This window comes from Neltuma alba, unplaced genomic scaffold (genome assembly GCF_004799145.2).
Source record: "Neltuma alba isolate B1F8T4 unplaced genomic scaffold, ASM479914v2 tig00011700_pilon, whole genome shotgun sequence".
NCBI lineage: Eukaryota > Viridiplantae > Streptophyta > Magnoliopsida > Fabales > Fabaceae > Neltuma > Neltuma alba.
In genome coordinates this window covers 85,328-146,275 of record NW_021636337.1, presented here as the reverse complement: position 1 = coordinate 146,275, position 60,948 = coordinate 85,328, and the positions used below count along the sequence as shown (strand labels likewise).

Below are 60,948 nucleotides of genomic sequence, written 5' to 3'. Positions count from 1 at the left end.
AAGTAATTTTTCCATTTTTCTAATATTAATACCGTTAATCTAACACGACGATTTTTTGTACTGTTCATTGTTTTTTTAATTATTCAATACAGTAGTATTTATAGATTTTTTTTTTCAAATTCATGTGAAAATATTAGAATTAGATCCCGTAAAAGAAGCTTTATGAAGTTAAAGAAAAAGAATTTTGTATGAAATTAAATAACTAAAAATGCACTTTTATCAATATATTATTAATAATACTTTCTTTCCAGGTGCAAATTTCAAAAAGATTATTTGCTGCGAAAGTTCATCGAATAATCAAATGTTCACCACGAGTTGCGATGCTTATATATTAAATTAAAATTAAAATTAAAATTACTATACAAATAAATGGGAATACTAAAATTAAAAACCGCGTGAATTATTAATTTCTCTGCTTTATGTTGAGAAAAGGACACGTCTCTCTCACATTCATCTTCTTGGTCTTGGTCTTTCGGCCAAGTCAACTGCCATTTCGTAGAGCTACAACCAGACCTTAGCAAGTTGTTGCTTGAAACAACCATATATAGTCTCCATAGACTAAACTCGTTCTCTACGAGTGGGAGTTTCAGAAGAAGATCATGGTTCTACCTGTTTATTTGTTCATGTTCTACTCTTTGTTTTTCGCTAACCATTCTGCTTCTGGAGATGAATGCCCACCTATCTTTGACTGTGGGGATCTTGGGAAGCTCTCGTTCCCGTTAACCACTCCACAACGCAAAGACTGTGGGATGTTGCCGATTCATGGCTGTGAACACCCCAACGCTGACAAAACTGTGCAATTAGGAAAAAACAATCTTCAGGTGAAGGGAGTAAGCAATTCCAATGCTTTAGTTTCCGTTAGAGACCTAGATTTGCAGGAGCGTTTGGTAAATGATAGTTGTGATGCCTTGTGCTGCAATGTTACTCTTCCTCCAAGCTCGCCCTTGGGTTCCTTTCAAATGTCGCCAAGTATGGTCATGTACAAATGTAATAGTTCGCTCAATTACAGGCTTCCAAAGCAATTCTTGAACTATACAGGATGTGGTCAGAGTAAGAATGAGACCATCTTCTTCAGCACGCAAGATGAAGATGATACTCCATCTTCTTTGGCAGCATGTCCGAGGGTTGAAGTTCCAGTGAATACGATGGCTTTCTCTGCTGATCCATTTACATTCATCGCCTCTGAATTCCCTGTTACAATTCAGCTTTCTAATGACTGTGCTTCATGTGTTTCTGACAAAGGGATATGCAGGCTCAATAGCACCGGAGGATTTTATTGTCTCAAATTCAAAGGTATGCATAATAATTAGGTAATATTTTAAATTTACTCAGTCTTTTTTCAGAATCTCATATTAACTGCTTGTCAACTAATCAAATGGGCTCTGCGTTTTTCTTTTCGGGTTTTATATCTAATCTTATCAACTCCGATACTAATTTGTTCATTTCGTATCTGGTTCTCTTTTTTGTGGCATAGATGAAATTGAGACAGAAGATCAAAATAAAAGACGGGCTTGGAAGCCGGGATTGCTAATAGGTAATAAATTAATTATTTAGTTATTAATTATATTTAAATATATATAGATATAATAATTTCTAAAATAAAACAAATTGTATTTTAGATTTCTTTTAAAAATTTTCATAATTGCAATAATTTTTAGAATAAAATAATTTGTTGTCGATATTTGTGTATAATTGTAATTTTAAAATACAAGTCATTGTCTATTTCTATATTATAACCGGTAAAAATATCTTGTGAATTGCACCAGAAATTAAACAAAATAGAATTATTTATGCTTTTACAACATCTAGACAGCATTACATTTTGTGAAATTACCACTAAAAACATAAATCCACATATTGTTCCAAGTACTATTATTTTTGAAAAATTATCAAATTAGTATTAATTAAATATTTAAATTTTATTAATTTTTATGATTGTTTGGTTTGAGAAAAACAGAGGAGAGATTAAAGATTTTAATGAAGTTCTTTTTCCATGAAACTAGACATTCAATACAGACACGAAAACATCACTGGACAGATAGTGCCCGGTGATTGCCCCATAAATAAGTGAAGTAAAATTTGATTATACTTGAGTTGACCCTGATGATGAATACAGAGAGTAGGAGTATTTTTAAAATCATTATTGGTAAATAATAAAATTAGGTGGTTGCCGTGATCCCGTGGATAAAACTTGAAGTTTCTGGTATACTGTGTCCTTTTGTGGTTGTGGGAACTTCAAGGTGGAGGGCAAAGGCCTGCCCTTATTTTCCTGTCCGCTTTTCCAAATCTTGATCCTGGTCAGTGTCCGAGTCAATGAACATAGTAAGCACACAGATTCATTCCATCATTATTGACACAAAAGGTTAGCCGAAGATAATGTTTGTGTCACGAAAATCCATATATTTTGGCTGCCAAAAAGTATGGAATCTTTATACAAGTACAAGAAATCTTATCTGATGACGAAAGAGCACAACAAATCTTATCTTAATTGACTGTATTCGTGGCTATTATAATCCTAGAATTAATTAAAGTTTCAAAGCTCTTCCTCTAATTATACAAAACTAATTCAATTACTTGTAAATATTGGTTGTTATGTATATTTTTCCTTCTATGAATACAACTCATCAATGAAATGCAAGTTATTCCATTTCACCAAATCCTGTCACATGGCATATATATAGGTGTACCAAGCGGAACTGTTGTGATTATAATTGGTTTGGTTGTTATTCTATTGCGGAACAAACGGAGACACAAGTCTTTGGGCTCACAAAATCAGTCAAGAACCATTGAATCTGATAATACTCACTCAAATGTAATCCTAGAAGATAGACACATCTACTTTAAGTTCCCCGTCTTCTCCTATGAGGAACTCGAAGAAGCAACAAACAAATTTGATCGATCAAGAGAACTTGGAAGCGGAGGCTTTGGAACTGTTTACTATGGTAAGCCACCTTAAAAATATGTATTGAGAGTTTCTTCTGTCAAAAATATTCATTCTTACATAGTTGAATTTTGAAGTTATATTATTGTGCTTGGGCAGATGCATATTAACTTGTGTTAGTGTAGATATTGATGAAAAGGTGTTGGTTTGATTTTAAACGACTAGGAAAACTTAAAGATGGACGAGAAGTTGCTGTTAAGCGGCTGTTTGAGCGCAACTCATGTGTACAGCAATTCATGAATGAAGTTAAGGGGGTGTTTGGATAGAAACCAAACCATGGTTTCAGAAGTGCTTTTACGATTTACGAAGTAAATATGTGGAGGAGTTTGTCTCGTTTTGCGGAAAAGTGCTTCTGAAACCATGGTTTTCATATTACCAAACACTCCCTAAGATTCTAACAGGCTTGCGGCACAAAAACCTTGTGTCACTTTATGGCTGCACTTCCCGTACCAGTCGTGAACTGCTCCTAGTCTACGAATATATTGCAAATGGAACTCTTGGTTGTCATCTTCATGGAAATCTAGCAAAACCTGGTTCACTACCGTGGCCCTTGAGGATGAGGATTGCCATAGAGACGGCAAAGGCATTGTCCTATCTCCATGCTTCTGGCATCATTCACCGGGATGTCAAATCCAGCAACCTTCTTCTAGATCACCATTTTTGTGTCAAGGTTGCTGACTTTGGTATTTCCAAATTGTTTCCCATGTTTGTGTCTCATGTCTCCACAGCTCCAGCAGGAAGCCCAGGTTATTTGGACCCCGAATATTACCAATTCTGCGAGCTTACTGAAAAGAGTGATGTTTATAGTTTCGGAGTCGTGCTGATTGAGCTCATATCTTCTAAGCCAGCTATCATTGTTACAAGGGCCAAGGATAAGATTAGTTTGGCAAATATGGCAGTTAAGAAGATTCAGAAAAGAGCGTTTACTGAGTTTGTAGATCCTTCCCTTTGTTTTGAGTCTGATGACAAGGTTAAGGAAATGATAATCTCAATGGCAAACTTAGCTTTTCAGTGCCTACAGAGGGATGGAGAGCTAAGACCTTCCATGGATAAAGTAGTGGAGTTTCTGCAGAAAATTGAAAATGGGAAGGATGATTATCTAAAGCACCTAGAGTTTCGTGGTGCTGGGTTTTCGAACTGGGAGATACATACATCTCTCCCAACCTCACTACTTTTGGATGGAGCTGGATCAATGAACGACTCAATGCCACAACTCCCTCCCCGTACAGCATGATCACCATTGTAAAATTAAAGTAGTTTTATTGTACCTGAGGGGGTGTTTGATTAGCTTCAAAAACACTTTTAAAAAGTATTTTTATGTAAGTCGAAATCAAACTCTTGTTATATAGTTATTTCAAACTCTGTAATATAGTTCTTTCCATATTCTCAACTACAAACCTAATAAAATCTATTTTATATTTTAACCATTTTGACAATTATATTTGTTCGCTTTTATTTATTGGGTGTTTGTCGTTACTTCCAAGAATCACTTTTACACTTTAATTGTCTTAATCCTCTATAAATTACATGAATGTGGGGCAGGATTATTAAGATATTTATGTTATCATGGGTCATTAACTAAAAAATTATTTGGAAGAGCCAATATTTAAGATTGATAACTGAAAAGATTTAAATGTTTTTGCATTGGTGGAAGAATAATTAACTTTGATTCCAATCCTTTTAAAACGAAAATTGATATTTTGAGCATTTTCATCACTATAGTAATTGGAAAATCATAAAGCCATTTGAATGAGACTCTTAACGATTTCTTGAAAAAAAAAATCCAAAATATATATATTTGACGGTCAAGTATATCACCTAAAAATATTTGACGGCTGTTTACCAAGGTTTTAAGAGCCGGACCGGACCAGACGGTCCGACCGGTTAGACCGTCGCCCGGTCCACACAACAGCTCGAACAGAGGGTTTGGGCCGCCTGAGTGGTTAATTTGTTTTGGACCGCTTTTATCCGCTGTTGGGCCAGAAGCCGTTCCGGATTTGGAAAAACCGGACGGGCTGAAGTGTTGAAGGATATCATCAGAATAAAAAAAAAAGGCCCAAAACTGCCAAAAGTCCATATATTTTATATTTATTACATTACAAAAAATAATTTTTTAAAAAAATGATTTCAAGGGACCCTTGTTTCTGACTTTTTGCTTGGCACTTTCAGCCTTTCTGTCATGAATGCGGGAGTGGCGGGACCGACTTTGTGAGTTTGAGTGCCCTAGGTCCCCACCACCACTTCTCCATCTATCCATCTTCTTCCTCCGTCTGCCGTGCTCCGTCGTCCTCTGTTCATATGCGCCGTCGTCCGCCAGCATTCACGATCAGGTTATTTCTGATTCAGCGTCCGCACGTTCTCGCTTTGAAGGAGTTGGGAAAACCCAAGTCAGAGAAGTGGAGGCTTGAAGGCAGAGGTGATCATAAATTTGAAGTCATCACAATTCAAATCTCTTGGATTCTAAACAGGTAAATCATTCTCTACTCATTGGATTCTAAACAGCTTTGTATCGGTAATCGGCTGTTTCAATGAACCTATGCTCTGTTTATTTTGCCAAAACCAGAACCGACTACCAGTAGTACTGATGGAGAAGATACCGTTTGATGCTTATACATACATATTGAATAAGCTGTAAGCCTGTAACTATTTGATTTTGACCGATGTATAAGCTTATATATATATGTGTTGAGTGAGCTCTGAGCTGTGACCGAGGAATCCATGTTAGGATCCATTTTTCTTTGCAGCGAGCTGACCAACTTGTGTTTACTTCAGCTACATCGTGATCTGTCTCCTAAATATGCGTTTAATCCAGGTTGAATGTACTGAAGAATATGATAAAACAATTCAGAAGCCTGTAACTGTCATATACGTATATATGTTTCCATTTGCATGTAACCAAGAGGATTTCGTTGAGTTTGGAATGAAGTTAGAAAGAAATATAAAAATAAACCGTGGGACCTAGCTATGTGCACAGAGTCAGAGAGACAGGGACTTAATATTTTAGTTATCTTTTTGGCTTGGTATTTGAATATGGGGCATTTGAATATTTAGCTATCTTTTTTATTGTCATATTTTATTTGTTGGACTATACTTATATATTTGTTACCATTTTGATTATGCTTGTTTAGCATATGATTACTATATCTTATAATTCACAAGTTTATACCTTATGAAACAATGATGATTGATTATTTATTCTTTAATTTAAAGAAGCTTGATGCCTTGATGGGTTAAATTTAAAGAAGGCTAGTGGGGCCATGGGGGATCTAATTTGACAAAAAAAAAAACTAAGTATTACTTATAGTCCTACATGATCCATAAATTATAATTATATTTCCATGAACTATAATTAATTGTTTAAATAATTGAGTGCTTAAATTCAAAATCCTTTTCTTAATTAACATGCTCTCTAGATATGTTTACTAGTTATAATTAATTGATACTATTGTGTATTTGTATTGTAGAAATTAGAAGATGTCATCCCAACCACAAGAAGTATCCGGTAATGCTCCCTCTACACAATCGGTGAGATCGAAGGCTAATCCTGCATGGGAACATTGTGTTCAAGTGGCTAGCAAAAACCCAAGTGGCAAACCTCGCTTGAGATATTTGTATTGCGCAAAGGAATTTGGAGGTGGAGGGATACATAGAATGAAACAGCATCTTGCGGGAATAAAAGGAGATATAATAAGTTGTAAAAAAGTTCCGGGTGATGTTCGCTTTCGGTTGGGAGAAAATTTGAAAGAAATTGAAGAGAAGAAAGGTAAGAAACAAGATATATATGAGGAGGACAATCCCTATGGTCCTAGTGTCACATCATTTGAAGGGGATGCTCCAAATTTGCAAGAGGTTCCTCCGACATAGATTCAAACTCCTACTCCAACTTCTTATTAGCAAAATATTCAAACTTCTGCCTTAAGACCATCTCAAGCTATGAAAAGAAAGCCATCTACACCAATAGACAAATTCTTTGCCCCAAGGACAAGTCCAGGTGCAAAACCAGGAATTAGAAGTGCGTTTGCAGGTAAGGAAGCCGTGCATAGAGCAGACTTAGCTATGGCTAGGTGACTCTATGATTGTTGTATTCCAATTAATGCTATTAATTCTCCTTACTTCTAGCCTATGATAGATGCTATTGTAGCTATTGGACCTAGTTATAAAGGGCCATCTTATCATGCTTTTAGAACCAAATTACTACAAGATATGAAAAAGGAGGTTCAATTGTTAGTTGATGAGTGTAGAGGCTTTTGGGCAAAAACTGGTTGCACAATAATGGCTGATGGTTGGCAAGATCAAAGAAATAGACAATTGATTAATTTTCTTGTTTACTGTCCTAGAGGGATTGTGTTCATTAAGTCTGTTGATGCCTCAGATATTGTGAAGGATGTCCAAACTCTTTGTAACTTATTCTTGGAAATGGTTACATTTGTTGGTGTGGATAATGTGGTTCACTTGGTAACTGATAATGCAACTAATTATAAAGCTGCTGGGAGGTTATTAACTGACAAGCATCCTTCTATATATTGGTCTCCATGTGTTGCTCATTGCTTAAATTTAATTTTAGTAGACATTGGCAAAATGGGTATTGTTACTAGTTTGGCATCAAGAGCTTCAAAGGTTTCAAAATTCATTTACAATCATGCATTTGTGCTTGCCTGGCTGAGGAAAAGAGAAGGTTGGAAAGAAATTATCCGTCCAGGGCCAACACGATTTGCTACTACATTTATTGTATTAAAAAGTCTTCTTGATCACAAGCATGATTTACAAGCCCTGGTAACTAGCAAGGCATTTTTAGATTCCAGATACTACAGAGATCAGAGAGCCAAAGATGTAACAATGATTATATTAGATAACAAGTTCTGGAATGATTGTAAGATTATTGTTGAAGTTGTAAAACCACTTGTTCGATTGTTGAGAATAGTTGATTCTGATGATAGGCCTTCACTTGGATATATCTATGAGGGTATGTATAGGGCAAGGAAAGCTATCAAGAGTACTTTCATGGGCAAAAAAACTTTATACAAGCCCTATACAAGAATTATTAAGAGAAGGTGGGATGCATAACTTCGCCAAGATCTTCACACAGCAGCTTATGTCTTAAATCCTGCTTTTCTTTATGACTAGGCTAACTTCTCTCAAAAGCCAGAGGTTATGAATGGATATCTTATAGTTATAAATAGGAAAATAGCTTCCAATAAGACCAAGTTCTTGCAAGAAGGCACACAATACCAAAATAGAAGTGGTAGCTTCAATCATCCTTTAGCCCTTGAATCTGCAAAATCAATGCGACCTAGTAAAGTTTTATATTTTAATGTTTGATGATAGTTTAATGAGTCATAATTCTTGATTCTTAGGCATTAAGCCTGTGACTTAATCATTTGATGATATTCTATTTTTGATATGACAGATGAATGGTGGCGATATTTTGGAGGTAGTTGTCCAAATGTGAAAAAGTTAGCTATTCAATTGTTAAGCCAAATTGCATCTTCATCGGGTTGTGAAAGGAATTGGAGTGTCTTTGAAAGAATACACTCCAAGAAAAGGAATAGGTTGGAGCATAAAAGGCTGAATGATCTTGTCTTTGTTCATTACAATTTTTGTTTGAGGAATATGTATATTTTTCCAAGTTTTATATTTTACTTGAATTTATATTTTTCAAACAATTAATTATATAAATGCTAATACTATGTTATTGTCATTTCTTTTTTAGAGTTGTTAACAAGAACAAAACTTTTGATCCTATTGATTATGAAAGTATTGATAAGATTGAATATTGGATAACTGAAGAAGTTGATTCTCCTCCTCTTTCAACACTTCGTGCTGATGAGATCAAAGAAGACATCATTTATGATGATACAACACTACCAATGCCAAAAGGTTTCATCAGTGAAGAAGGTTAGATGTTTTCTAATCTTTCTATTTTTTTAAATTTATATTATACATTTTACTAATTTCAATAATATGATTGTTGCAAACTATTTTATAAAGATAATTATGAAGAGAGGGGCAATGAGGCTCAAGTTAAGGATGGATGCTTTGGAATTGAAGTTGGAGCAGGTGTTGATTTAGGGTCATTTTCTCAAGAAGATATTGATAGTCATAGTGCAGAGGCTACAGACCCAGATGCCTTTTTGGAGACTCATGATTGGCTTAATCAAGATCCTCCAATATTTGATAAGTCATCAAGTCATTTGTCTTAGTGCATTGTATTGAGTACTTAGAGGTCATGCAGTGTTAGATTGTTGACGTGCTGTTACTTTCAATGATTTTATTTTGTTAAACTTAAAACATATATAGTGACTTTGCTAATTTTACTATAAATTGTACTAATTATGTTTATAACATTATATATGTATATATTATATACTATATAACACTATTTTTAATTTAATTATTATTTTACCTGTCCGACCGAACAGTCCAACCGTTCCAACTGTTTGAACCAGGACCCGCTGCTCTTTCCGGCTCGACTCCCGGTCTGGCTTTTAAAACATTGTTGTTTACCCAAAAAAAAAAGTTATCAAATAGTTTTAAATTTCTGATAATTAAGAAAAGAAATCTATTTAACGGTTGACTAATATAAACATCAAATAATTACCCATACTTATTTGATGGTCGACATATATAATAATCATTAAATAAGTCCTTAATCAACCTCTACGTACCTCATGTTACTTACTTGATGCTTTTCTGTTTAGCCAACAACTATGGAGTGCGAAGTATGGCATTATCTACAGTAATGAAATTATTTGATGTGTAAAAAAATCTTCAACATTGTAAGATCAATTACTTCTGAGATTGAAGATTAATATATCAATTCTCATCGGAAGGCATATTTGTTTAACTTCGATTGTTAGTTCCAATCTTAATATAGGATGTTAGTTTTAATTGTTAATATGAATTTCGTTTACACTCACTTTTTGTTTTTGGCCATTCATTCTCTTTATCCTTTTGAAAACTTTATACTAATATTAGCGTGTTAATTATCATTATGTGAGAAATTCCTTCATCAAAGAGCATAATGACCTTATGACATTTATTTCATACTTATTAGACGCTTAAATTTATATAATATTGTGATTGCCAGTTATTTATTTGATTTATTCTCTATAAACTGATCTTATTTATTTGGCGATATTTGGACAAGTTCGGACATGACCTAATGCATATATTAATCAAGTTCAAGAGCCTGTGATGAAGCACATTTTGTTGAGATTAAACACATAGACGTGATCTCATTCACTTTCTTCATGGTTGATTTTAACATGTATAAATATATTTGGATATTTTTTTTAAAAATAATTTAAAAAATTTAACATATATTTATTATAAATAACAAACTTAATTAATTTTTTTAATTTGAAAAATTTTAAGAAAAATTTTTTTGAATTTTAAAATTTTAAAATTTTAAATCAGTTTTGTTTACTACTTTTCTGGTCTTAAATATAAAACTCTTTTTATAGTGTAATTTAAAATATATTTTTTTAGATTTTTTCTCAAATTTGTTATTTACTTTTTATATTAATTATTAGAGATGATGATGATGATGATACTTTCAATTTTATTTATAAAATCTTGTTTATAATCTATAAATAAAATCTTATAAATAGAAGAGGTAGTAATAATAATTCACATGGTGATGGTACCACACTTCTCTGTGCATACGAGCAAGCCGGAAGTGACAGGTGGCAAAGTTCACGGCGTGTCGTATTGTGGGGACCACTGAAAAGTCATTAATTCTTAATTTGGTGATTACTCATAGGTACCGGATGCAATTGCAAAGTCATATTTAGCCATCATTCTATAAAATTTCTTACTTTTCCTGTCTTAAATATAAGATTTTTATATAGTATATATAAGAATTTTATATTTAAAATGAGAAGAGTATTTTTATGTTTAAAATATAAAAATCAGTTGAGAAATTTATTTTGATTCCAAATACAAGACTCAGTTGATTTTAAACAACAATATTGATGGCATATAATGAGGTGGTTTTCATCAATGAAAAAAAGTTTTTATTACTCTTCCTGTCCTAAATATAAGACTTTTATACAATGTATATAAAAATCTTATATTTAAAATCGGAAGAGTATTTTTATGTTTAAAATATAAAAATCAATTGAGAAATTTAGTTTGATTCCAAATACAAGACTCAGTTGATTTTAAACAACAATATTGGTGGCATATAATGAGGTGGGTTTTCATCAATGAAAAAAAGTTTCTAATGTAAATTAATGAGGCATTTAAAAAAAATCAACACATATTTATTATAAATAAATATTTAATTTCTTAATTTTTATAAATTAGTTGTCTTATCATTGGACAAGACGCCACACATTCATACTTTACACGCCCACTTAGTGGTTCTTGACTTATAAATTAGTTATGCAATACTTCTGTATAAGATTGAAGATAACTAATTTACATACGTTAAAAATTAGTTAAATTAATTTTTTATAATGGATATGTCTTGATTTTTCTTAAATAACCTATTTAATCACTTGTATTATAACCATCTTTTCATAAAAATTCTCTTAACATGTCCCACCAATTGGCATGGATTAAAAAAATTGTGAATTTTAGAAACAAATTGGATGAAACTCTTATATTTATAATCAATGTCGATTTTCTAACTAGTTTTTATATTTTCAAATGAAAGGAAGCATATATTTAAAAGTTATGGCTGGTCTAAAAAAATGTTATCATGTCTAGTAATTGTTTAAAAACAGTAATACATGTACAAAATTAATTAATTAAACCCAGCCTCACAGATGTATAAGGACATTGCGGCGTGAGTTTTTACTAATTTTGGCAATATGCTAAGATAGTTGAGAAATTCTTGCGTACGCCTGGAGCACCACCTCATTTGTACTCTGGTCAATCAGAATATAACAAGTCACAACATTTTAATCTTAGCTGGCTGCCAGGTCATCTCTAATTATTAAGCAATTAAGATTTCAATTAAAATAATAATTATAAGAAAAAACTCTCGGGGATTTTAACTTGCATCAAGAAACTTCAAATTCAAATTTCCATCGAAGAACCCTCGCCTCTACATTTAACAATCATCCTCTTCCCCTGCTTTGCAGCCAACACTCTTCTTCGTCCACGAACCTTCGCCGCTCAACGCACTAGCCGTCGATTACTTAGGGAGTTGATTGTCGGTCTCGCCTTTGCTAGTAACTTCCTCAGCCCAATGGTTCCCTTATCTTCCTCTCCTCTCTTGTTTTTCTAATCCAACCTCACGCCAATCCCTTCCTAAATTATCCCTGTGATATTGTCGTTGAAGGATTGAAGGCCACAAGGTTAGGACCATTAAGTGTCTCTGATGACGTTGAATGAGGAATCAATGATGGTGCATTCTAGCTCATTAGCACTGGAAGGCCACAATATTCTCTTCTATTATTCTCTTCGATTTCAATTTGTTTATATATGTTTTAATTTGCTAGTTTATTAAGGTATGTTGTTTCTACCTAAAACTTCTTGATTATTTTATAATTTTACAAATCTAGTATTCAATCAAATGTTGATGATGGATAACCAAACTCTAGCCTTTGATATTCAGTTAGGTCATTCCTCAATTTACGACCATTTGGTGAAAGTCAGCAAATGGCACATTCTTGAACATATGGGAAAAAAGCTTTATAAAAGGATTTTGAAAATGCATCTTCATGTTCTGTGTCAATGCTGCTGATTGATTTTTTTTCCCCAATTGTTTGTGCACTCCAAATGATTTGTTGCTATAAATGCAGCAGGTATGCTGCAGCAATTATTTGGATTAGATTGAAGTACATGTATCCAAGCAAACTTTGGGCAAGATTAACACTATGTTTGGTACAGGATTTTCAAAAAAGAGGGGAGGAAAATTTCTCCCCTCCCCTTGTTTGGCTTGTGCAATTTTTTAGGAAGGGAGGGGAGTTGCTCCCCTCTCCTTGTTTAGTTAAGATATTTTTTTTAAAAAAGAAGGGCTCTTCTCCTCTCCTCTTCCCTTCTAGCCTCCCTTCTAAAAGTGAGATTTTTTAGAGGGGAGATCAGAAATAAAATTTTAAGTTTCAAGATTAGCTTAACTAAAATACTTTAATCCTCATATACCGTTTCAATTTGTTAACCCATAATCAGTCATAAATATTTCTACATAAAAGAGTTCTTTTGAACATTTAGCAAGAGGTTATCGAGATAGTTGTCTCCAAAATTAGTGAACATTGTTTAACTTTTTTTTTTCCCTCTTCTTCTAATTCCAAGAGGCCATCGGTATTTTCTTTCACCTTCAAGGTCTTTTCTCTAATTAAAATCTATCACTCATGACTTTTTATCTTGATATCCTATAAGTGTGTAACTGTGTTTTGTAAGTCAAAATTGGTGAATTGTATTATATATATAGTTATATTTTGATAAAATAAAAAAAATGAGAACATTCATTTAAATTTTATGAGGTTAAAATAGTCAATTTTTTATTAGAACAAAATAAGATATTATTAAAATTCCAACTTTCCGTCCCCTCCAATCAATCCAAATAGGATATCATTAAAATCTCTTTCCTTACTTCCCCCTCCCTCTCCTCTCCTTTGTAGCTACCCTCCCCTCTTCTCCCTTTCCCTCCCCTTGATTAAAATCCCTCCCCTTTCCTTCCCTCAGTCAAGCCAAACACAGCGTAAGGGACGAGATGGACAGAGAAAAATAACCAAAATGGGTCAAGGCTTCTGCTTAGCTGTGTAGTAGTTAGGAGTGAAGGATTGATTTAGTGTTTTCATTATTTTATTAGGGATGAACATAATTCTGCACATTTGGTTGGTTTGCTTCTCAAATGCTGCATTGCATGGTTCTGGTCCATTAAGATCATTGTATGGTTGATCATTTGTATTTTGTAAAGTAACAAAGTTCAATTAATTGAAATGTTGCTTTGCTCTCCAGATTTGACATGACAAGAATTTTTGTCCTTCACTTTTGGAACTCTTTGTTATGAATTTTGGCATAACTATATCTGGAAGAAGAATCAACTATCAAAACACCAAATCAAAGGCATTCCATTGAAACAATCAACTGTCATGTTACAATACCAAATTAACAACCTTCAATTGCAACATTACATAAAGCATTTCTGGACAGCAAGTTACATATACTAAATAGTAACTGCCTGTTACAGCAAACTGTGCCAACAAACTAGCTAGTCAGCACCAAACTCATCGAGGTCAAACTAAAGTCATCATCCCCTTCAATTCTCAAAAGCTTTCCATATCAAAATCACATTGTTAGCCATTATGCCTCGTGTAATGAATGATTTCAGCAAGGCCACGTCCTCCTCTTACCTACCCAACCTGCCATGGTGTATAGTTCTCCTCCCCTTAAGTTTCATACCTACACGAAACCAAAATCCCACTGCCACATTTTGATGAGGTTAAAAAAAGAAGGTGTAACACTGATTGTTAATTACAATAAAAAAGTAGGGGCTATCAAGCCAGACAGCTAGGCAGACACTAGGTAAGTTTCTTTATGATCTACATAGACAACTCAGGAATTTAGGCCTAAAAATTCTGCAAAGAGTCAGAAACAGAATAAACATCACAAAATTTATGTGCCTGAAGTACATGAAAAACAATCTAGGTGTGTAGGTTGAATAGAAATTATTGCAAACATAGTAACCATTACTGGTAAAATGATTTCACATAAACAAAACAAGGCAGCTGAAATTACAAATATAGTTGAACTCACCATCCATAAAGATGCCTTGTAGAAGATATAAATGTTATAAACAATGATATTCGTTCAAGGCCCTAGTAATCTTCAAATATTCCACAACATTTTGGACCGGCAAAATGCAAGTACTTCGAAAAATAATAAATAAATTGAACCAAGTGCCTTGATGATATGTAGGATTAGTCTTATCGTACCTCAGTTTGTTATCAATTAAGTCAAATAACAAAATCTCATTTTAGTGAAACTTCAAGAATCATAGCGAAACGATTTTTTCGGCAAAGGCTCTGGTGGTTGCAACACTCTAGGTAGGATTTCTGAAATACTTCCATGGTTCATACTTTTGATTTAAAGACAGAGGGAATGTAAAAGGGTTATTAAAAGCTTCCAAAATTGATTTTAAGCTAGGGTTTTGGGCTTCAAACATGATTTCATTACTCACTTGTATCCACAAATCAGAGCTTACCAGCCACAAATCGAAGCAAAACACGATAAGAAGGGGATCGTCAAGAACCTTCAGCCTTCAGGGCTTAACCATTATCTCTAATCGCAAAACGGTTGCCATGGAGAGGAAGATGAGGAAAAATAGCCTCTTATTCAATCAAAAATGAAAGAAAAAGGAAAGCACAACTTGCAACTTACCCACCACAAACTCGTTGAGAGACCTCCAGCCTTAAGAGCTCAAGTTTCGTCTCAGGTTAGCAGGAAGAGGGCAATCGTCATTGAATCTCAAATGCAGAGGTTAGGGCTCTTCGATGGGAATTTTCTGATGCAAATTGAAATCCCTGAGTTTTCCTCTTAATTTAAATCTTAATTGCTTAATAATTAGAGACGACCTGCTAGCTAGCTAAGATTAAAATGTTGTGACTTGTTATATTCTGATTGGTCAGAGCACAAATGAGGCGGTGCACCCATGTACGTAAGAATTTCTCAAGATAGTGGGGTTGAGGAATTTTAATTATTTATTCTCAATCAGGTTGAGATTTATTTAATAGGGAAAAAAACAGAAAAATGACATATTAATTTCATAATATCCAAAACATCTGCTGAATTTAAAAAATCCCATTTTGGTCTCAAGAGACCAAATTGGGATTATCATGTTAAATGAAAAGATCAAATTGTCCTTTATTTTATTTGTTTTTTTAAAATACCAAAGCCTCCACTGGCCGGTTGGTCACCGGAACTCCGACGGCGACAATCACTAGAGCTCTGGCGATCGACTGACAATTGGTCACCGGAGCTCCATCAGTCAGAAACAATTGTTTTGAAAATTTTTACAAATTCAGTATAACGGTTAACAATTTTTGTAACGCTATTAACAACTTCAGTATAGCAGCTAACAACAGGTTTTCTGGGAAATTCAACAAGCTCCGGCAATTGAAAACAATTTTTTTTGAAAATTTTTAACAGTTAAAAACTTTTGTAACGATATTAACAACTTCAGTATATCTGTTAATAACATATTTTTCGAGAAATTCAACAATTGGTCGTCAGAGCTCCTGCAGTGGAAAACAATTTTTTTTGAAAATTTTTACAATTTCAGTATAACGATTAACAACTTTTGTAACGCTATTAACAACTTCAGTATAGCAGTTAACAACAGGTTTTTGAGTTTGTTAACTGCATTACTGAAGTTGTAAAAATACTACTTTTTGAATTTGCCAAAAAACCTGTTGTTAACTGATATATCAAAGTTGTTAATAGAGTTACAAAAGTTGTTAACTGTTATACTGAAGCTATAAATTTTTTTTTAAAAAAAAGTAGTTGTTAAAGTTATAGAAATGCCTTTTTTTTTAATTTTTAAGAAAACTTGTTGTTAAATGCTATATCGAAATTGTTAATAGAGTTACGGAACTTGTTAACGACATTATTGAAGTTGTAAAAATGCTACTTTTTGAATTTTTTTTGGAAAACTTGTTGTTAACTGCTATACTAAAGTTGTTAATAACATTATAAAAGTTGTTAACCGTTATAATGAAGCTGTAAAAATTTTCAAAAAAAGAAAGTAATTGCCAAAGTTGTAAAAATGCCTTTTTTTTTTGAATTTTTAAGAAAACATATTGTTAAATACTATATCAAAGTTGTTACTAGAGTTACGGAACTTGTTAACGGCATTATTGAAGTTGTAAAAATACAAATTTTTGAATTTCTTGAAAAACCTATTGTTAATAGCGTTATAAAAGTTGTTAACCGTTATATTAACATTGTAAAAATTTTTAAAAAAATTGTTTCCGGCCGCCAGAGCTCTGGCGACCAATTATTGAATTTTCTGAAAAACCTGTTGTTAACTGCTATACTGAAATTGTTAATAACGTCACAAAAGTTGTTAACTATTATACTGAAGTTGTAAAAATTTTCAAAAAAATTGTTTTCTGCCGCCGGAGCTTGTTGAATTTCTCAGAAAACCTGTTATTAACTACTATATTGAAGTTATTAATAGCGTCACAAAAGTTGTTAATAATTATACTGAAGTTGTAAAATTTTTAAAAAAATTTGTTTTCAACTGTCAGTACTTGTTGAATTTCCTGAAAAACCTGTTGTTAACTACTATACTACAGTTGTTAATAACGTTACAAAAGTTGTTAACCGTTATACTGAAGTTGTAAAAAAATTTTAAAAAATTGTTTTTGAAAGATGGAACTCCAGTGACCAATTATCAGCCGGTCGCCAGAGTTTCGGTGACCGACCGACCGGTGAGAGTTTTAGTATTTTAAAAACAATAAATAAAATGTGGTGTGGGTTTGTACTAATTTTGGCAATATGATGAAATAGTTGGGTTGAGGAATTTTAATTATTTATTCTCAATCAGGTTGAGATTTATTTAATAAACTGACAATTAGGACCAGATGTGGAGAATAGTGATTAAAAAATGGAGAGCAAAAAGAGGACATAATTATGATGAGGTCTCCCTAGCGGTTCAGAAGCAAAAGCTTACAATCATCGCTGTTCACTTTGGGGCAAGAATCTCCACAGATCAGACACAACTTCAATTAACTTTCATTCCAAAATGGTAAGAAATATGTTGGCCAAAAAAGATGATAAATAGTTAAAACAATTTTCACCATCTTACAATAGATATTTTGATTTTTAAAAAAAATTTGGTTGATATATATGTTCTCAAAATAAAAATAAAAACAAATAAATCCAGATAACACAAACACGACAATTTTTTGTACTGATCATTGTTTTTTTAATTATTCAATACAGTAGTATTTATAGATTTTTTTTCAAATTCATGTAAAAATATTAGAATTAGGTCCCGTAAAAGAAGCTTTATGAACTTAAGGAAAAAGAATTTTGTATGAAATTAAATAACTAAAAATGCTCTTTTATCAATATATTATTAATAGTACTTTCTTTCCAGGTGCAAATTTCAAAAAGATTATTTGCTGCGAAAGTTCATCGAATAATAAAATGTTCACCACGAGTTGTGATGCTTATATATTAAATTAAAATTAAAATTACTATACAAATAAACAGCAATGGGAATATTAAAATTAAAAACCGCGTGAATTGTTAATTTCTCTGCTTTATGTTGAGAGAAGGACACGTGTCTCATATCCATCTTCTTGGTCTTGGTCTTTCTGACAAGTCAACTGCTATGTCGCAGAGCTACAACCAAACCTTAGCAAGTTATTGCTTGAAACAACCACATATAGTCTCCATAGACTAAACTTGTTCTCTACGAGTGAGAGTTTCAGAGGAAGATCATGGTTCTACCAGTTTATTTGTTCATGTTCTTCTTCTTCCTTTTCGCTAACCATTCTGCTTCTGGAGATGAGTGCCCACCTATCTTTGACTGTGGGAATCTGGGGAAGCTCTCGTTCCCTTTAACCACTCCACAACGCAAAGACTGTGGAATGTTGGCAATTCATGGCTGTGAAACGCTGAGAAAACCGTGCAATTAGGAACAAAGATGTTTCAGGTGACGAGAGTAGGCATTTCCAATACTGAAGTTTTCATTAGAGATGCAGATTTACAGAAGCGTTTGGTAAATGATAATTGTGATGCCCTGTCCTCCAATGTTACTGTTCCTCCAAGCTCGCCCTTGGTTTCCTTTCATATATTGCCAAATATAACCATGTACAAATGTAGTAGTTCGCTCACTTACAGGCTTCCAAGGCAATTCTTGAACTATACAGGATGTGGTCGGAGTGAGAATGAGACTATCTTCTTCAGCACGCAAGATGAAGATGATCCTCCATCTTCTTTAGCAGCATGTCCAAGGGTTCGGGTGCCAGTGAACATGCTGGCTTTCTCTGCTGATCCATTTACATTCATCGCCTCTGAATTCCCCGTTACAATTCAGCTTTCTAATGACTGTGCTTCATGTGTTTCTGACAAAAGGATATGCAGGCTCAACAGCACTGGAGGATTGTATTGTCTCAAATTCAAAGGTATGAATAATAATTAGGTAATATTTTAAATTTACTCAGTCTTTTTTCAGAATCTGATATTAACTGCTTGTCAACTAATCAAATCGGCTCTGCGTTTTTCTTTTTGGGTTTTATATCTAATCTTATCAACTCCGATACTAATTTGTTCATTTCGTATCTGCTTCTCTTTTTTGTGGCATGGATGAAATTGAGACAGAAGATCGAAATAAAAGACGGGCTTGGAAGCTGGGATTGCTAATAGGTAATAAATTAATTATTTAGTTATTAATTATATTTTAAATATATATAGATATAATAGTTTCTAAAACAAAATACATTGTATTTTAGATTTCTTTTAAAAATTTTCATAATTGCAATAATTTGTAGAATAAAATAATTTGTTGTCTAAATTTGTGTATAATTGTAATTTTAAAATACAACAAGTCATTGTTTATTTCTATATTATAACCGGTAAAAATATCTTGTGAATTGCACCAGAATTAAACAAAATATAATTATTTATGCTTTTACAACATCTAGACAGCATTACATTTTGTAAAATTACCACTAAAAACATAAATTCACATATTGTTCCAAGTACTATTATTTTTGAAAAATTATCAAATTAGTATTCATTAAATATTTAAATTTAATTAATTTTTATGATTGTTTGGTTGGAGAAAAACAGAGGAGAGATTAAAGATTTTAATGAAGTTCTTTTCCCATTGGACTAAACATTCAATACAGACGCTAAAACATCACTGGACAGATAGTGCCCGGTGATTGCTCCATAAATAAGTGAAGTAAAATTTGATTATACTTAAGTTGAACCTGATGATGAATACAGATAGTAGGAGTATTTTTAAAATCATTATTTCTAAATAATAAAATTAGGTGGTTGCCGTGGTCCCGTGGATAAAACTTGAAGTTTCTGGTATACTGTGTCCTTTTGTGGTTGTGGGAACTTCAAGGTAGATGGCAAAGACCTGGCCCTTATTTTCCTGTCCACTTTTCCCTATCTTGATCCTGGTCAGTGTCCGAGTCAATGAACATAGTAAGCACACAGATTCATTCTATCATTATTAACCGAAGATAATGTCTGTGTCACGAAAATCAATATATTTTGGCTGCCAAAAAGTATGAAATCTTTATACAGGTACAAGAAATCTTATTTGATGACGAAAGAGCACAACAAATCTTATATTAATTGACTGTATTCGTGGCCATTATAATCCTAGAATTAATTAAAGTTTCAAAGCTCTTCCTCTAAGTATAAAAAACTAATTCAGTTACTTGTAAATATTGTTTGTTATGTATATTTTTCCTTCTATGAATATAACTCTCATCAATGAAATGCAAGTTATTCCATTTCACCAAATTCTGTCACGTGGCATATATGTAGGTGTACCAAGTGCAACTGTTGTGATTATAATTGGTTTGGTTGTTATTCTATTGCGGAACAAACAAAGATACAAGTCTTTGGGCTCACAAAATCAGTCAAGAACCATTGAATCTGATAATACTCACTCAAATGTAATCCTAGAAGGTAGACACATCTACTTTAAGTTCCCTGTCTTCTCCTATGAGGAACTCGAAGAAGCAACAAACAAATTTGATCGATCAAGAGAACTTGGAAGTGGAGGCTTTGGAACTGTTTACTATGGTAAGCCACCTTAAAAATATGTATTGAGAGTTTCTTCTGTCAAAAATATTCATTCTTACATAGTTGAATTTTGAAGTTATATTATTGTGTTTGGGGAGATGCATTATTAACTTGTGCTAGTGTAGATGTTGATGAAAAGGTGTTGGTTTGATTTTAAACGACTAGGAAAACTTAAAGATGGACGAGAAGTTGCTGTTAAGCGGCTGTTTGAGCGCAACTCATGTGTACAGCAATTTATGAATGAGATTAAGATTCTAACAGGCTTGCGGCACAAAAACCTTGTGTCAATTTACGGTTGCACTTCCCGTACCTCGTGAACTACTCCTAGTCTACGAATATATTCCAAATGGAACTCTTGGTTGTCATCTTCATGGAAATCTAGCAAAACCTGGTTCACTACCGTGGCCCTTGAGGATGAGGATTGCCATAGAGACGGCAAAGGCATTGTCCTATCTCCATGCTTCTGACATCATTCACCGGGATGTCAAATCCAGCAACCTTCTTCTAGATCACTATTTTTGCGTCAAGGTTGCTGACTTTGGTATTTCTAGATTATTTCCCATGTTTGTGTCTCATGTCTCCACGGCTCCAGCTGGAAGCCCAGGTTATTTGGACCCCGAATATTACCAATTCTGCGAGCTTACTGAAAAGAGTGATTTTTATAGTTTTGGAGCCGTGCTGATTGAGCTCATATCTTCTAAGCCAGCTATCATTGTTACGAGGGCCAAGGATAAGATTAGTTTGGCAAATATGGCAGTTAAGAAGATTCAAAGAAGAGCATTTACTGAGTTTGTAGATCATTCCCTTTGTTTTGAGTCTGATGACAAGGTTAAGGAGATGATAATCTCAGTGGCAAACTTAGCTTTTCAGTGCCTACAGAAGGATGGAGAGCTAAGACCTTCCATGGATAAAGTAGTGGAGTTTCTGCAGAAAATTGAAAATGGGAAGGATGATTATCTAAAGCACCTAGAGTTTCGTGGTGCTGGGTTTTCAAACTGGGAGATACATACATCTCTCCCAACCTCACTACTTTTGGATGGAGCTGGATCAATGAACGACTCAATGCCACAACTCCCAACCCGTACAGCATGATCACCATTGTAAAGTTAAAGTAGTTTTATTGTACCTGAGGGGGTGTTTGGTTAGCTTCAAAAACACTTTTAAAAGGTATTTTTATGTAAGTTGAAATCAAACTCCTTTTATATAGTTATTTCGAACTCTATAATATAGTTCTTTCCATATTTTCAACTACAAACCTAGTAAAATCTATTTTATATTTTAACCATTTAGACAATTATATTTGTTCGCTTTTATTTATTGGGTGTTTGTGATTACTTCCAAGAATCACTTTTACTTACACTTTAATTGTCTTAATCCTCTATAAATTACATGAATGTGGGGCAGGATTATTAAGATATTTATGTTATCATGCGTCATTAACTAAAAAATTATTTGGAAGAACCAACATTTAAGATTGATAACTGAAAAGATTTAAATGTTTTTGCATTGGTGGAAGAATAATTAACTTTGATTCCAATCCTTTTAAGATGAAAATTGAGATTTTGAACATTTCCATCACTATAGTAATTGGAAAATCATAAAGCCATTTGAATGAGACTCTTAACGATTACTTGAAAAAAAATCCTATACACACACACACACTTCTCTGATCCTAAATATAAGACCCTTATACTAGTGTGTATAAGGGCATTATATTTAGGGCTGAAGGAGTATATATATTTGACGGTCAAGTATCTAACCTAAAAGTATTTGACGGCTGTTTGCCCCGAAAAAAAAGTTATGAAGTAGTTTTAAATTTCTGGTAATTAAAAAAAAATCTATTTAACGGTTGACTAATATAAACATCAAATAATTACCCATACTTATTTGATGGTCGACAAATATAATAATCATTAAATAAGTCTATTTCATATATTCGCTGGGTGGATAAAATTTTGCTGTTGTAATACATGAAACCTACATTAATTATTATTTTATTAACCAGTATTTTAGTACAAGTGTATTTGAGAAGTTTCTTCTTCATGAGAATGGGAAGGCCACATTTTTGGTGGTGAATTATGGAAATGGCAAAGAAAATGAACATAAGAACAGAGAAGGAGAAGGAGAAGAAGGCAGGGAAAGGAAGAAAGGTGCCAGAAATAACAAGAATATGAATCGAAAACGCGTTTTGAATATTCTAAAATCTTCAAAAACTCGTCAACATCAAATGCATATTTTTTCTCCTAACTTGTCTTCTTTTTCTTCATTGGACTCCAATTATCCAGTCAAGTTCTTAACGTCTTTGACCACACATTAATTTCAGATTATGGCCCTGGTGATTGCTCCATAAAAGAAGTAAAATCTAATTATACTTGTTGACCCTGATGATGAAATTCATTAGTGGTAGATATATAATAAAATTAGGTGGTTGCTGTGGATAAAACTCGGAGTTTCTGTCACTGGTCTTTTTGCCGTTGGGTGAACTTCAGTGGACGCAAAAGACCTTGGACTACTCAAAGTCATTCTAACATGACATTTGAGGAAGTTGAGTAGGAGCGGGTTAGCCTTATTTTCCAAGCCTCTTTTCCAAGTCTTGTTCTAAGTCAATATCCAAGTCAACCAGCGTAGTAAGCACTCAGATTCATTCGACCATTAATAACACAAAGGATTAGCCAAGGAGATCATTTGTGTCATGAGAATCCGCATACCTTGGCTGCCAAAAAGTATGAAATTTAGTATGGTTACTCCTGATTCTCTACTTCCTTTGCTTTGTCTGTATTGTTTTCTGCTTCCTTTCTCAGTTGCTTGTCCACCAGGGCCTTTTTCCTGTGGAATTCTTGGGCATATTTACTTCCCCTTTGTTATTCCACTTGTAGAGAAGCGGTCATGAGTGGAGTAGGCGACAAAGGAGTGAGTGGCCGAGACGGTGGAGGGGTGTCGGAAATAGCGATCAGGGAGGGGGTGGGGAAGGAGAGAAGGAAGCACTACAAAAAAACAGCTGATTAGTGACAGAATTTGTGACAGAAACAAATTCCGTCACTAATTACCGACGGAATTTGCGATGGAAACAAATTCTGTCGGTAATTTCCGACGGAATTGCGACGGAAATTCCGTCGCTAATTTTTTCGACGGATTTGCGACGGAATTTTTGTCCATCGCTAAATTCCGTCGCTAATCCGTCGAAAAATCCGTTAGTAAATATTTAGCGATGGCATTTTTTCCGTCGGAAATTTCCGTCGCTAAATTGTTTGTCATAGAAGTTTTTGTCACTAATTCCATCGCTCATTCTATTCCGTCGCAATTCCATCGCTAATCCGTCACTAATTTTAAATTTCGTTATTTTAAATTATAATCTTACAAAAATTATATTATAACAATTAAGAATATAATGATTTAAAAAAATTTTAATTATAAAATAAATTGATATACTTATGGAGTTGGTGGTAATGAAGATATCGTCATCATTCATATTATCATTATGTATATACTGAAAATAGAAAGATAATTTCTTAGAAAACTTATTTATATTTAAATTCCTCTTGATTATTAATAATAATTAAAAAATACAATAAGAATATTAATAACTTTTTTATACAAACTGATATATGAAAGAAATAATTTTATCATATGTAAAATATATTGAAATATATAATATATGATAGAAATTCAAAACGATTTAATAAATTTATATGAATGCAAATTAATATTGAAGTGAATTTTGAATTTCAATCATTAAACAATAAAATTTAATCACGATATAATTAATACCCATGATAGATTGATTTTGGTCTTAATACAAAAACAAATGGTATATATAAAAAATTTTAAGAAAATAAATTACATAGGATATATATACAAGCAGGAGAATACTTTTTATCATAATCTATTCAAATCATTTAATTTTTTATATAGAATAATTTATTAGATTTTATTATAGTAGTTATTTTTTGAATAACAAGATTTTTTGACTAATTATAAATGATTTTCTTCAAATATATAAAACACATATAGATAATATAATATAATGTAATATAATACATATATCATTAAATTGTATATCTTATCAATGTTAAATTAAAAAATAAATTTCAAAAATATTTATAAAAAAATTATTTATGATTTAAAATTCAAGATTAGTGCGTTTAGAAATTAAAATTATATTAAAAATATTTTTTTAAAAGAAAAAATTATAAAACAAATATTGAAAAATTATTTTTTCATTAAAATAGTTATGATTAAAATTATCATATAGTATATTTTTAGTTTTTAATAATATATATAATTGTTTGTGTAAAATAATATTATATATATTTAATTTTACATAATAAGTCAACAGGTTCATTGCAGCTCAACTAGTAAAGCTGCACGCGTGTACAGGGGAGGTCCTGGGTTCAAGCCATGGAGAAGTCACTTTGAAGAGGGAATTATGTGGTGGCAGCGACACGTGGCAGGCAGAGTGAGGTGGCAGCACACGTGGCAGGTAGAGGTGAGGTAGCAGAGACACGTGGAGGTGGTCCCCAGTGATAACGCGACAATTGGTAGAGGTGCCACGTGGCATTTTATTTTATTTTTAAAAAAATCGAGTTAGCGACGGAATAGTGACGGAAAATTCCGTCGCTAATTTGCGACGGAAATTTCTGTCAAGAATTAGCGACGGGAAATTTCTGTCGGTAATTAGCGAAGGAATTTTCCGTCACTATTCCGTCGCTAGTCTGTCGCTAAATAAAAAATTCTGTTGCTAAATTCCGTCGCTAAAAGCATGTTTTTTTGTAGTGAAGTGGGGATGGCGAATTCGCCAATGGACTTCATTTTTGGTTCTAGGATTGGAGGTGTGAAGGTGTTAGAAGGTGTGAAGGAGACAACACAACCGGTTATCAATCAGAGATAAATTAATAAGGGATAAATTATTAAATAAAAAAATTCTTACAAGGAAGTTATTATCTAAAATGTTGCAAATGACCTAGATGATCTGGCGAATTTAATTACCATAAAATTCATTAATAAATAAAAAGTAAATAATGATAAATTTCATAATAAGAAGTAATAATAGATTGAGGTTGGTCACTTGTCGTTTAATAATTAATTTATTTTAAAACCTCTCGATAATTCTTCCTAAATAATATTATGTGGATTACAGTATATTTTTGGTCTTTTAATTTTACATAAAATTTTATTTTTCTTTCTTAACTTTAAAAAATAAATTTTGAGTCCTTTAACCCTAGAACAGTTAACAAAAAACGATAATATTGAGATTTTGAATGTTGATAAAACATTACTAAATGCTATAATATTAAGTTTAATTTTCAAAACAACTATGATTGTTACAAAAAACCATCATTTAATACTAATAATTTTAAGGTTAAAGGACAACAATATGCTTTTTAAAATTAAAAAAACTAAATGTATTACGTTTGGTACAAAACATTGAAAATAAATGGTAAAAATTGAGATTGAGATTAAAAAATTATTAAAAATATTTAGTATAAGTAATTTTTTATTATATTAGATTACACAATCTTATATAAGTGGGATTGAGAAATATTATATCTTCCATCCAAATTAACAAAGCAAGAGAACTGTATAAAAGAAAAAAGGTAGACTTAAAATAGGGAGATGAAAAGGCAGAGCACGCGCGAGAGAGAGAGAGGTTGTTCCAAGAGGACACCTAGGCCTGCACTTTCTCAAATTTACATGTAGGCCCATCCAAATATACTATTTCCTACACACGCCCCACGGGCTCTTCTTTTGCGGGTGGGGGTGGGTGCCTCCCAAACGGCTAATCGCACACCTTCGCCCACACACTTCCCGTCCAAATGTATCGCGCGCTTTTATTCTCGTTTCGTGATATTTGCGATTTCCCAACGTTCACATCCCTTCTTAAAATAAGGTATTTTATATTTATTATCTATTTCTTTGCTTATTTATATGCATTAAAAATATTCATATTAATGTCAGTGCATATGATTATAAAAAATAATTTAAAAAATTTAACACATATTTATTATAAATAACAAAATTAATTAATTTTTTATTTGAAAAATTTTAAGAAAACACTTTTTAGATTTTAAAATCTTAAATCAGTTTTATTTACTATTCTTCTAGTCATAAATATAAAACTCTTTTTATAATGTAATTTAAATTTTTTTTGAATTTTTTCCCTTAAATTTGTTATTTAGTTTTTGCATTAATTATTAGAAAAGATCATAATAATAATAATAATAGTAGTAATAATAGTAATAATAATACACTTGGTGATGGTACCACAATTCTCTATATCTATACATACGGGCAAGCCGGAAGCGCGACAAGTAGCAAAGTTCACAGCGTGTCGTGTTGTGGGGACCAGTAAAAAGTCATTAATTCTTAATTTGGTGATTACTCATAGGTACCGTATGCAATTGCAAAGTCATATTTAGCGATCGGTCTACAAAATTTATTATTTTTATGTTCTGCTCCTATGTTTAAAATATAAAAATCAGTTGAGAAATTTATTTTGATTCCAAATGCAGGACTCAGTTGATTTTGCTTCACAAATTTAAATTTAGTTTTCCAAACAACAATATTGATGACATATAATGAGGTGGGTTTTAATCAATGAAAAAAAAGTTTCTAATGTAAATGAATGAGGCATTTGAAAAAAATCAATACACATTTATTATAAACAATTAATTAATTTTTTAATTTTTATAAATTAGTTATCTTTTCGTAGAATAAGACGCCACCCGTTCATACTTCACACACCCGCTTGGTGGTTCTTGGCTTATAAATTAGTTACCCAACACTTCTGTATAAGATTGAAGGTAATAAGTAATTTACATATATTAAAAATTAGTTTAATTAATTTTTTATAATGAATATGTCTTGATTTTTCTTAAATAACCTATTTAATCACTTGTATTAGAACCATCTTTTTATAAAAATTCTCTTAACATGTCCCACCAATTGGCATGGTTTAAAAACATTATAAATTTTAGAAACAAATTGGATGAAACTCTTATTTATAATCAACATAAATTTTCTAACTAGCTCTCACATTTTCAGATGAGAGGAAGCATATATTTAAATGTTATGGTAAAAAAAATGTTATTAGTAATTGTTTGAAAATAGCAATACATGTACAAAATTAATTAATTAAACCCAGCCTCGCAGATATACAAGGACATTGTGGCGTGAGTTTGTACTAATTTTGGCAATATGCTGAAATAGTTGGTTGAGGAATTTTAATTATTTATTCTCAATCAGGTTGAGATTTATTTAATAAACTGATAATTAGGACCAGATGTGGAGAATAGTGATTAAAAAATGGAGAGCAAAAAGAGGACACAATAGGTTTAGAAGCAAAAGCTTACAGTCATCACTGTTCACTTTGGGGCAAGAATCTCCACAGATCAGACACAATTTTAATTAATTGATTGGGAAAATTTCAAATAAAGACCCCCTAAATATGTAAAATTATGATTTGAGAGGTGAAATGTCTAAAATACCCCTCAGCCAAATGACAAGTTGACTATGAGAAATGATAAGTTCACTTTAGCAAATGACAACTTCAGTAGGCCAAATTACAACTTGGTTGAGGGTGTGCCAAATGACGAGTTGACTATAGGAAATAACAAGTTCACTTTAGCGAATAACAATTTCAGTAGATCAAATTACAATTTGACTAAGGGTCATTTTAGACATTTCACTCACATTTACTATTTTTCAAATTTAGGGTCTCAAATTGTGAGACGGGGTCCTTATTTACTATTTTTCAAATTTAGGGTCTCAAATTGTAATTTTACATATTTAGAGTTCTTTATTTACAATTTCTCCTAATTAATTTTCATTCCAAAATGATAATAAATATGTTGGCAAAAAAAGATGATAAATAGTTAAAACAATTTTCACCATCTTACAATAGATATTTTGATTTAAAAAATAAAATATTTGGTTGCCATATATGTTCTCAAAATAAAAATAAAAACAAGTAAATCCAAATAACACATAATAGGAAAAAATTTTAGTTTACTTCTTTAATTGAATAAAGTAATTTTTCCATTTTTCTAATATTAATACTGCTACTCTAACATGACGATTTTTTGTACTGATCATTGTTTTTTTAATTATTCAATACAGGAGTATTTATAGATTTTTTTTGAAATTCATGTAAAAATATTAGAATTAGATCCCGTAAAAGAAGCTTTATGAAGTTGAGGAAAAAGAATTTTGTATGAAATTAAATAACTAAAAATGCACTTTTATTAATATATTATTTTTTTTGGTTTAGACCCCCCGGTATCCGGCACCCTTTTGGGTATCCGGCTAATCTAGAGTTTGCCCAGGTGGGTGTGGTGAGGACTCGAAACCGAGATCGGGTAGGCGGGTGCACACCTTGGTAACCCTTTACTTAACCATCCGGCCAAGTGAGTTAATAATACTTTCTTTCCAGGTGCAAATTTCAAAAAGATTATTTGCTACGAAAGTACATCGAATAAGTGCCTATTTGGCTAAGTGGTAGGATCTCAAATAAACCCGTTTAAATCTAAATAAGTGATTATGAAGTACGTTTGAGTTGTTTGGGTAATTTTTATAAAATCTTGATAAATCGTGATTTTAATCTTCCACTGTACTTTTAGGATAAACAACAAAGAGTAGTTTATGCGCTTGAAAAATTCTGATCAATCTTTAGCAATTAAATTTTCTCCAATATACCCTTTGCTCATTTGGTGCCTCTCTCTATTCCATCCACTCCTAATTCACTTCTTTTCTAGAAACAACCGTACTAATAATCATTCAAATGGTAATTATTTTAATTATTTGTTTTTTTTTAAAAACGTACAATATGAAACTGTTTTTTCTTTTAATTTTATCTAAAAGACATTTTTTAAAAAAATCAGAAAACTTGAATGGATGACATATGATTGAAAAAATGCGATGCAAATATTCAGATAATATTCTGATCTAATTCTGATTCGAGGAGCATCGTTAAATTAGAAAAATAAAATAATATTTAAATATTCATGTCATTTATTAAATTATATTTAATAAAATTTATTATTAAATATAATAATTATGAAAATGTAAACAACTTTATTAAATTCATGTCCTTTTTAGTAATTATACATCTATAAGTGATTTAATAAATGAAAACCAAACATAGTCACAATTCTTAAAATCACTTATAAAAAAAATCCAAACAGAAATCACGATTAATTAGTGTCATTTATAAAATTCATGATTATTTAAAATCACAGTTATTCACTGCTAATTCAAACGGCCCTAATAAAATGTTCACCGCGAGTTGCGATGCTTATATATTAAATTAAAATTAAAATTACTATACAAATAAACAGCAATAGGAATATTAAAATTAAAAACCTCGTGAATTATTAATTTCTCTGCTTTATGTTGAGAAAAGGATACGTGTCTCTCACATTCATCTTCTTGGTCTTGGTCTTTCGGCCAAGTCAACTGCCATGTCGCAGAGCCACAACCAAACCTTAGCAAGTTATTGCTTGAAACAATCATATAGCGTCTCCATAGACTAAACTCGTTCTCTACCAGTGAGAGTTTCAGAAGAAGATCATGGTTCTACCTGTTTATTTGTTCTTCTTTTTCTTGTTCTTGTTCTCTGACCATTCTGCTTCAGGAGATGGGTGCCCACGTTTCTGTGACTGTGGGAACCTGGGGAAGCTCTCGTTCCCTTTAACCACTCCAGAACGCAAAGACTGTGGGATTTTGCCGATTCATGGCTGTGAAAACCCCAACGCCCAAAAAACTGTGCAATTCGGGAAAAAGATGTTTCAAGTGACGAGGATAGAATCTGGGTTGACTCTTGCAGGAGTTGTCGTTAGAGACGCATATTTGGAGAAGCGTTTGGCAAGTAATAGTTGTGACGTCTTGCGTTACAATATTACTCTTCCTCCCAACTCAGCTTTGGGTTCCTTTCATATCTTGTCAACTATAACCATGTACAAATGCGATACTCCACTAAATCAGAGTCTTTCAAAGCAATTCTTGAACTATACAGGATGTGCTAAAGGTAAGAATGAGACCATCTTCTTCCGAACGCAAGATCAGGATGACCCTCCACCTCCTTTAGCAACATGTCCAAGGGTTCAGCTTCCAGTGAATGCGATGGCTTTCTCTCCTGATCCATTTACATTCATAGCTTCTGAATTCCGTGTTAATATTCAGCTTTCTCCTGGTTGTGCTCAATGTTTTTCTGACAAAGGCTCATGCCGTCTCAACAGCACCAGAGAATTTTATTGTCTCAAAGGTATGCATAATAATTAAGTAACATGTTAAATTTACCCTATCTTTTTTCAGAGGCTCATATTAACTGCTTGCCAACTAATCAAATGGGCTCTGCGTTTTTCTTTTGTGGTTTTAAATCTAATATTATCAACTCTGATACTAATTTGTTCATTTTGTATCTGCTTCTCTTAATTGTGGCGTAGATGAAATTGAGACAGAAAGACGGGCTTGGAAGCTGGGATTGCTAATAGGTAATAGATTAATTATTTACTTATTAATTATATTTTCAATATATCTAGATATAATAATTTCTAAAATAAAACAAATTGCATTTTAGATTTCTTTTAAAAATTTTCATAATTGCAATAATTTGTAGAATAAAATAATTTGTTGTCTACATTCGTGATTAATTGTAATTTTAAAATACAACAAGTCATTGTTTATTTCTATATTATAACCGGTAAAAATATCTTGTGAATTGCACCAGAAATTAAACAAAATAGAATTATTTATGCTTTTACAACATCTAGACAGCATTACATTTTGTGAAATTACCACTAAAAACATAAATCCACATATTGTTCCAAGTACGATTATTTTTGAGAAATTATCAAATTAGTATTCATTAAATATTTAAATTTTATTAATTTTTATGATTGTTTGGTTCGAGAAAAGCAGAGGAGAGACTAAAGATTTTAATGAAGTTCTTTTCCCATTGGACTAGACATTCAATAAAAACATCACTGGACAGATAGTGCCTGGTGATTGCTCCATAAATAAGTGAAGTAAAATTTGATTATACTTAAGTTGACCCTGATGATGAATACAGATAGTAGGAGTATTTTTAAAATCATTAGTGGTAAATAATAAAATTAGGTGGTTGCCGTGGTCCCGTGGATAAAACTTGAAGTTTCTGGTACACTGTGTCCTTTTGTGTGGTTGTGGAAACTTCAAGGTGGAGGGCAAAGACCTGACCCTTATTTTCCTGTCCACTTTTCCAAATCTTGATCCTGGTCAGTGTCCGAGTCAATGAACATAGTAAGCACACAGATTCATTCTATCATTATTAACACAAAAGATTAGCCGAAGATAATGTTTGTGTCACGAAATATCCATATATTTTGGCTGCCAAAAAGTATGAAATCTTTATACAAGTACAAGAAATCTTATTTGATGACGAAAGAGCACAACAAATCTTATTTTAATTGACTGTATTCGTGGCTATTATAATCCTAGAATTAATTAAAGTTTCAAAGCTCTTCCTCTAATTATACAAAACTAATTCAGTTACTTGTAAATATTGTTTGTTATGTAAATTTTTCCTTCTATGAATATAACTCTCATCAATGAAATGCAAGTTATTCCATTTCACCAAATTCTGTCACGTGGCATATATGTAGGTGTACCAAGTGCAACTGTTGTGATTATAATTGGTTTGGTTGTTATTATATTGCGGAACAAACGAAGAGACAAGTCTTTGGGCTCACAAAATCAGTCAAGAACCATTGAATCTGATAATACTCACTCAAATGTAATCCTAGAAGGTAGACACATCTACTTTAAGTTCCCTGTCTTCTCCTATGAGGAACTCGAAGAAGCAACAAACAAATTTGATCAATCAAGAGAACTTGGAAGTGGAGGTTTTGGAACTGTTTACTATGGTAAGCCACCTTAAAAATATGTATTGAGAGTTTCTTCTGTCAAAAATATTCATTCTTACATAGTTGAATTTTGAAGTTATATTATTGTGTTTGGGGAGATGCATTATTAACTTGTGTTAGTGTAGATGTTGATGAAAAGGTGTTGGTTTGATTTTAAACGACTAGGAAAACTTAAAGATGGACGAGAAGTTGCTGTTAAGCGGCTGTTTGAGCGCAACTCATGTGTACAGCAATTCATGAATGAAATTAAGATTCTAACACGCTTGCGGCACAAAAACCTTGTGTCACTTTATGGCTGCACTTCCCGTACCAGTCGTGAACTGCTCCTAGTCTACGAATATATTCCAAATGGAACTCTTGGTTGTCATCTCCATGGAAATCTAGCAAAACCTGGTTCACTACCGTGGCCCTTGAGGATGAGGATTGCCATAGAGACGGCAAAGGCATTGTCCTATCTCCATGCTTCTGGCATCATTCACCGGATGTCAAATCCACAACCTTCTTCTAGATCACCATTTTTGTGTCAAGGTTGCTGACTTTGGTATTTCCAGATTATTTCCCATGTTTGTGTCTCATGTCTCCATGGCTCCAGCAGGAAGCCCAGGTTATTTGGACCCCGAATATTACCAATTCTGTGAGCTTACTGAAAAGAGTGATGTTTATAGTTTCGGAGTCGTGCTGATTGAGCTCATATCTTCTAAGCCAGCTATCATTGTTACAAGGGCCAAGGATAAGATTAGTTTGGCAAATATGGCAGTTAAGAAGATTCAAAGAAGAGCGTTTACTGAGTTTGTAGATCCTTCCCTTTGTTTTGAGTCTAATGACAAGGTTAAGGAGATGATAATCTCAGTGGCAAACTTAGCTTTTCAGTGCCTGCAGAGGAATGGAGAGCTAAGACCTTCCATGGATAAAGTAGTGGAGTTTCTGCAGAAAATTGAAAATGGGAAGGATGATTATCTAAAGCACCTAGAGTTTCGTGGTGCTGGGTTTTCGAACTGGGAGATACATACATCTCTTCCCAACCTCACTACTTTTGGATGGAACTAGATCACTAAACGACTCAATGCCACAACTCCCTCCCCGTACAGTATGATCACCATTGTAAAATTAAAGTTGTTTTATTGTACCTAAGGGGGTGTTTGGTTACCTTCCAAAACACTTTTAAAATGTACTTTCATATAAGTTGAAATCAAACTCCTCTTATATAGTTATTTCGAACTCTGTAATATAGTTCTTTCCATATTCTCAACTACAAACATAATAAAATCTATTTTATATTTTAACCATTTTGACAATTATATTTGTTCGCTTTTATTTATTGGGTGTTTGTGATTACTTCCAAGAATCACTTTTACACTTTAATTGTCTTAATCCTCTATAAATTATATGAATGTGGGGAAGGATTGTTAAGATATTTATGTCATTATGGGTCATTAACTAAAAAATTATTTGGAAGAACCAATATTTAAGATTGATAAACTGAAAAGATTTAAATGTTTTTGCATTGGTGGAAGAATAATTAACTTTGATTCCAATCCTTTTAAGATGAAAATTGATATTTTTAGCATTTTCATCACTATAGTAATTGGAAAATCATAAAGCCATTTGAATGAGACTCTTAACGATTACTTGAAAAAACAATCCAACATATATATTTGACAGTCAAGTATATTACCTAAAAATATTTGACGGCTGTTTACCGGGAAAAAAAAGTTATCAAATAGTTTTAAATTTTTGGTAATTAAAAAAATCTATTTAACGGTTGACTAATATAAACATCAAATCAAATAATTACCCATACTTATTTGATGGTCGACATATATAATAATCATTAAATAAGTCTATTTTATCTATTCGCTGGGTGGATAAAATTTTGCTGTTGTAATACATGCAACCTACATTAATTATTATTTTATTAACAAGTATTTTAGTACAACTGTATTTGAGAAGTTTCTTCTTCACGGGAATGGGAAGGCCACATTTTCAGGGGTGAATTATGGAAATAGCGAAGAAAATGAACATAAGAACAGAGAAGGAGAAGGAGAAGGAGAAGAAGGCAAGGAAAAGGAAGAAAGATGCCAGAAATAACAAGAATATGAATTGAAAACGCGTTTTGAGTATTCTAAAATCTTCAGAAACTAGTCAACATCAAATGCATCTTTTTTCTCCTAACTTGTCTTCTTTTTCTTCATTGGACTCCAATTATCCAATCAAGTTCTTAACGTCTTCGACCACACATTAAGTTCAGATAATGCCCCTGGTGATTGCTCCATAAAAGAAGTAAAATCTAATTATAATTGTTGACCCGATGATGAAATTCATTAGTGGCAAATATATAATAAAATTAGGTGGTTGCCGTGGATAAAACTCGGAATTTCTGTCACTAGTCTTTTTGCCGTTGGGTGAACTTCGGTGGACGCAAAAGACCTTGGACTACTCAAAGTCATTCTAACATGACATTTGAGGAAGCTGAGTAGGAGCGGGTTAGCCTTATTTTCCAGGCCTCTTTTCCAAGTCTTGTTCTAAGTCAATGTCCAAGTCAACTAGCGTAGTAAGCACTCAGATTCATTCAACCATTAATAACACAAAGGATTAGCCAAGGAGATCATTTGTGTCATGAGAATCCGCATACCTTGGCTGCCAAAAAGTATGAAATTTAGTATGGTTACTCCTGGTTCTCTACTTCCTTTACTTTGTCTGTGTTGTTTTTTGCTTCCTCTTTCAGTTGCCTGTCCACCAGGGCCTTTTCCCTATGGAATTCTTGGGCATATTTACTTCCCTTTCTTTATTCCACTTGTAGAGAAGCGGTCATGAGTGGAGTGGGCGACCAAGGAGAAAGCGATGGAGACGGAGGAGGGGTGTCAGAGATAGCAATTAGGGAGGGGGAAGGGAAGGAGAGAAGGAAGCGGGGATGGCGAATTCACCAATGGACTTCATTTTTGGGTCTAGGATTGGAGGTGTGAAAAAGTTGGAGGGTGTGAAGGAGACACCACAACCGGTTATCAATCAGAGGGTGCTGTCGCTCTCATATAGAGAGAAACTTCTCTCTTTAGGGTGTGCTGGTTTCTTGGTGAAGCATGATGAAAATGAAGATATAGTAAATGGATGGAGGTCTTTTTTCATCAAGAAGAACCAACAGACAGAGGATGGGTGAGTGGTTGATACGGATTTGGCTGATAGAGTGAAAACAGAAGGTACAACTATTAAACCAAGGTATCCCATATTGAAGGTGACTGTGGAGCAATACACAGTGTGGTGCCAACCCAAGATGAACTCACTGATCATCAAACTCTTAGGGGCGCACGTCTTGAAGAATGTTCTCATAGATAGGGTTAGAAGGATGTGGAAACCAAAAGATCCCATAAAGGTTACTCCTCTAAGTAATGATTATTTTGTTGTGTCTTTCACTACTAGAGAGGATCGGGACTATGCTTTTCAAAAAGGGTCGTGGATGATTGATGATCACTATTTGTTGGTTCAACGATGGTAGCTAAACTTTAACCCTAAGAAGGCAGACACTCAACAGAAGATAGCTGCTTGGGTGCGTATTCCGAACCTTCCACTAGAGTTTTATAACTTTGAATCATTGGGTATTATTGGGGATATGATTGGCAAAACTATCAAAGTGGATCATTCAACCTTGATATATGATAAAGGAGAATTTGCTCGCATTTGTGTTGAAATCGACCTACAGCAACCTCTATTGTTGGCGTTCATAGCTTTGGAGAGGATTGGCAGTTTGTATATGAAGGGTTACACCAAGTATGCTTTTAGTGCGGGAAATACGACCATGAATAACATGCTTGTCCTCAAACTGTGAAGAGTACCAAGACGATGGCCACGCCAGAATATCTTGAGATTCAGAGTGCAAGCCAAAAGGAGAAAATCAGGGATAATCATGAGCAGTCGCCGGGTGGTGAAACTGACGACGGAGGTACTAGATATCCACTTGGGCCTGCAAATGTTGATTCGTCGAGACTTCAGTAGGAGTTCAACTCGACCGAATATGCAGGGATCTAATGGAAAGAATCACGGGACGGATTTGAAGGGAATAAATAATGGAGTTCATGAAATGGATAAGAAGGGATTTGGGAATGGAAGGACCCAAAAGAATCAATCTTGAGTCAACGGCAAGCATGAAAGGAAGAAGGTGTATAGGCCAATTGGTGTTTAGAAGGATAAAAGTGAAAAAATTGTCAGGATTTGCAATCAAAAGTCATGATTTTAGAAAGAAATTAAATAATAATTCCAGCATTGGACCATGGTGCTGGGATCTAAAAGGAAAATTGTACAAAAAATGAAAGTCAAGGGCAAGGAGAACATTCCTGACAAGTCCAAATACAAACTCAAAGCGAATATTAATCTCAATGAAAGCCTAATAGAGGTCTACAACCCTTTTATCTCATTGCAAGATGGGCCATCTGCCATAGAGGGCCAAAACATGATAGTTTGCAAGAAGCAATGCGCTAATGGGTCAGATGAGAATTTACATAACACTACCCAATCTAAGCAAACCTAAGTGGCGTCGTCAACTAGTGAGGATGTAAGGATGATTGTGCCACTAGAGATGTTGATACAGGTTAGTGATATGGGTAGCAGGACGAATATTGTGCAGGGGAGGGACATTGAAGCTTCACCAACTCAAACAATTGTTTCCCTATGAATTACATGACATGAATTTGAGGGGTACAGGCGCGAAGTCATTTTCTAGCCTGATACAAGAATCGAAAAAACATTTTTGCTTATGCTTTCTAGCATTAATTGAGACTTGATTGGATAAACAGAAAATGGAAAAAAGGATAGGTAGACTTGTGTTCCAAGACTACACTTTCATTGAAGCTGAAGGCTATAGTGGTGATATTTGGTGCTTATGGAATTCAGGTGTTTGTAAGGTAGAAGTATTGGAAAAGCATAGACATTATTTACACCTATCTATTGAGAATCCCTGTTGTGATCACTAGTTAATGATTGTCATATATGCTAATTCGCATCTGGTGCCGAGACGTGCTTTACGGTACGAGCTACGGCTTGAGCGTAACATTCATGGACCTTGGATTTTAGGGGGAGATTTCAACATGACTCTTTTTAATTTCGACAGATGAACTATGGCCACTAATGGTGCTTCCATTGACAGGGACTTCTGTAGTTGGTATGGGGAGTCAGGGGATATTAGATCTTAACTGTGTAGGTATGCAATTGGTATGAGGAGTCAGGGGATATCGGATCTTAACTGTGTAGATACTTTTTTCACTTGGAAATGAGGTAGTACAGAAGCTCGACTAGATCGAGCCTTAGCGAATGACAAGTGATGTAGCCTTTTCCCAAATGCACGTGTTTCTCATTTACCATTTTACATGTCAAACCATCATCCTCTCTTATTGCAACTTGATTTCACCACCGAGCATCCTAATAGGCCATTCCGCTTTATTGTATCTTGGGTGCTGCGCATGACTTCCAACACTTTGTTCAGGATAACTGGAATACCGATGTTGAGTGGAAACATAATATTACTCAATTTTTGGAAGCTTGCAGCATGTGTAACAAGCAAGTATTCGGCTATATAGAGGGTCACAAGAAGAAATTATTGCGTTGCATGGATGGAGTCAATAAAGCTCTGGGGAGAGGAAGGAATATCGAATACTATGAAGATCTCCAAGCTCAATTATGAAAAGAATTAGAGGTTATCATGCAAGAGTCTCTTCTATAGGCACAGAAAGCTCATGTGGATTGGTTTGTGTATGGTGACAGAAAACACACAACTTTTTCACTCACAAGCAAATGGCTGTCGCAAAGCTAATAGGGTGGATGCCATCTGGCTAGAAGGAGGTGACTGGTGCTATGATATAGATATAATCGAACGAGAGGCTACTAGTTTCTTTGCATCACTATTCATAGAGGAAGTACACTCTCGTGCTGATCTTATAACGGAGACTTCTTATCCCTTGATTGATAAGGCAAACTTGCAGATTTACAGCCGAAATGTTGATGCTATTGAAATTAAAGAAGCACTCTTCAGCATCGACGCTCTTAAATCTCCGGGTTCAGTTGGTTTCAATGCTCTTTTTTACCAATCTCAATGGGGTATTATTGGAATTCTTCGGTTAAGTACATGAAACACATTTTTGCCAACCTGAAGGAAGTGAAAGAAGAAAATAGAATGTTGATTGTTTTAATCCCTAAAAAGGATCCTCCTAAATCATTTAAAGACTTGAAACTTATAAGTCTTTGTAATGTGGTCTATAAAGTTGTGACAAAGCTTCTAGCTAATAGAATGAAGATATTTTTACCTCAGATTATCTCCCCAAACCAATATGGCTTTGTTCCCGGCCGACATGGCTCTGATAATATCATTGTAGCATAAGAAGTTATTCACTCTATGCACACCTTAGGTGGCAAAAGGGCTTACATAGCCATTAAAATTGATTTCGAGAAGGCCTACGATAGAGTTAATTGGTGTTTCCTACTACAATGTTTGAAGGAGTTGAACCTCCCCTCTCACTTCATTAACATTATTGAAAACTGCATTAGCTTAGCGAGCCTACAACTGTTATGGAATGGTAATAAAGCTGATTCTTTTGATCCCCCCTTATTTGTTCATGATTTGTATGGAAACGCTTGCTCATCTCATTTAAGAGCAAGTGTAGAAGAATGAATGGAAGCCGATTTGTTTGACAAAAAATGGTCCTCCCATTTCTCATCTTTTCTTTGTCGATGACATCATCTTGTTCGTCAAAGCATCTCTTCTACAAGCTGATATAATTAAACAGTGTCTGGATACCTTTTGTCATTGCTCTGGATTAAAGGTTAATTACTTTAAAACCCGTATCTTTTTCTCATCTAATATTAACCGCACTAGGTGATCGGAGATTAGCTCTCATATGGGCTTCACTCAAGTGTCGGACTTGGGCAAGTACCTGGGCATCCCTCTTCATCACACAAGGGTGAGCCAAGATATTCTCAAAGCGACTGTGGATAAGGTGAAACATAGACTAGATAAATGGAAGATTAATTCCGTATCTCTTGCTGGGAGGACTACGTTAACTAACTCGGTAACATCTGCTATCCCAAGTTATGCCATGCAAACTACTCTTCTTCCAATGCCATCTTGTGATACTCTTGATAAACTCAATAGAGGGTTCCTGTGGGGATCTACGGAACAATAAAGGAAGATATCGATTGTCGCATGGGACACTGCATGCACACCCAAGACGAAGGGGGGGCTTGGCTTATGGCACGCTAAATGTCAAAATCAAGCTCACCTCATGAAGATTGGGTGGAAGCTTGTGAAACGCCGTGATGATTTCTGGGTTAAAGTGATACAAAAACAGTACCGATGTGGGAATGACTTGCTTCCAACTATTGACAAAGAAAGGAGTGGGTCCAATGTTTGGCTGGGTATTAAGAAAACGTGGCAGCATGTAAAAGATGGAATTGAGGTTGTTGCAATGGAACAAACGCTAAATGGAAATATGATCGGAGTGGGCAATTCACTGTCAAATCGGTGTATGAACACTTGTCTCACGCTAATAAGCCTTCAGATATGTTATGGGAAAGGATTTGGAGGTTGCGTGTTCCCAAGGGTATAGAACAACAATGTGGCTTCACACAAGAGTTTATTGACTAATGCATTACGACACAAGCGAGGGCTTACTGATGATGCTTGTGCTGTTGCTGCAATCGAGGTCCAGAAGAATTGATTTACGTCTTACGTGACTGCGCTGACACCAAGCTGCTATGGTAAAAATTAATTCGTCCTTCCTTGTGGAGGCAGTTCTGTCATTTGAGTGTTAATGACTGGTTCATTTGGAATATTACATCCAAGAACATTAATGGTGATGAATGGAGTGCGACATTTGCTATCATTTGTTGGTGGCTTTGGCAGCGTCGAAATCTCTTCATTTTTGAAGGGAAGGAGATAACTAATGAAGCCATTATTTCTAGTACCACTGCTATCTTACATAGCATTAGACAGGTTCATAGACAACTCTCTGGAGCCACACTGCCAAACATCAGACGCCCGAAGGAAAATGGATGGCACCCGCCAAGCCAAGGTCGGATTAAACTAAACGTTGACGAAGCATTTTCTGCTGTTAACCGCGCATGTGCTTGCGGGGGTCTGTCACGTGATAAAGCTGGGAACTTCATGCAAGGTTTTATCTACGCCCTTGATGATGGTGATGCGTTACGTGCTGAGCTTTGTGCAAGCACTGCTATTGCCTGGGACGGTGGATACCTCACAGTTATACTGGAGTCTGACGCAAGCACTGCTATTGAGCTGATCAAGGGTGAGCCGGATGAGCTACAAGCTGATTATTATGTTCTCCATGCAATCCAGCTGCTTCTAGAGAGTGACTGGGAATTTCGAGTAACTCATGTGCATCAGGAGGCAAACAAAGCAGCAGACTTCCTCGCAAAGAAGGGCCTTGCAGCAGGAACAGGTCTTCATGGCATTGTATCAGCTCCTGAGGAGCTTGCTAGTATTCTGGAGGTAGATCGCACTTCTAGAAATAGCGGTCACGTAGACATTGCGTATGGTGTTCTCTTCTATTATAAAAGGGGGAAAAAAATGTAGACATTGCTTGTCTTTACTTGAGGATCCCACTTAACTTCAACACTACTTTCTTAAAAAATTTAGTTAACCATTTTTTGGGTATAAATACGATTACCTCCGGTCCTTAATATATATATATATATATATATATATATGCGCGTCCGCCTGTGTTAGTTGAAAATTCAATTTAGTAATAAATATAATATTTTAATTTATTTTATCTCAAATATTTATTCATTTTGCCATCAAGTAACTCATATAGTAATTGTTTGACAAAAAAAATCTTTATGACATTTACACGTGTTAATGAGTAATTCAAATGCACATCATTAATAAAGATATTTTAAAAAAAATAACATCTGTTTATTACAAATAAATCAAAATAAACAAATTATTTAACTAATTTTTTTAACATTCACAAATTAGTTACCTAGTTTTTATATTTAAGATATGAGGTAGTATATATATTATTTGTTCATATAATTAATAATTAATAATTATCATACATATTACATAGGGGTGTTTAGAACATACTATAATCTATTAAAAATTTTTTTGTTTTTACGTTTCACCATACAAAACTTTTTCCATATAATTATCTTACATAGCATGAAATTTGAGGTAGTATATATATTATTTCTTCGTATAATTAATAATTATTATATATATATATATTACATAGCGGTGTTTGAAAAATCCTATAATCAATCAAATTTTTTTTACGTTTCACTATACAAAACTTTTTTCGTATAATTATCTTACATAGCATAAAATTACTTCAAATAAACTAATTTACATACAAGATAGATTAAAGAATAGATAAATTAATGAATAAAAAAATTCTAAAAAGGAACTTATTATCAAAAAAGTTGTAAATGACCTCAGATAATATGGAAAATTATAATCAGCTTTTAACAAAAAAATTCAATTACCTTAAAATTTATTGACAAATAAAGAGTAAGTAATGACAAATTTCAAAATAAGAAATGACAATAAATTTAGGTTGGTCACTTGTCATTTAATAATTAAATTTTTTTTGAAACCTCTCAATATTTCTTTTTAAATACTATATCCAGTTTTAATTATGGGGCTTTTTTTTTGGCTAAAGTATAGGTATTTTTTTATTAGAGACAATCATATTCAAAACACTGTTGGGTACTAAATGTGGGCACCTCTCTCAAAAGAAATTCAAATTTTAGTTTATCATGTTGTCAGGAACTAGCTTCTTCTGCTAGAGCTCATTTTTTTGGTTTCATAAGATCTTATTTATAAAGTAAAAAAAGCTTTATAATATTGTGTGGCTCTTACCGTGACCAGTAAAAATTAATAAACTAAAAATCAAATTAACAAAGCAAGAGAAACTGTATACTCTAAAAAGCAAAAAGGTAGAATTAAAAAAGGAAGATGAAAAGACGAGCACGCGAAAGAGAGAGAGAGAGATTGTTCCAAGCTGGACCACGTAGGAAAAGAGAACACCTAGGCCTACACTTTCTCAAATTTACATGTAGGCCCATCCAAATATACTATTTCCTACGTACGCCCCACGGGCTCTTCTTTTGTGGGTGGGTGTGGGTGCCTCTCAAACGGCTGATCACGCACCTTTACCCTCACACTTCCCGTCCCAATTTATCGCGCCCTTTTATTCTCGTTTCGTGATATTTACGATTTCCCAACGTCGACATCCCATCTTAAAATAATGTATTTTATATTTAGAAAAAATTAATTTTTTAATTCTTTAACTTTTAATTTATTTTCAACTCAATCATCTAATTATGACTTGACGCGACTCAATTCTTAAATTTTTAATTTGGTTATAACTCAATTCCTCAATTTCTCACGTTTAATACTTTAATCTTTTTTTATATATAAATTATGTTGAGTCATCAATTAATTATCCGATATGCCAAAAATAATTATTTAAAAGTATTAAAAATGACAATTAGAGCTTCAACATGGGGATAAAAAAAAGCATTAGCTTTCTTCTTCAACCACTCCGGTGAGGCCACGCCTGCGAAATTAAAAAAAGCAAGAAGAGGGAGGAAAACAAGAAGGCAGAAGAATCGGACTAAGATACTATCAAATACAGCAAAATCAGGTCAAAATTTCAATTAATTTCATGAAGTTTGATCCCTCAATCCATTCTCATTGCTTCCAAATCCATCAAACAATACCGTCAATAACGTCACCGCCTTGCTCTTCCCCTTGGTGCTGCCGTTCTCCGCCATGTGGGCGAACCCATCCGTTGCCCTCTCGGCTTTCTCTCTCACGTCCGCCGCAACCTTGTCTCCTCCACACATCGCCAGATTCAAGAGCGCATACACCGCATTCTCCTTCATTCTCATACTTGATCCAGTTGCTGATGCTTTTTTTAATTTCGCCAGCGTGGCCTCACCGGAGTTGTTGGAGAAGAAAGCTAATGCATTTTTTTTTTCCATGTTGGAAGCTCTAATTGCCATTTTTATAACTTTTAAATAATTATTTTTGCCACGTCAGGTAATTAACTGATGACTCAACATAATTTATATATGAAAAAGGATCAAATTATTAAATATGAAAAGTTGAGGAATTAAGTTATAACCGAGTTGAAAGTTTAGAGATTGAGTCGTGTTGAATCATAATTGGAAGATTGAGTTAAAAATGAGTTGAAAGTTAGAGAACTAAAAGATTAATTTTCTCTTATATTGATTAGGGAAAAAGACACTAAAATACCTTCAAAATTACTAAATGACAAAAGAGGGTAGGTAAATTTTAAAATCCCAATTCAGACCTCAACTACTATTTTGGAATTTTCAAATCTTGTAAAATTACACAAATGCCCTTTACTTTTTTTTGACTTTTTTTTAAATACTGCCACATCAGCAATTCCGGCCTCCGGAGCTCCGACATTGGCGACCCTGCCGGCGACCAACCACTGAAGCTCCGGTGACCAGTTACCGAAGTTTCGATGACTACTCTTTTTTATATATTGACCACTCTTTTTTAGCTATTGACTAGATTTATTTTTAAACTCTGATAACACGTTACTAGAACTCCGGTGATTGGTTAGGGGAGTTTTAGTGACTACTTTTTCTTATGTATTGACCACTCTTTTTTAACTATTGACTACATTTATTTTTAAATTCTGATGACTACTCTTGCTAAGCTATTGACTACTCGAATAATGTGATTTACTTCTCTTGTGTAATCAATAGCTATATAAAAATATTCATCGGAACTTTGAAAACAAAAGTTGTCAATAGTTAAAACAGAGTAGTCAATAGTTATATGGAAGTAGTCACCGACAGTAAGGACAATGTTGTCGTTTTACAAGATTTGAAAATTCTAAAATGGTACCTGAGATCTGAATTGGGATTTTAAAATTTACCTATCCTAATTTGTTATTTAGTAATTTTAAGGGTATTTTGCTGTCTTTTTCCCTATTTATTATCTATTTCTTCGTTATTTATCTGCATTTCTTTTTTCCTGAAAAACCGCTTTACATGGCTTTTTATCATAACAATGTTCTCTAATTTATTCTAAATATAAAACTTTAATTCTTATTTTATTTATCTGCCATCAGTCTACAAAAGTTATTATTTTTATGTTCTACTCCTATGTTTAAAATATAAAAATTAGTTGAGAAATTTATTTTGATTCCAAATAAGTTGATTTTGCTTCACAAATTTAAATTTAGTTTCCCAAACAACAATATTGATGGCATATAATGAGGTTAGTTTTAATCAATGAAAACAAGTTTCTAATGTAAATGAATGAGGTATTTGAAAAAGAAATCAACACATATTTATTATAAATAAATAACTAATTTTTTAATTTTTATAAATTAGTTATCTTTTTCTTTTTTGAAAGAAGACCCTACACATCGACACTTCACACATCCACTTAGGTATGGGGTGCTATTAAATCAAGTGGTTCTTGGCTTATAAATTAGTTATCTACCACTTAATAACTAATTTACATACATTAAAAATTAGTTAAATTAATCATTTATAATAAATATGTCTTTGATTTTTCTTAAATAACCTGTTTAATCACCTGTATTAGAATCATTTCTTTATAAAAATTCTCTTGACATGTGCGACTAATTGGCATAATTTGAAAATAAATTATAAATTTTAGAAACAAATTGGATGAAACCCTTATATTTATAATCAACGTAAATTTTCTAACTAGTTCTTACATTTTCAAATGAGAGGAAGCATATATTTAAATGTTATGGCTGGTCTAAAAAAATGTTATCATGTCTAGTAATTGTTTAAAAATAGTAAACATGTACAAAAGTAATTAATTAAGCCCAGCCTCACAGACATAAAAGGATGTTGTGGTGTGAGTTTGTACTAATTTTGGCAATATGATGAAATAGTTGGGTTGGGGAATTTTAATTATTTATTCTCAATCAGGTTGAGATTTATTTAATAAACTGATAATTAGGACCAGATGTGGAGAATGGTGATTAAAAAATGGAGAGCAAAAAGAGGACATAATTATGATTATGTCTCCCTAACGGTTCAGAGGCAAAAGCTTACAATCATCACTGTTCACTTTGGGGCAATAATCTCCACAGATCAGACAGACAGACAGACACAATTTTAATTAATTAATTTTCATTGCAAAATGATAATAAATATGTTGGAAAAAACGATGATAAATAGTTGAAACAATTTTCACCATCTTATATTAGATATTTTGATTTAAAAAATAAAATATTTGGTTGACACGTATGTTCTCAAAATAAAAAAAACAATAAATCCAGATCACACATATTAGAAAAAAATATTTTAGTTTACTTCTTTAATTTTATAAAGTATTTTTTTCATTTTTCTAATATTAATACCGTTAATCTAACACGACGGTTTTTTTGTACTGATCATTGTTTTTTTAATTATTCAATACATTAGTACTTGTAAATATTTTCTCAATATTTAAAATTTAAATATAGATTTTTTTCAAATTCATGTAAAGATATTAGAATTAGATCCCGTAGAAGAAGCTTTATGAAGTTAAAGAAAAAGAATTTTGTATGAAATTAAATAACTAAAAATGCACTTTTATCAATATATTATTAATAATACTTTCTTTCCGGGTGCAAATTTCAAAAAGATTATTTGCTGCGAAAGTATATCGAATAATAAAATGTTCACCACAACTTGCGATACTTATATTAATAAATTAAATTAAAATTACTATGCAAATAAACAGCAAGAGGAATATTATATTCTATAGTTATTGTTTATTTTTTATTGCTTATTCTTTTGGTTAGAGAAAAGAGAAGAAGCGTCTTTCCCTTATCAAGAGCCTGCCTGTACTGAGCCTTCTTCTCTGGACTATGGACCACTCCCAAATTATCGCGAGTTTTCCAGTCAGATACTTGAGTACGGGTCTCAGTTTATCGTCGCCCTCACGCTCACCAACCTTTTTTGCCTCTTTCATTTGTCTAATATGATGAAAATAAATGTATTCACCCGAGGACTCGTCTCGGTAAGCTTAACTTTTTCCCCCTTCAACACTTTTATTTCTTCCCCGTCCTGTCTTGTTACGCTTTCATTATCCCTTTCTCTCACTTCTTCTAACTCCTTTTGCTTTCACTTAGTTTTCTGCTGCGGAAATAAAGGGGAATCTTCACTGTTCTTCCATCTTCGTCTTCCTTCAGTATTCTGGATTAGCTCCTCCAACGGTCACTTAATTGGAGATGCTTCCTTTGGTCTCATTGTTTCTTCTCCTTCTCTGTAATCGTTTTTCGACTGTGACTTCTCTAAATGCCGAAGGCTCTGTGCTTTTGGCTCTTAAGCAGTCCATCACTGACCCAGAAGGGTCTATGAGTAACTGGAATTCTTCTGATGAAAACCCCTGTTCGTGGAATGGGGTTACATGCAAGGAACAGAGTGTCATTTCTCTCAGCATTCCAAAGGGGAAGCTTTACGGCTCGCTTCCTTCTTCTCTGGGGTCTCTTTCTCAGCTTCGCCATGTGAATTTCAGGAACAATAAGCTCTTTGGGAAGTTGCCTCCTGAGCTATTCGCAGCACAGGGACTGCAAAGTTTAGTCCTTTACGGCAATTCCTTTTCTGGGCCTGTTCCACAAGAGATTGGGAAGCTCAGGTACCTTCAAACCTTAGATTTATCACAAAATTTCTTCAATGGGTCTTTACCTGCTACAATTGTCCAATGCAAGAGACTCAGGTCCCTTGTTCTGAATCACAACAATTTCACCGGTTCTCTTCCGGATCGATTTGGTACTGATTTGTTCTCTCTGGAAAAGCTTGACCTTGCTTTCAATCACTTCAACGGCTCAATTCCTAGTGATATGGGGAATCTATCTCGTCTACAAGGAACTGTAGATTTATCTCATAATAGTTTTTCTGGCTCAATCCCACCCAGCCTTGGTAATTTGCCTGAGAAGGTCTATATTGATCTTACTTTCAACAATTTGAGTGGTCCGATACCACAAAATGGTGCTTTGATGAACAGAGGACCAACAGCTTTTATAGGCAACTCTGGTCTCTGCGGACCTCCGTTGAAGAACCCTTGTTCTTCAGAAACTCCTGGTGCTAGCTCGCCTTCCTCGTTCCCATTTCTGCCAGATAACTACCCACCTGGGTCTTCTGGTAATCCTTATGTGAGGAATGAGAAAACCAAAGGGTGGAGTAAGGGTGCTATTGTAGGCATTGTTGTGGGTGATATAGTTGGAATTTGCCTCTTGGGTCTGTTGTTCTCTTACTGCTACTCAAGGGTCTGTGGGTTTAATCTGGATAATGAAGATGAAGCTGGTTTTGAGAAGGGAGAGAAAGGAAGGAGGAAAGAGTGTTTTTGCTTCAGAAAGGATGAATCTGAGACCTTATCAGAGAATGTTGAGCAATATGATCTTGTCCCGTTAGATGGTCAAGTGGCATTTGATTTGGATGAGCTTCTCAAGGCTTCAGCTTTTGTTTTGGGGAAGAGTGGAATAGGCATTGTCTACAAGGTAGTGCTCGAAGATGGGCTTACCTTAGCTGTGAGAAGATTAGGTGAAGGTGGTTCTCAAAGGTTTAAAGAATTCCAGACAGAAGTGGAAGCAATAGGAAGATTGAGGCATCCTAACATTGTTACTCTTAGAGCTTATTATTGGTCTGTTGATGAGAAACTTCTCATCTATGATTATATACCCAATGGAAATCTTGCTACAGCAATTCACGGTAAGTTGATAGATTCCTTCCTCTTTTCTATTTTAAATCTTGCTGCTCTTTGTTTATGTCAAATACCAGGCGAGTTCAAAAGCTTGAACTGCGACCAGTTGCATTCATGAATAATTATACTATCTAACAATTTGATTCTTTGGTTTGATTCAATGTCATCAGGGAAGGCTGGAATAGTTGCATTCACGCCACTTTCTTGGTCATTTCGGCTGAAAATCATGAAAGGAATTGCAAAAGGATTGGTCTACCTGCATGAGTTTAGCCCCAAAAAATATGTCCACGGAGACCTGAAACCAAGTAACATACTGCTTGGGCATAACATGGAACCCCACATTTCTGATTTTGGACTTGGAAGACTTGCAAATATTGCTGGAGGGTCTCCAACTCTGCAATCCAATCGTGTCGCTGCTGAGAAACCCCATGAAAGGCAGAAGAGCTTCTCTGCATCAGAAGTCTCAGCTAATGTTTTGGGAACTGGCTATCAGGCTCCAGAAGCATTGAAGGTGGTGAAGCCATCACAGAAATGGGATGTTTACTCATATGGTGTGATTTTGATAGAGATGATCACAGGAAGGTTGCCCATTGTCCATGTGGGAAACTCAGAAATGGATCTTGTCCAATGGATTCAGTTCTGCATTGAGGATAAGAAGCCACTCTCAGATGTAATAGACCCATATCTCCCTGAAGATGCAGATAAGGAAGAGGAGATTATTGCAGTTTTGAAGATTGCAATGGCTTGTGTCCATAGCAGCCCCGAGAAGAGACCGACAATGAGGCATGTTCTTGATGCTTTGGATAGGTTGTCCGCTTCTTCTGATTGAGAAATTCTAGGAATAATAATCTGTGAATGAATTGTGAATACAGTTCATTTGTGCAGCTTTATGTTTGGTCATGCTTAATGGTTTCAAGCTTGTTACTTAGTTTTGTCAGAGTTTCACCATAGCTCCTTGTAATTGAAGTGCTGAGAGAATGATGAAGCATTTTGTTTGAGGCAATGCAACCTGATGAGTCTCATTGTTATTTACCATTACAAAGGAACTGCATTGCATGTTGAGAAGTTGGTATTTACACAACATTCACTGAGATAGCTATAAGAAGCCTATAAAAACTCAAAAAATTAAGTGTATCGGCTGATCTCACATGATAAAAATAAACTTACGAGTTTTTATAAACTTCTTATGCTTGTTCATCCTATCTATGTGTGAGATGTGCATCTAATTGTTTATGTTGGTGTGCCATGTGTAGAGCATACTGAGAGCATTTTTCTACCTTCTTGTTTGGTTACGTGTATTTTATTTAATGAAGGAAAATAAAATCACAGAAGAGAATGTCTTGGCGTTGCTTTATTTTAGCCTTGGAGCGCAATATGTTTGCTTTATATTATTCTTGCATTTTTTTTCTGGGTAAAGAGAAGAGAACCATTACTTTAGTGGTGCTTGGACATGCCTTAGCTTCTGAACCTTTGTGAACCAAAATTAAAAGAGAGAGATGATTCTGATAAATCATTACTTTACAGATAAAGGAATGAGTGTTTTCCAAAGTGGTCAAATAAATTTAAGGTTGAATTCTCAATCTGTGATCTTAATAATCGGGTAATTGTGTATAACTGTTGATTCTTGACTGTATACTTTTCCTCCTTTGAACCATTAAAAGCATTTATTATCGACAAAGAATGATGTATTCCGCGCAGGCCATTCTTGTCTTTTGGCTTTCACCCTTCTTTATTAGCATTAACCTTTGTATCAGTCATACTATTTGAGAATTTTCAAAAGAAAAAGGAAAGAGAAATCCAAATTTTCCGACCTTTTCCTGACCGCCAAACACTGATGAGTGAGGAGGATAGCTTAATTAAAGACTTTACAGACAACAAGAGGAGACCCCACATTCTATTAATTTAAAGAAGTGGTTGGACTTTGGGACAGCCAAGTCATGTGGCGCAAATTTAGGAGAAATGGACTCCAACAACAACCTAAGCTAGAATTCCTGGCTGTCATTAGCTATGATCTATGAACTTGTAGTTCTACCACGTATCCATGTCACGTTGCTTCAATGTTCAAAAATAACATGTTCTTAATAGTGGGACACAGTTGTTTCGTTCTTTTTTAGAAACTGTCTCTGTTTTCCATCTCATCAAAACCTAAGATATAAATAATAACATATATCTTTTCAGGCCCTCTCGTCCTTCTGCTTCCAAGTAAATAAGAGCTTGAGCACGTGGGTCGATCACATTTCACTAGAACCTGTACTATAATTAATTGGGTTTAGGAAAAATTAAACATTTGATCATATAATTTTAACTCACTTAAAATTCAATTCATAAACTTTAAACTTTGATTAAGTGCAATTTAGTTTCTACAATTTTGACTCAAATAAAATTTAGTCCCTAAATTTTGACCGTGACCTAATCTTTATGATTTTAATTGTTTAATTAAAACATTGATCCCTAATATTTAAGAAGTAACTTTAATGGCAAATTTACCTATATGCTACAAATAGTTAAAAAAAATTACCCAAATCCTATAAAATAAACAATATTTACTCAAATGCTATATTTAAAGTGGTCGAGGCCAAGAATAATTTAAAACCATGAAGAAATCAATCTTGGGCTGATGGAGTTTACCTCTTTATTTTCTCTCTCTTCCCATCAAATCACCTACAACTCAGACATTATTTCTTTTATTAAGATGAAAAGCTAAATTGTTCATCTCTGTTTCCTGACTCCTATCCTACCTCTTTTTCTTCAGCATTTTAATTTTTTGCTCCTATCTCACTCCTAAACCCCCCCCCTTCGTGTTTAGAAAGAAAGAATTGACCAGGAATGAATATAAGAAGATACCAAGATTTAAAATTAAGGATAAACAATATACAAATGTAAAAATCAGAAAATTTTTAAATATAATCATATAAATGGCATACTTCATAATCTTTCTATCAAAGCTTAGCATGCTTGTTGCCACTGGGAAAAATATTTTAAACAATTTATGGCGAATCTTTGTATCAAAGTTTAGCATGCTTGTTGCTATTGGGAAAAATATTTTAAACTTTAAAAAAATTACTTTTAGGAGAAGTCGGAAGTATGGGTAGCATGCACCCCACTAGATCCTTTCTTTGCTCATGAGGGAGGGGTGAATTGTATTATTGATGTGAGAACCTTGCAGTTAACAGTTAATAATCTGTAAGTATTTCTTGAATCATAAGGCTTTCTTTGATTGTAAAGATTTTATAAGATCCTTCTTTTTTTTTTTTTTTTACCCAAATAAAAGTGAACTTATTTTTTATGGTTATTTAGGATGATTTACAAGTTTGTTACTCCTTTTTTGTGTATTTTTCTAATCAAGGCCAATGGAAGGAAGGAGAAATGTCATTGTCTTGTTTAAAAGTGAAACCAATTTAGAACAGTTTTTTTTTTTCCCCTGTTGCCATATTAACATTGAATTTGAAAATCCCAGAAAACAATTATTATCTCCAATGGAAGTTAGCTAGAGAATGCAATGAAATGAGTCATATAGCTAGTAAACAAAAATTAATCATCACTTCTCGTTGTTTTTTCACCAATGGCTTACTTTACTGTCTGAACTTCCCATGTGCATTTTAGTTGAAATGGGCCCATCAAGTGTTATTTGGACAGCCGACTTAATGAAAGATTCTCACCCTAAGATTTCACTTTCCACAAGCCATGTAGACAAGTGAAAGGACAAATAGGCTTAGGTATAGGCCGAGATTTCCAGCATTAGATTTCAATTTGTCTACTACATATATGAAAAGTCCTTGTTAGTAAATTCTAGCCATTTAACCAATGCATTATTAAATGTAGAACACCCTGGCAAACTGTTACTTTTATAATATTAATAATAATAAAACTTGTAACTGCTAAGTAACATTCAAAATGTCTGTATTATTTAACTTGATAGCTCAGATACTTAATGCGGAAACATGAGGAAAGACAGAAAATTTAGGCTGCATTCTTTCTCGTGATCCTCAACCTCTTCACGCTTTCTACAAATTCTCTGTGTCAGAAATGACAGAAGAACAAGGAAGTGAAAAGAAAATTGTTAGAAAAAAGAGTTCAAAGCAGAAAATAATCTTAGAATGCAGAATTTGGTTATTCAAACAAGATAGAGGAAAGGGGAAACTTACTTCCATGGGACATCACCTACGGTTCTCCAATGATCTTCTCTGTCTTTGTAGAACAGTAAATACTCTGACTCAGATTGGAACAGTTTCAAACCAGAAACAGATTTGCTTCCTGAATATGAATTGGTACAAGAAGTTAATAACAACAGTATTAGTAAAGATTAAGAATAGGTATCTTCTAGAAAATTTCTACCAAGCCCACTTAAAGAATCTCTGTGACTTTTCTCAGATGAGAATTGCTGGTTATGCTTACCAAACATGTTTTCTAACTGGTTTGCAAGGCTTGGGTAGCCTTCATGATCAAGGACACAGATTTTTCTGCCTACTGTAACACCATCCATGTTGACCTTAACATAAGCCCACCTATCATTGCTTTGGACACCTTCTATTTCTTCATCAAAGTTTTCTGGAACAGATTTAGAATGCATTGTGCTTGAGCTCTTGAGGTTGAGATTAGGCTGTGGCCAATCCATAAGGTCGTCATCATATCTCCACAAGCTTAAAACTGAATATATTCACAACAGTGTCACATTATTAGTTTCAAACCTTCTTATTCTACTAACCAGCAAATCAATGATAAGTTGATCTAATGTCAGATAAGTAATCATCAGCAAAAGAATGGAAATGAAGATAAACAAGGGATTTTTAAAAGGCTTACAGTTGCTAGATGAATGATAAGCTTCAGGTTGGACAGTTCTGAGGCTAAGTCCCAGATCAATCATGCCATCTTCATCATCCTCTTTGCCTTGATAGAAATCTGGGTGAAAAGTTGAAGAGTTCAGAAGAAAGCTTGAAGTGTTTGAATCCATGGAGATGTGGAGCACTCCTAATTTCTAAGCTTAGGAATGTCGGACTCTTTCAGAGATGGTGTAATGAGTTGCATTCATGTAATTCATCTATTTATAGGATCAATTTTGATTATATGTATAACTAAAAATTTAAAAAAGCACATGGAAGACAATGAAGCTTCCCCCCATTATCAATCATTGACTACACAAAGCTTATCTTCTGGTACTGTCAACATGGGACACAAGGTAGAAACAAAACACCTCAACAACATGAAATGGCCATGTTGATCCTAACAAAAGTTGTTCTGGATCCTGCTTCCTCACTTCACTACAAAACCTGAGACTCGTGTTAATATTCCGTAATGCTGACTATATACATGCAAGTGTATTTTCCCACTTCAACGTTAGTTATGATCTGAAAGTTAATAATCTCAGTATTGAACATTTTGATAAAAGATATTAAGCATCAATTTAGAATCATTACCTCTGACGTTTTCTTTAGACTTGAAATCCTCAAGTTTGTATCTCCTTATTGTTGTGGGATTCAGTGGATTGTGTCTCCAAAACAGCAAACAGTATCAGAAAATAATTCAAAGGAAGGCATATAGATATAGGGACAGGTCTTTTCTGTGACCATCATATGACTGGAATGCCACTTTTCAAGGGAACAACGGCCTCATCTGATCCCCACAACCCATTCCACCTTGCAAGAAATGATATTTTTACTGCTTAAAACTTCATATTCATTCATGTAATTTCTTGTTCCTTGATTAATACATCATGTGTTCAGCTCGGATAACATATACTGTATTCATCTGAGAATCTGAGGTTTTTAAATTACTCTTAGCGTGTCTTTGCATATTGAGCAAGGGATATTAAATAGAATATTGAGAAGAACACTCAATAAAGTTATTGGGTAAGACTTTTTTAGTTAAAAATTTATTCAAAAATTTGGTTATTGACAAAGCACATGATATCATGCGATCCATATAACTGAACCTATTTAGTGAGATAAGATTTGTTGTTATTGTTGTATCTCTTTGTATACTTTGCAGGCTATAGAAAGCTTTCTTTTGGACATGATGAAGAGATATGTTTTTTTTTTTTTTTTCCAAATTATCAGTAACGATGAAAAGTATGGATTGGAGGAACGCGTAGGAATTTGGTCAACTTGGGATGATGTACTTGGCAGCGTAACTTGGACGTGAACATCTACATTATAATGATTAAGTCGCATCGTTACTGCGACATAAGCTCAGTCTCCATCAACTTTTCTGAGGTGAGATACAGATATCTTTGTTTTCTGCAGATATTTATATTTTAATTCTGGTCTGAATTCTTTCTAAATTGAAACAATGAGAGATCTCTCAAGCGAGTTCAAATAATGCATAACCGACTAGATATTGGACAGAAATGAATGAAAGAAGGCAAGAAGATTTTTTTTTTTTGGGTTTTTAAGTGACAATACCATAAAATCTAAATATCATGTAGTAACTTTTTTAGTGTCAAATTATCGGAATGGACTTTGACTATTCCGAATTGAGTAGGAAAGGATCACAAGGGCGGCACAGTTCTCCCAATGAGTATGATGCGGTAATTATTACTACCTCAGGTACTCAGTATAAGAGTTAGTTAATTAATTTGAATAGATTAAAAAAATTATTTAAGTTAGTTATTTGTAATAAATAAATGTTGTTTTACCTAAAATACTCTTACTAATCAAGTGTCATTTGATTAAACATTTAACATATTCAACCACAATAAGAACTACCTTAAAAAAATAGATAAATATGAGAAACAAAGTGGATTATAGTATTATATTTAGGACTAAATTAAAAGTCAAACTAGCTCTTATATTAACAATCAGAGATAGTCAACGAGCTCTTATATGCTACCTCAGTCTTTAATGTAAAATCTTGTTGACTAATTTAAATAGATTAAGGAAGTTTGTTAAATTAGTTATTTGCAATAAATAGATGTTATTTTTCTTAGAATACCCTCGCTAATCATATATATTAGCTAGAACTACCATATTATGAAACATTTAACATGTACAACAACTATAAAGACTATTTAAAAAAAAGAATAAATATGATAAACAAAGTGAATTGAGGTTTTATATTTAAAACTAAATTAAATGTGAAACTAACTTTCATATTAAATTCCTTTATAAAATAATATTTTGTTTATTCTGTAAACTACATATTATATTTATTACAACAATCATATACTTGTTAAGTACATAAAAGTCAAATCAATGTTTTTTGAATATAACCGATAAGCATAATATGGTAAATCTAATGAAACTGAGCGTTTTATTAAGCTAAAAACTTGTACCAATCTAAAGGTTTAGACAAGTTTTCTTGTTTCCGTGATTGTATTTGCATTGAAACTACTACTACCTCCATTCTTAAATATAAAATTTAGTTTAAACAAGATTTTATATTTAAAACCGAATATAGCAATATTTTGTGTAGAGGTTGTGACGTCATATCCTTTTAAAGATATTGTAGATGGAACTAGATTATTTATTTCTAGCTAATGACAAGTTGTGATCAGCAATACTGACTGACCTATTTGCTAAACACTCTTTTATAATTAAAAGGAATTACTGCGTTTTTTTTCCCCAATCAAATTCCATCTTTTAATATTACAGATGGAAAGTGCTGAAGAAAGCTTGTCCACTTTTGTACTGTTTTTGTCGTTCCCTCTTACTAGGGAATGTAGTCTTTTCACTAAAAATAAAAACGAAGGGGAAAAAAAAATCAAAAGAAAGAAAGCTTACTTTCATCATATATGGGAAGGGGCCTTCCATCATGACAGCTAAGGAAATGTTATTTTCATTGAAAATCACAATGTCTAAGAATGAAAATAACCCTACTCTTTGTAATTTAAAATTAATTATCTCTCTCTTTTTTTTAAATGGTATTTCAGTCATTCATTTGTTTGTTTTTCTTCAATTTTTTGTGTTTAAACATACATATTTTTTTCATCCATACCAAATATGTAAATTGGGTTCATAAAAGGCTTATTTCCTTTTTTTAATTCTTATTTCCATAACTTTCTTATTTCTTTTTATTTTTCTTTTAGTGAGACATAACTTTCTCATTTCATTTAGAAACTTTCCCCACGCCAAATGTGTCCTAAGAGTAGCGCTAAAAGTAGATAGGCCAGCTTGGGGTATATAGGCTAACCCATTCTTGTGTGGCTCCCAACCCAAAGTAAAATGTGTAGGTTAGTAAGTTGTACGAGACACCCTGTCAACTCATTATTTTTTTCCTCATAAATTTTAATAATTCTTAAAACTTAATTCTAATTAACTTATGATATAATCCACTTTAAACCTACATATTACATAATCCACAATCATATAATCTAATCTTAATTTTTCTTAGAAACACTTAATAGGCTTCAACATACTTCTTTTGTGTTTAGGTAGTTTAAAATGTGAAAAGAAGGGGGACAAATATAGGTTATACAATTCAACCTATAAATTAAAATGAGTTAGTCTGTTTAATTTATGAGTTAGATGGTCCCAACTTAAAAAAGGTCAATTTTTATTTGGATTGATTTTTTTTTCTCAAAACCTAATTCAAGTCAACAAAGTCGACTTAGGGGGTATTTGGATGGAAACCAAAATATGATTTCAAAAATACTTTTACGGTTTAAGAAGTAAATATGTAGAGGAGTTTATCTCTTTTTATGGAAAAATACTTATGAGAAACACTTTTGGTGGTTGCCAAACACCTTTTTAAATTCTCATTTCACAGCTCTAATAACCAACTTGGCAAGATGGTGCTTTTTCACAACTAAAAAGCCCATTTTTTATTAGTGTAAAAAAAACCCCAATAGTGATCAATGTAAAGGTTTCCTTTTGATTTTATTTTGGGCTCAAGAGCCCATTTTCCTTAATTTTGACCCAATTCTCTTCTTCCTCCTCGTCCCCGGCGCTCCTCTGGCCTGAGTACGTTCTTCGCCGCCTTGTCAACCACCACTGTCTCAAACTGAACCCTTGTGTCACCATGTCAAGTACTGGGGGCGGAGGAGTTGAAGTGAAGAGAGTGTTTATAGGAGCAGGATGCAACAGAATAGTGAACAACGTTTCATGGGGTGCTTGTGGCTTGGTCTCCTTCGGTGCTCAGAACGCCGTCGCTATATACTGCCCCAGGGTCCCCTTCGGTTTCTTAAATTCACTAAGTTCTTATTTTGGGTGACTATTTTGTCTTAAGCATCTGATTTGGAGTCCCTTTCTTTTTTCTTCTATTGGGTTTTGACAGAGTGCTCAAATTCTGACTACTCTTCCGGGTCACAGAGCATCTGTAAATTGCACCCACTGGCTTCCAAGCAGCAAGTTTGCATTTAGAGGTAGCCTCTTGTGCTTTCTGAGATTTACTAGAAATCCTTAATGCATTTTTACATGATTCCATGCGAATTTCTTCAGTTGTACTTGGTATAGTCAATTTAGCATAACGATAAGGTGGGTTATAAATTAATGGAGAAATGATCAGAAAAATATTTTCACAGAGAGAGACAGAGAGAGAGAGACAGAGATGTTTGGAGGAGAAGATATTTAAATCATCATCCTTCATCTCCCTCTGCCAAGCTGATTCTTCAAAACCAATTTCGTGTGCTTTGGCTTAGAAGTTTGAGTTTATTTGATATCGTTATTGCAGTAGAGAGCAAAGACCAAAAGCACAATTTACTGCATTAATCCAACGAATGTGTACAGGTCCACAGTGAATTACACAACTGGCATGCACGGTGGAATAAAAAAATTTATGCTTGTTTTTTTTTTTAACCAAGTTCTTACTGAGCTCTTTCCATGACTTTTGCAGCAAAACAATTAGAGCAACATTATTTGCTATCTGGCGATGCTGATGGTGCTATTATTCTCTGGGCAATGTCCCTTTCTGATGGAAAGGTATACTTTGTTCTTATTTTACCTCTGTTTAATCGTTGATGACTTGCTTTCAAACTAATTTAGATAATTCTGGGAAAAGAATTATCTAAATTGGGACTCATCAATTTTGTGCATATATTTCTTGACAGTTTGGAGCCTCTATTTACTGTTACTTGTGTTTCCTGACCTCTGTCCGCAGTGGAGATGTGTCTTACAAGTACCACAATCACACAAGAAAGGTGTTACATGCATTACTGGAATCATGATTTCTCAAACCGAGGCAATATTTGCATCTACTTCTTCAGATGGTGCAGTATGTGTATGGCAACTGGTATTTCCAATGGCTGAAGGAGGTAAGACTGATTCCTGACCACATTAATGTTTACTGGCTTACTGCCACATCTCTTTTACATTGAACTTGACCTTCTTCTCTTCGTCTCAAAGCCCACATGCTGCCTCTCGCTATCTGATAAATGTCTCTGGCAAACATACCTTTGAATTTTTCTGTGGTCTGATGGATTCAGAAATACCTTTGAATTTTTCTGTGGTCTGATGGATTCAGAACAGTTTGGATTTTGGAATTTAATTTGGTTAACCTTTTCCTCTGTACTGTTCTAGATTTTGACTGCCTAATTGATGTAGTGGTCCATATGCATGAGTGTTCCCAATTTGGCCGTCCGGCTTTGTTGTTCCTATTCTTTGTTTATTTTGGTTTTAACTGAATAGTGATAATTTTGAAACAACTGTTTCAATTATTGCAACAAGTAGCCTGACAAAAAGAGGAGTGCAGATGAGTCATTTTGACCAAGTAGTAAAATTAATATTTTAAATAGGTTTTCTGGGATGTGGTTTCTATGCATCTTGTTTTCTTATTTCCAGTCATTATTCGTTTGTCAACATTGAGAAATTTGATTTTCATTTTAGGCGACTGCGAATTATTGTGTCTGGATTCTTTCTCTGTTGGTCCTAAACCAATGGTAGCTTTATCATTGGCGGAGTTGCCTGGAAATAATGGGCAAATAGTTCTTGCAATGGGAGGATTGGATAATAAGATTCATCTTTATTGTGGGGGAAGGACAGGAAAGGTAGTCATTTTAAAATGCACTTTAGTTAGTTACGTGGAAATATCATCTGTGTATAAAGACTTTTCTTCTCACGTATGAACCCAGCTTGTTCGTGCATGTGAGCTAAAAGGACATACAGATTGGATCCGAAGTTTGGACTTCTCATTGCCTATTAGCACAAAAGGGGACTCAAGCAGCATTTTGCTGGTAAGTTCATCTCAGGATAAAGGCATACGAATTTGGAAGATGGCACTACGCAGTTCTTTGTCCAATGGACATGCTATATACAAGAAAGAAGAAATAAGCTTGTCATCCTATATAGAAGGTCCCGTGCTTGTAGCTGGCCCTTCTTCTTTTCAAATATCTCTGGAATCACTTTTAGTTGGACATGAGGATTGGGTATATTCAGTGGAGTGGCAACCACCTTTGGCTTCATCTTTGGAGAAGGATTCATATTATCAACCTCAGAGCATCTTATCAGCATCCATGGACAAGACTATGATGATATGGCAACCTGAAAAGACGTCTGGAATTTGGATGAATGTGGTCACTGTTGGGGAACTTGGCCATTGTGCTCTGGGGTTCTATGGTGGCCACTGGAGTCCGCATGGAGATTCTATATTAGCACATGGTTATGGTGGATCTTTCCATCTCTGGAAAAATGTTGATAATGATAATTGGCTGCCGCAAAAGGTTCCCTCTGGTCATTTTGCATCAGTGACTGATATAGCCTGGGCTAGATCTGGCGATTATATTCTGTCTGTCAGTCATGATCAGGTGTGTTGCCCGTAGAAAAAGAACTATTGCATAAAGCTGTCTACACTAGAAAATTTACAGTGAAATGCTTTTATTGCTAAATGTAATGAGTGGCCAATACCATGTTACTTTAAAGATTAAGTCATCTGAATGTGTTTAGTTGTGTGGCAACTGGTTTGAACCAAAAATAAGTAAACTAGATATTACCTTTTTCTGTGTTAAATTTCAATCGTTAGGAAAACTGCTTAGCAGAAAGGGTTTAACCCAAAACTCATAAAACTGTTGCACTCAAGAGCAGGGAATTGGTTCCCAAGGTGTATATTCCCATTTCTTGGATCTTATTTCCACAGGAAAGACTTTCTGCTTCACTTCATGTGATGATAAAAGTTTTCATTGACTTACCACTAATTATACCCTTAAAAAAATTTCCTTCCCTAGGTTTATTTGACGCTCATGACTGTGTTTTGCTAAATTTAGGTCTACAAGTTTAGCTTTTATACATGACCACACACATGCACACATATGTGCATGTGCACACATGCATGCATGCGTTTAGACATTATAATTCTTTATTCCTTTGAAGTAGTTTTGTTCTTATAGTTGATTTTGCAAATTATAAAACCTGCAGACAACTAGAATTTTTGCTCCGTGGAAAACTGAGGCCTCTCTTCCAACAGGGGAATCTTGGCACGAGATTGCTCGTCCTCAGGTTCATGGCCATGATTTCAATTGCGTGACAGTTGTCCAAAGTAAGGGAAATCATCGTTTTGTTAGTGGAGCTGAAGAGAAAGTTGCTAGAGTGTTTGAAGCTCCCTCTTCTTTTTTGAAGACTTTGAATAATGCCTCTCTGCAGAAATCTTGTTTTTCTGATGATTTCCAATCAGATGTTCAGATTTTGGGTGCGAATATGTCTGCTCTTGGGTTATCACAGAAACCTATTTATGTTCAAGGTTAGTAATTTTTATGTATTGAGATGCTGCACATTGCAGTCAGTGTTGAAATCGTATAGTAGTGCTGCTGT

General features: G+C 33.9%; 4 protein-coding genes and 1 pseudogene across 4 annotated transcripts in view; 4 read left to right on the top strand and 1 right to left on the bottom strand.

Annotated features, from left to right (window-relative positions):
- Positions 1-538: 538 nt before the first annotated feature.
- Positions 539-21,763, top strand: LOC114716953 (LEAF RUST 10 DISEASE-RESISTANCE LOCUS RECEPTOR-LIKE PROTEIN KINASE-like 1.1; annotated as a pseudogene).
- An 8,472-nt stretch (positions 21,764-30,235) lies between these two features.
- Positions 30,236-33,104, top strand: LOC114716952 (LEAF RUST 10 DISEASE-RESISTANCE LOCUS RECEPTOR-LIKE PROTEIN KINASE-like 1.1). The gene is made up of 4 exons (XM_028902033.1): positions 30,236-30,929; positions 31,111-31,158; positions 32,308-32,568; positions 32,734-33,104. Exons 1-4 carry the CDS (start codon positions 30,236-30,238, stop codon positions 33,102-33,104), a joined length of 1,374 nt encoding a protein of 457 aa, XP_028757866.1.
- Positions 33,105-46,719: 13,615 nt separating this feature from the next.
- LOC114716945 (receptor protein kinase-like protein ZAR1) lies at positions 46,720-49,312 on the top strand. Its single transcript, XM_028902025.1, has 2 exons — positions 46,720-48,285; positions 48,448-49,312. Exons 1-2 carry the CDS (start codon positions 46,806-46,808, stop codon positions 49,104-49,106), a joined length of 2,139 nt encoding a protein of 712 aa, XP_028757858.1. The 5' UTR covers positions 46,720-46,805; the 3' UTR covers positions 49,107-49,312.
- Positions 49,313-52,202: 2,890 nt separating this feature from the next.
- On the bottom strand, positions 52,203-53,263 carry LOC114716948 (auxin-responsive protein IAA32-like). The gene is made up of 4 exons (XM_028902029.1): positions 53,078-53,263; positions 52,673-52,924; positions 52,423-52,531; positions 52,203-52,292 (listed from the first exon to the last, which is right to left on the bottom strand). The coding sequence occupies exons 1-4, from the start codon at positions 53,226-53,228 to the stop codon at positions 52,238-52,240; spliced, it is 567 nt and encodes a 188-aa protein (XP_028757862.1). The 5' UTR covers positions 53,229-53,263; the 3' UTR covers positions 52,203-52,237.
- A 3,962-nt stretch (positions 53,264-57,225) lies between these two features.
- Positions 57,226-60,948, top strand: part of LOC114716949 (elongator complex protein 2) — a 7,464-nt gene continuing 3,741 nt past the window's right edge. Inside the window, exons 1-7 of the mRNA XM_028902030.1 lie at positions 57,226-57,376; positions 57,485-57,572; positions 58,043-58,128; positions 58,307-58,460; positions 59,032-59,192; positions 59,277-59,948; positions 60,556-60,877. Of these exons, the coding sequence (XP_028757863.1) occupies positions 57,230-57,376; positions 57,485-57,572; positions 58,043-58,128; positions 58,307-58,460; positions 59,032-59,192; positions 59,277-59,948; positions 60,556-60,877 (1,630 nt within the window). The 5' untranslated portion in view covers positions 57,226-57,229. The remainder of the gene's footprint in view (positions 57,377-57,484; positions 57,573-58,042; positions 58,129-58,306; positions 58,461-59,031; positions 59,193-59,276; positions 59,949-60,555; positions 60,878-60,948) is intronic.

Coding starts and splice junctions, on each gene's coding strand:
- LOC114716952 (XM_028902033.1), top strand. CDS start 30,236: ATGGTTCTACCTGTTTATTTGTTCTTCTTTTTCTTGTTCTTGTTCTCT. Junction 30,930..31,110: donor AGAATTTTATTGTCTCAAAG/GTATGCATAATA, acceptor ATTGTGGCGTAG/ATGAAATTGAGACAGAAAGA. Junction 32,569..32,733: donor TTTTGGAACTGTTTACTATG/GTAAGCCACCTT, acceptor TTAAACGACTAG/GAAAACTTAAAGATGGACGA.
- LOC114716948 (XM_028902029.1), bottom strand. CDS start 53,228: ATGGATTCAAACACTTCAAGCTTTCTTCTGAACTCTTCAACTTTTCAC. Junction 52,925..53,077: donor TTATCATTCATCTAGCAACT/GTAAGCCTTTTA, acceptor GAATATATTCAG/TTTTAAGCTTGTGGAGATAT. Junction 52,293..52,422: donor GTAGGTGATGTCCCATGGAA/GTAAGTTTCCCC, acceptor TTTCTGACACAG/AGAATTTGTAGAAAGCGTGA.
- LOC114716945 (XM_028902025.1), top strand. CDS start 46,806: ATGCTTCCTTTGGTCTCATTGTTTCTTCTCCTTCTCTGTAATCGTTTT. Junction 48,286..48,447: donor TCTTGCTACAGCAATTCACG/GTAAGTTGATAG, acceptor CAATGTCATCAG/GGAAGGCTGGAATAGTTGCA.